This window comes from Petromyzon marinus, chromosome 16, assembly GCF_048934315.1.
Source record: "Petromyzon marinus isolate PM22_M1 ecotype Great Lakes invasive population chromosome 16, UKy_Petmar_22M1.pri1.0, whole genome shotgun sequence".
NCBI classification, from domain to species: Eukaryota; Metazoa; Chordata; class Hyperoartia; order Petromyzontiformes; family Petromyzontidae; genus Petromyzon; species Petromyzon marinus.
The window spans coordinates 18,444,208-18,516,296 of record NC_133682.1 but is presented as its reverse complement, the minus strand read 5'-3'; the positions used below and the strand labels follow the sequence as shown (position 1 = coordinate 18,516,296).

Below are 72,089 nucleotides of genomic sequence, written 5' to 3'. Positions count from 1 at the left end.
CACTACCTCTTTCACAAATTCCTGTGTGGCCACTGCATCTACCTCAATCACCGCTACCTCTACCTCACTCGCCACTTCCTTCTTGGGCTCTCCATCATTCCCCTCTCCCTCAATCTCGTTTTCCTTCATCTCTTCTACTTCCCGCACTTTCATCTCAGTCCTTCGTAGCTTCCTATTCCTACGTTTCCTCTGAACACCATCCTCTCCCTCTTTCTTTGTCTCCACAACATTCTCAACTTTCTCCGCCACTTCCTGTTTGGCCATTCCCTCATTCCGATCGACCTCATTTGGCTCTACCTCTTCTGCTAATACCTGTTTTGCATCTCTCTCAATCCCCTCTACGACATTGGCTGCTATATCTTTTACCACTTCCTGCTTGGCCACTGCTTCTACCTCAATCCGCGCTACCTCTGCCTCATTCGCTAATTCTCGCTTGCCATCTCCTTCTAATACCTCTACCTTATTCAACTCTACCTCATTCATCACATCCTCCAAAGCTACTGCCTCAATCATCTCTACCTCAATCGTCCCAACCTCCACCACTTCCTGCATGGGCTCTCCCTCACTCCCCTCTCTCCCAGCCACCTCTTCTTTCACTGTCTCCAGAACTTTCTTCTTGTTCTTGTGTTTCTTCCTATTCCTATGTTTCCTCTGAACACCATCCTCTCCCTCTTTCTTTGTCTCCACAACATTATCAACTTTCTTAGCCACTTCCTGTTTGGCTATTCCCTCATTCCCATTTACCTCACTTGCCTCTACCTCTTTCCCTAAGTCCTCCTTGGCATCTCTCTCAATCCCTTCTACGACATTGGCCACTACCTCTTTCACAAATTCCTGTGTGGCCACTGCATCTACCTCAATCACCGCTACCTCTACCTCACTCGCCACTTCCTTCTTGGGCTCTCCATCATTCCCCTCTCCCTCAATCTCGTTTTCCTTCATCTCTTCTACTTCCCGCACTTTCATCTCAGTCCTTCGTAGCTTCCTATTCCTACGTTTCCTCTGAACACCATCCTCTCCCTCTTTCTTTGTCTCCACAACATTATCAACTTTCTTAGCCACTTCCTGTTTGGCCATTCCCTCATTCCCATCTACCTCACTTGCCTCTACCTCTTTCCCTAAGTCCTCCTTGGCATCTCTCTCAATCCCTTCTATGACATTGGCCACTACCTCTTTCACAAATTCCTGTGTGGCTACTGCATCTACCTCAATCACCGCTACCTCTACCTCATTCGCCTCTACCTCACTCGCCACTTCCTTCTTGAGCTCTACATCATTCCGCTCTCTCTCAATCTCGTTTACCTTCATCTCTCCTACTTCCCGAACTTTCATCTCAATCCTTCGTAGCTTCCTATTCCTATGTTTCCTCTGAACACAATCCTCTCCCTCTTTCTTTGTCTCCAAAACATTCTCAACTTTCTCCGCCACTTCCTGTTTGGCCATTCCCTCATTCCCATCGACCTCATTTGGCTCTATCTCTTCTGCTAATACCTGTTTTGCATCTCTCTCAATCCCCTCTATGACATTGGCCGCTATATCTTTCACCACTTCCTGCTTGGCCACTGCTTCTACCTCAATCACCGCTACCTCTGCCTCATTCGCTAATTCCCGCTTGCCATCTCCTTCTAACACCTCTACCTTATTCAACTCTACCTCATTCATCACATCCTCCAAAGCCACTGCCTCAATCATCTCTACCTCAATCGTCCCAACCTCCACCACTTCCTGCATGGGCTCTCCCTCACTCCCCTCTCTCTCAGCCACCTCTTCTTTCACTGTCTCCTCCAGAATTTTCTTCTTGTTCTTTTGTTTCTTCCTATTACTACGTTTCCTCTGAACACCATCCTCTCCCTCTTTCTTTGTCTCCACAACATTATCAACTTTCTTTGCCACTTCCTGTTTGGCTATTCCCTCATTCCCATCTACCTCACTTGCCTCTACCTCTTTCCCTAAGTCCTCCTTGGCATCTCTCTCAATCCCTTCTACAACATTGGCCACTATCTCTTTCACATATTCCTGTGTGACTACTGCATCTACCTCAATCACCGCTACCTCTACCTCATTCGCCTCTAGCTCACTCGCCACTCCCTTCTTGGGCTCTCCATCATTCCCCTCTCTCTCAATCTCGTTAACCTTCATCTCTTCTACTTCCCGAACTTTCATCTCAATCCTTCGTAGCTTCCTATTCCTACGTTTCCTCTGAACACAATCCTCTCTCTTTGTCTCCACAATATTCTCAACTTTCTCCGCCACTTCCTGTTTGGCCATTCCCTCATTCCGATCGACCTCATTTGGCTCTACCTCTTCTGCTAATACCTGTTGTGCATCTCTCTCAATCCCCTCTACGACATTGGCTGCTATATCTTTTACCACTTCCTGCTTGGCCACTGCTTCTACCTCAATCCGCGCTACCTCTGCCTCATTCGCTAATTCTCGCTTGCCATCTCCTTCTAATACCTCTACCTTATTCAACTCTACCTCATTCATCACATCCTCCAAAGCCACTGCCTCAATCATCTCTACCTCAATCGTCCCAACCTCCACCAATTCCTGCATGGGCTCTCCCTCACTCCCCTCTCTCTCAGCCACCTCTTCTTTCACTGTCTCCAGAACTTTCTTCTTGTTCTTGTGTTTCTTCCTATTCCTATGTTTCCTCTGAACACCATCCTCTCCCTCTTTCTTTGTCTCCACAACATTATCAACTTTCTTAGCCACTTCCTGTTTGGCTATTCCCTCATTCCCATTTACCTCACTTGCCTCTACCTCTTTCCCTAAGTCCTCCTTGGCATCTCTCTCAATCCCTTCCACGACATTGGCCACTATCTCTTTCACATATTCCTGTGTGACTACTGCATCTACCTCAATCACCGCTACCTCTACCTCATTCGCCTCTAGCTCACTCGCCACTCCCTTCTTGGGCTCTCCATCATTCCCCTCTCTCTCAATCTCGTTAACCTTCATCTCTTCTACTTCCCGAACTTTCATCTCAATCCTTCGTAGCTTCCTATTCCTACGTTTCCTCTGAACACAATCCTCTCTCTTTGTTTCCACAATATTCTCAACTTTCTCCGCCACTTCCTGTTTGGCCATTCCCTCATTCCGATCGACCTCATTTGGCTCTACATCTTCTGCTAATACCTGTTTTGCATCTCTCTCAATCCCCTCTACGACATTGGCTGCTATATCTTTTACAACTTCCTGCTTGGCCACTGCTTCTACCTCAATCCGCGCTACCTCTGCCTCATTCGCTAATTCTTGCTTGCCATCTCCTTCTAATACCTCTACCTTATTCAACTCTACCTCATTCATCACATCCTCCAAAGCCACTGCCTCAATCATCTCTACCTCAATCGTCCCAACCTCCACCACTTCCTGCATGGGCTCTCCCTCACTCCCCTCTCTCTCAGCCACCTCTTCTTTCACTGTCTCCAGAACTTTCTTCTTGTTCTTGTGTTTCTTCCTATTCCTATGTTTCCTCTGAACACCATCCTCTCCCTCTTTTTTTGTCTCCACAACATTATCAACTTTCTTAGCCACTTCCTGTTTGGCTATTCCCTCATTCCTATTTACCTCACTTGCCTCTACCTCTTTCCCTAAGTTCTTCTTGGCATCTCTCTCAATCCTTTCTACGACATTGGCCACTACCTCTTTCACAAATTCCTGTGTGGCCACTGCATCTACCTCAATCACCGCTACCTCTACCTCACTCGCCACTTCCTTCTTGGGCTCTCCATCATTCCCCTCTCCCTCAATCTCGTTTTCCTTCATCTCTTCTACTTCCCGCACTTTCATCTCAGTCCTTCGTAGCTTCCTATTCCTACGTTTCCTCTGAACACCATCCTCTCCCTCTTTCTTTGTCTCCACAACATTCTCAACTTTCTCCGCCACTTCCTGTTTGGCCATTCCCTCATTCCGATCGACCTCATTTGGCTCTACCTCTTCTGCTAATACCTGTTTTGCATCTCTCTCAATCCCCTCTACGACATTGGCTGCTATATCTTTTACCACTTCCTGCTTGGCCACTGCTTCTACCTCAATCCGCGCTACCTCTGCCTCATTCGCTAATTCTCGCTTGCCATCTCCTTCTAATACCTCTACCTTATTCAACTCTACCTCATTCATCACATCCTCCAAAGCTACTGCCTCAATCATCTCTACCTCAATCGTCCCAACCTCCACCACTTCCTGCATGGGCTCTCCCTCACTCCCCTCTCTCCCAGCCACCTCTTCTTTCACTGTCTCCAGAACTTTCTTCTTGTTCTTGTGTTTCTTCCTATTCCTATGTTTCCTCTGAACACCATCCTCTCCCTCTTTCTTTGTCTCCACAACATTATCAACTTTCTTAGCCACTTCCTGTTTGGCTATTCCCTCATTCCCATTTACCTCACTTGCCTCTACCTCTTTCCCTAAGTCCTCCTTGGCATCTCTCTCAATCCCTTCTACGACATTGGCCACTACCTCTTTCACAAATTCCTGTGTGGCCACTGCATCTACCTCAATCACCGCTACCTCTACCTCACTCGCCACTTCCTTCTTGGGCTCTCCATCATTCCCCTCTCCCTCAATCTCGTTTTCCTTCATCTCTTCTACTTCCCGCACTTTCATCTCAGTCCTTCGTAGCTTCCTATTCCTACGTTTCCTCTGAACACCATCCTCTCCCTCTTTCTTTGTCTCCACAACATTATCAACTTTCTTAGCCACTTCCTGTTTGGCCATTCCCTCATTCCCATCTACCTCACTTGCCTCTACCTCTTTCCCTAAGTCCTCCTTGGCATCTCTCTCAATCCCTTCTATGACATTGGCCACTACCTCTTTCACAAATTCCTGTGTGGCTACTGCATCTACCTCAATCACCGCTACCTCTACCTCATTCGCCTCTACCTCACTCGCCACTTCCTTCTTGAGCTCTACATCATTCCGCTCTCTCTCAATCTCGTTTACCTTCATCTCTCCTACTTCCCGAACTTTCATCTCAATCCTTCGTAGCTTCCTATTCCTATGTTTCCTCTGAACACAATCCTCTCCCTCTTTCTTTGTCTCCAAAACATTCTCAACTTTCTCCGCCACTTCCTGTTTGGCCATTCCCTCATTCCCATCGACCTCATTTGGCTCTATCTCTTCTGCTAATACCTGTTTTGCATCTCTCTCAATCCCCTCTATGACATTGGCCGCTATATCTTTCACCACTTCCTGCTTGGCCACTGCTTCTACCTCAATCACCGCTACCTCTGCCTCATTCGCTAATTCCCGCTTGCCATCTCCTTCTAACACCTCTACCTTATTCAACTCTACCTCATTCATCACATCCTCCAAAGCCACTGCCTCAATCATCTCTACCTCAATCGTCCCAACCTCCACCACTTCCTGCATGGGCTCTCCCTCACTCCCCTCTCTCTCAGCCACCTCTTCTTTCACTGTCTCCTCCAGAATTTTCTTCTTGTTCTTTTGTTTCTTCCTATTACTACGTTTCCTCTGAACACCATCCTCTCCCTCTTTCTTTGTCTCCACAACATTATCAACTTTCTTTGCCACTTCCTGTTTGGCTATTCCCTCATTCCCATCTACCTCACTTGCCTCTACCTCTTTCCCTAAGTCCTCCTTGGCATCTCTCTCAATCCCTTCTACAACATTGGCCACTATCTCTTTCACATATTCCTGTGTGACTACTGCATCTACCTCAATCACCGCTACCTCTACCTCATTCGCCTCTAGCTCACTCGCCACTCCCTTCTTGGGCTCTCCATCATTCCCCTCTCTCTCAATCTCGTTAACCTTCATCTCTTCTACTTCCCGAACTTTCATCTCAATCCTTCGTAGCTTCCTATTCCTACGTTTCCTCTGAACACAATCCTCTCTCTTTGTCTCCACAATATTCTCAACTTTCTCCGCCACTTCCTGTTTGGCCATTCCCTCATTCCGATCGACCTCATTTGGCTCTACCTCTTCTGCTAATACCTGTTGTGCATCTCTCTCAATCCCCTCTACGACATTGGCTGCTATATCTTTTACCACTTCCTGCTTGGCCACTGCTTCTACCTCAATCCGCGCTACCTCTGCCTCATTCGCTAATTCTCGCTTGCCATCTCCTTCTAATACCTCTACCTTATTCAACTCTACCTCATTCATCACATCCTCCAAAGCCACTGCCTCAATCATCTCTACCTCAATCGTCCCAACCTCCACCAATTCCTGCATGGGCTCTCCCTCACTCCCCTCTCTCTCAGCCACCTCTTCTTTCACTGTCTCCAGAACTTTCTTCTTGTTCTTGTGTTTCTTCCTATTCCTATGTTTCCTCTGAACACCATCCTCTCCCTCTTTCTTTGTCTCCACAACATTATCAACTTTCTTAGCCACTTCCTGTTTGGCTATTCCCTCATTCCCATTTACCTCACTTGCCTCTACCTCTTTCCCTAAGTCCTCCTTGGCATCTCTCTCAATCCCTTCCACGACATTGGCCACTATCTCTTTCACATATTCCTGTGTGACTACTGCATCTACCTCAATCACCGCTACCTCTACCTCATTCGCCTCTAGCTCACTCGCCACTCCCTTCTTGGGCTCTCCATCATTCCCCTCTCTCTCAATCTCGTTAACCTTCATCTCTTCTACTTCCCGAACTTTCATCTCAATCCTTCGTAGCTTCCTATTCCTACGTTTCCTCTGAACACAATCCTCTCTCTTTGTCTCCACAATATTCTCAACTTTCTCCGCCACTTCCTGTTTGGCCATTCCCTCATTCCGATCGACCTCATTTGGCTCTACATCTTCTGCTAATACCTGTTTTGCATCTCTCCCAATCCCCTCTACGACATTGGCTGCTATATCTTTTACCACTTCCTGCTTGGCCACTGCTTCTACCTCAATCCGCGCTACCTCTGCCTCATTCGCTAATTCTTGCTTGCCATCTCCTTCTAATACCTCTACCTTATTCAACTCTACCTCATTCATCACATCCTCCAAAGCCACTGCCTCAATCATCTCTACCTCAATCGTCCCAACCTCCACCACTTCCTGCATGGGCTCTCCCTCACTCCCCTCTCTCTCAGCCACCTCTTCTTTCACTGTCTCCAGAACTTTCTTCTTGTTCTTGTGTTTCTTCCTATTCCTATGTTTCCTCTGAACACCATCCTCTCCCTCTTTTTTTGTCTCCACAACATTATCAACTTTCTTAGCCACTTCCTGTTTGGCTATTCCCTCATTCCTATTTACCTCACTTGCCTCTACCTCTTTCCCTAAGTTCTTCTTGGCATCTCTCTCAATCCTTTCTACGACATTGGCCACTACCTCTTTCACAAATTCCTGTGTGGCCACTGCATCTACCTCAATCACCGCTACCTCTACCTCACTCGCCACTTCCTTCTTGGGCTCTCCATCATTCCCCTCTCCCTCAATCTCGTTTTCCTTCATCTCTTCTACTTCCCGCACTTTCATCTCAGTCCTTCGTAGCTTCCTATTCCTACGTTTCCTCTGAACACCATCCTCTCCCTCTTTCTTTGTCTCCACAACATTCTCAACTTTCTCCGCCACTTCCTGTTTGGCCATTCCCTCATTCCCATCGACCTCATTTGGCTCTACCTCTTCTGCTAATACCTGTTTTGCATCTCTCTCAATCCCCTCTATGAAATTGGCCACTATATCTTTCACCACTTCCTGCTTGGCCACTGCTTCTACCTCAATCACCGCTACCTCTGCCTCATTCGCTAATTCCCGCTTGCCATCTCCTTCTAACACCTCTACCTTATTCAACTCTACCTCATTCATCATATCCTCCAAAGCCACTGCCTCAATCATCTCTACCTCAATCGTCCCAACCTCCACCACTTCCTGCATGGGCTCTCCCTCACTCCCCTCTCTCTCAGCCACCTCTTCTTTCACTGTCTCCTCCAGAACTTTCTTCTTGTTCTTATGTTTCTTTCTACTCCCACGTTTTCTCTTCATACCATTTCTCTCCCCCACTTTCTCCATCTCTTCAATCTCGTTCTCAACCTTCTTGCTATTCTGACATGTCTGCTTCACATCCTCATTATTGGTGTTGACTTCCGCCTGCTGCTGCTCTTTTGCCTTTTGCTGCTGCTGCTGTTGGTGGATGATGAAGCTCTTCAGCTCGGTGCTGTTCTGGAATTCCAGCAGCTCCCGCTGATATTTGGCCTGCTGCTGTGCACAATGATCCAGCAGGATCATCTCAAGCTCCAGAATCTGGCGCTTAGCTTCTAGTCTTGTGTCAACGAGGAACCTCTTTCGCTGCCCCTTCGAGCGACGGTCTGGGGAGTCACATGGGGAGGAGAGAGCAGCACCACAATTGATTCGTTAATGGGTATTTGAGTATTTCCTGTATGATAATAGGTTTTTCCCGTTTTTACTGGCAACAAAACAGGTGTTAAGATGTTAAAACACCAAACTGAAACCTTTTACAAGGAATCATGTCTGCATTAACCATGATGCTTGTGGTCAGAATGCAAACAAAAAACATACTCTGATAATATATGCATTGTCCTTGAAACTGATTGGTCCACACCAGGGACAGCTTTCTTTTGAGCCTCGTCTCAAACGGTGTTAGACCAGAGGACGCCAAAAGGCGTATTTCCTGTATGTTATTTTGGTAAAGAAACTTGGCACCATTGACAGGAATCTAACTTAACTTGAGACCGATGTAACAATGATAACACTGTAGGGAGGTCTGGAGGTTGACTCATGTGCCGGAGACACCTCCTCCTCCAAATAACTTCATTAGGATTATGGGCTGGTTGGGGAGGCCATATTAAGTTTGCGAGGTCTGGAAACTCCAGGCCAAACATAGATAAACTTCCGTTATCTCAGAAAAAGTAAGATGGATTGATGGGCAAGCTGTGGAGGTCTGGCTAAATTTATAAGATGTCCATTGTTTCACAAGAGAGAACATGAATTGGATAAGAAATACACTATTAATTCTTATACACTGGTCCATTCATACAATTAGTATATTAGTGGGCTACGTTAGAGAAGATAAAGGGAGGAGAGGAGAAGAGGAGGGTGCCCAAAGGGGCCAGAGAGCCAGGGGCAACCCTAATGTTTATGTTGGCTGGATAGCATGTGCTCCCGTGCATGTGAGGTTGCTCTCAACAGAAGTCATTCCTTGCACGAGAATGGCTGAAACGATGAGTAACCACTCAGAGGTATAGTGGTTAAGCAGTGGAGACGGTATAGTGGTAAAACAGTGGAGATTTTAAAAGCAAAGTTTAAGATTTGCATTTGTCAATTTATATTGAGCCGATACATATGGCAAGTGAAATTAAGAAGACTTAAAGTGAGTTTTGCAGAAAGAGAGAATACATGTGTGTCTCTTGGAGAAGGAAAGGCATTGCTCAAAATTGTGCTGCAAGGTCACGTGCCATGAATCACATGAGTTTAGAAAAAACGTGACTGTAAACCAACAAGCCTGTGAATAATTATCATGGTGAAGACACCTCTATACGTTGGATACTGAAGGAAATCCATCGTGCTACACATCGTCAAAGCCCGACAACACCTGACATTCGAGAAAGAAGTACAATTGCATCGTTCTACACATCGTCAATACCCCACCACATCTGGAAAGTCACCAGCTGCATCAAGCACCTGACTGTTGTATTGTTCGAAAGACACTGTGTGTAACGACTTTACATCCGCCGGCACTGCGGGTTTCTAAACGCCTGCCATGTCACCTTCTCAACACTAGCGTCTGAGACCGTCTGATACAGACTGAAAGCTTATTTCCTTTGTTGCACTGTTTGTCTTTTCATGAATGTCATATTGTGCACTGGGTTATGCCTTATCAACCTAAATTCTGAATTTAGCTATTCATGTATTTCTATTACAGTATCACATATTCTTTGGACCAAGTGTCAATTGCCTATTTGATGACTGGTACTCTGATTCTTTTTTTTACAAATCAGGGACTTGTTTTAATTAAAATGTGTCTGTGTGTGTGGTTGAACGGTGTAACAAATCCATGCGTTACATGTGTAGTGTTGCAGCGCCGACCTGGTCAAGGCCTATGATACAATGAGTAGGCCAGGGCTCTGGATTGTTACTCGTATTTCCGGAATCCCTAACCCTCTGCTCACAATCATTAAGGACCTTCACGATGGTGGGCAGGCCCGGATAAAGTTGCGTGCCCGGGAGTCAGAGCAATTTCCTGTTTACAGTGGGGTGCGACAGGGATCTACTCTGGCTGACAGATTATTTAGCATCATCTTCGACCACATAGTTCGAGAAGTTTTTTTATGGCTGTACCGGTGGATTTTTTTATATTTGCTACAGATACAATGGGAGGCTAATTGATGCCTGGGTGAGGTCAAGGGATGGCTCCCTACTGGTCAACCATGTTATGTACACTGATCATTTGGAAGTTGATGCTCACACTGAAAAATAGTTGGAGGTTCTGCTGCTAAGCCTGGAGCGTGTGACAAAGAGGTGGTGCCTTACCATCAGCCCCACCAAAACTAAGCACCCGCCTGAGTATTTTGTGTAATTTAATACTCCGCCCCCTCAACTACTCTTGAGTGATGGGGTAATTGTAGAGAGAAGTTTACGTACCTGGATAGTGTGCTTATGCAAAAATTCTGGTTTGGCAGCAGAGGTCTCACTCCGAATCGGTCAAGTGGCATATTTTCATCAGCTTCGCAACACTTTGGGGTATCTACCTGGTCTGTCACTCGACACAAAACGCTGGGTCTTCTTGGCCAATGTAAGAATAAATTAAAAATCTGAACCAGCTTTACACTTTCAGACTGGCCTGCCTACGATCCACCCTGGGTTTAAATAGGCTGGAATGTGTGAAGAGCTCACAGTGAGCTCCACTGGTGGGCAGGGCTGCATTGCCTGGGTCATGTAGCCTGCTTGCTCAGCCACCGCATGCCCAAGCAGCCTCTGTTTTTCCAGATAGAGGGGGCTAAATGGGCGTGGCACGGCCTGGAGAAGAGATGGACTGATGCAGTACAGGAGGATACGGAACTAAGTGGACTTGCCAAAGACTGGTACCACTGGTGTCAAGATCTGCCTCTATGGAGGAAGCTCGTGAAGGATGCTTATGGGAAGTTGGTGGCAGTTGCCCTCAAGCAAAAAAGGAGGGTGAGAGGAGCGACGCTCACAACAACAGACGGTGCACTGGATGACTAAAACGCAGCAAGTTGGCACAGTAGGATGCAAAGGTGGTGCGTCTGCCAGTCATCTCAGTCAGTCAACCCATCGCACTGGGGTCTGTCCCCTGATCTCCTGTCGGCAAGCCTTCGACACTTCAAGTGGCCTCGGAGTGCACCAGGCCTGGCACAAGCGCCATGGTGACGTCTCCGTCACTTAGTGGCGAATGAGGGCTGTTGTTGTTATCTGAGTCGGTTAGAGGCCTCCCCTAGGTCCACTCAGCCTCAAATAAGTATCTGATACGGTGTGTAAACATCGCCACTTGGGAGACAAAGACGGACAAGTGTGGTGCTGGCAACCCACCCCTCGTGTGCGGTGCCGGCCGTCATAGGTGCTCACTAACAGCACTTGCTCCTACAGTGTTTCAAGGCTATACACAAGATTTCTGTCTTTGTTTGTGTCTATGTGCAGTGTCTGTATGAGTGGTTGGGAGCAGTTGTGTCTGTGGGGATCGACCTGAGTTCGATTCCCATTCACAACCATCAGTGACTAATAAATAAAACCGGTCGTGTGCCTCCCCTACATCTACTCAAACTTAAAATAGTACCTCGTGCAACGTATAAACATCAACACTGGGGAGACAAAGGCATCCGGATGCGGTGCTGACCACCCACCCCATCATAGGTGCTAACTCGCTAACAGCACTTGACTCAATAGTCTGTTAAGGCTATACGGGGATCTGTCTTTGTATACAGGTGCATGTGTCTGTGTGTATGTCTGTGTGTGGAATTACAGTACTCACTTCCCGTCGGCTTACTCATCTCTCCACCCTGCAACAAAATCACAGCAGTGCACGTGAGACTCTAATCACATCACAGCTTACAACCACCACCACCATCATCATTACCGTCCTCATCATTAAACATTTCGAACAGACACACATTCACATATAGATGTTCTCTCAGATTAATGTTATCCTGATACAGCGCGCGTGTGGATGTACTCACGGAAGATATCGCCTTGAAGGCAGAACGAGAAGTCACGGATGGTCACGTTTTGTCAATAGATTTCGTTAACTGTGTTAATGAAGTGTTCAACCTCACGGATGTTTGTCAATGAGGTTTACCAAGTAATTTAACCGCGTTATCGATGTTCACTGACGACGTTGTCGAAGTGTGCTCCCGAATGCGATCTTTAAGCACACAGAGCGCGCGTCCACCTCCGTCTGTAACGATCGACCGTTGCTAAGGAAGTGACGTCACTAGTTAAGGTAACGAACCCCGGAAACCACGTGGTCCACTGTATCCTCCAGGCCTGATTAGTTACACGACTGTCAAATTTTTACTTTAAACTTTCGTAACTTGCAGGAATTCATATTTTTGGTTCTTTCGGTAAAGTCACGTAGATAGAAAATAACATTTTAAGTGAAGGCAAAAAACCCACGAGGTTTCGGTGGCAACACAAGCGGTCTTCATCACGTGTTGCGATCGAAACGTCGTGAGTTTTTTGCTTTTATTTTAATTTATTTTTATTTTATTGTTATTTTCTATCTACGTGACTTTACCTGAAAGAACCAAGAATATAGTAACAATTGTACCCTGGTCGCCACGGATGAAGAGGCCGAGCGGGCTCGGTTCGACTGTTGCCAGGTACCTCCACCACTCAGCTCGCAGCACACACACACACAGTGTCCACTATGTAAAAATCAGGCTAAACTAAACCTTTCTAGAAGTTACTAAAATAATGCTATAAAAACAATGCAACAGTGATCATAAGAAATGTGATTGAAAGTTAACAATAGCGACATATATAACATATATTACTAAACCTAGCATCCTTCGCTAGCTGCTTGAGTCAATCCATAATAGTAGGAGTAACAATTATGTATGTTGATTAACTGCGAATAACCCAATCAATAACAGATATCCATTGTAATTTACATCAATACATTACCCCCCTCCCCCCCGTCTTCGTATCGGATCTGCTTACAAGCGACGACGTCACATTTATCCCCCGTCTACGTCTATTAAAGACCGAAACAGGGGAAGGATTTCACCACAACTCTGGCTGCTGTCACCTGACGAGGCGGGTTGTTGTTGTAGTTACAGGCGAAACGTCACGGTACTTGAATTGTAAATGTTGTGGGTTTACTCTCCAACACACCGATGTGCTGAATTAGTCACTAATTGGCATGTTTTGTTTACGTGACAAACTTGACTAAGATTTACGCGATCTAACCCAAACAAACAAAAACACCCTCTAATCAGTAAATATTTGTATTAATTCCACGAATGGACCTTGGCCTGGGACTGTGCGGATTGAGAAGTTATGGATGCAGCTTCTGTTTGTGCTGCCATCAGAATGACCAACAAATAAATAAATAATACACACGGATTGGTGACTACAGTACTAGACCCCCAGTGCTTTTATATTTAAAAGTGTATGTGCTTTGTGGTTGCTTTATTGCGCATGTTGTTCATACTGTGTAACACTTGTTTGAACGCAGGTGATGGGGTTGTCCATGTTGGGTGTCATTACAGGCAAAAACAAGCAGCAGTACGAAGACCAGGACGCCGTGGCCGACCATGAGGACGGAAATTGGCCTCGCCCGGTCACAACGTACGACAGCAGTACAGGTTTCCCTCCACACATGCACACACCTACGAGTTTCCCACTACAGAGACGAAGATCCCCCATATAGCCTTAACAGACTGTTGTGGCAAGTGCTGTTCGCAAGCACCAATGAAGGTCGGCATGGTATACCAGGGGGTAGGTGGCCAACACCACACCCGGCCGCCTTTGTCTCCCAAGTGGTGACGTATACACACACCGCTCCAGGTATTCATTTGAGATTGAATCGACCCAGGACCAGTTCAGATAAATAATCGTTATTGGTGTTGGCCATGAGCGGGACTCCAACTCGCATGTTTGCGGGGTTCGGAGCGTAGCGTACTATCACTGCGTCACTGCTACCCTCACATAACGCACACAGAAACAACACACAGGGACCCACACGCACGGACACACAGGGGCCTGCTCAACATTGAAATGTGCAGCCCTTGTGTGGCGGCCTGCATTGAATTGGGCGTTCATCTCGTCACCCATACAAAAGGTCTCGACACAATCAATGGCAGTCCCCCTTGCCCTGCCTGGCACGCACATCGGGCCAGTCACCCCACGCACAGCGCACACAACGTGCGCGTCGCGTATGCCAAATCAAGAGTTGTCCCCGAGTGTCCGGCAAATTGGACCCACTATCCCGGGCCCCGCGCTTCGGGGGAGGCCCCACGTGTAGACATCAGTGTCACATGTAATGCTTCCGGTTTAGTTTGAAGGCATCGGGGGGGGGCCCACGCACCCCCTATGGACGGCCCTGGTCATCTATGGACGGCCCGTGGTCATCACTTGTAAGGCATGCCCTTTGTGCATGGGACGTGCGTAGTGTGTGCAACACGTGGCACATGTATGTCACACATGCACATCGCAATGTGATGTCATGTGTACGTGGACATTTGAATCGCATGTAGCTGTCTGGTGGGCAGGACGGATCTACACGTGGGCAAGTAAGGGGGTGGCTGAGTAAGACTGATACGGAGACACGTCAAGCCACACACTCACCACACACTCACCGGCACACTCACACACACCACATTCACCACACACTCACTTACCGGCACACTCGCACACTGGCACTCACTGCACACTCACACACCGCACACTCACCACGCACTCACTTACCGGCACACTGGCTGCACACTCACACACCGCTCTCACCACGCACTCACTTACCGGCACACTGACTGCACATTGACACACACTCACCGCACATTCACCGCACACTCACCACGCACTCACTTACCGGCACACTGACTGCACTTTCACACACACCGAACACTCACCACGCACTCACTTACCGGCACTCTGACTGCACATTCACCCACACTCACCGCACACTCACCGCACACTCACCACGCACTCACTTACCGGCACTCTGACTGCACATTCACACACCCTCACTGCACACTCACCACGCACTCACTTACCGGCACACTGACTGCACTTTCACACACACCGCACTCACACCGCATTCACACACACTCACACACACACCGCACTCATTCACTCACACACACTCACTCACACACACTCACACACATTTACACACACTCACCGCACACTCACACACACTCACTTACACACACCGCACACACTCACACTCACCGGCACACTCGTGTGCAAGCACACTAGTGAGCTTCCACAAAATGTTCTGCACATTAGTGAGGCCACACACCAAAGAGCACACACCAGCAGGTTTACACATCAGTGAGCTTACACACTAGTGTGCACACACACAGTCGTAAGCTTACAGATTAGATAGCTTACACACCAGCTCACCAGTGAGGTGAGCTACACACTGGTGAGTTAACACACCCACCTGTTTGCGTGCGCAAAGCTCTTAACCCTAAAACTAATATATCCCAAATGCCATGGCTAAAGTTCTTTTACATACGCACGTGCATACACACGCACGTGCATACACGCATGCGCATATGAAGGCATGCATGCACACATACGTGCACACAAACACACATGCACGCACATGTTTAAACATATACAATTCCATGGCGTTGGACTTGAGACTCCCAGAAGTGGAATCAGGACTCCTGAGTGTGCGATATAGCTTAGTGGGCCTTACTTGGTAAAATTGAAATAATTAATTTAGTTTCAGGATGTAGGGTTCTGAAGATATTTCATCTTCAGTCCTTTCTGACCGTTTGAGTGTGGGTGAGTGAGTGACAACTACTTATGCATTTTTTTTATTACAAATACAAGCATTTCCAGCTATTGACATGAAATGTATTAACTCTGGAAGATGATGGTGATACAGGTGGTGGGTAGCGGTAGTGTAGCGTTTAGCACGCTGCGCTATGAACCCGGCGACCCGAGTTAAATTCTCGCTCATGCCCAACGCAGGTAACGACTCTCTGAACCGGTCATGGGCCTCCCCTAGGTCGACTCAGCCTCAAATGAATACCTGGTGTGGTGTAAACATCACTACTGGGGAGACAAAGGCGGCCGGGCGTGGTGTTGGCCACCCACCCCTCTTGTGCCATGCTGGCCTTCACAGGTACTCGCTAACAGCACTTGCCCCAACAGTCTATTCGGGCTATAAGGGGGTCTTTGCTTTGGTGGTGATGATACAGATGGTGATTGATTATACAGATGGTTGGGATGATGATAATGATACATTTGGTGATGATGGTGGTGATGATGGGACTGTAAGAGTGGTCCTTGAAGATATTTACTGTGTAATATTAAGACACACTAATATAAAATGTAATCATTAAAGCACAATATATAACATTTGTACTTTCTGTTGAAAGCATGTGCTTATAATGGTCACATGTATTTGTACGTGGTTGTGCATGAAAGCACGTGTTTTTTATTTTCTGTATTAGGTGCTTGACGACAGCACTTGGCCCAACATTCTATATTGGTTGTACAGCAAATCTTTGTGTTTTGATTTGCGAATGTTCCATTCACGAAATTTAGTGAAAACGAAATTGACAAATTAAGGATACTTTTCGACTTACGAAATAGAATTTCAGCGGAAACAATATATCACATGGCACGCGCCATGAGATCATCAAGCAAGAAGCTGTCATCCATCCACGACAGTGTCACGGTATCCCCATAGTGCAAAAGTAACGCCTCGTCACCTCTCCAGTCACTCCAACATGCAGATCTTTTGGTGAGTTCCTTGAAGATGTTAATTATTTTTGTCTTAAATTGATTGTTATTCAACCGTTATAATATTTGTTCTTAATTATTTTTTGTATTGTGAAATATTGGTGTATATTTTGGGTTTAGGAGCATAGCAGAAATGACTGTCTGAAACACATCGCAAGTTTTTCGTATTCAATTAATGGGAAAGGCCATTCCGATTTACGATATTTTGTTTTGCGTGCGTTTTCAGAAGAACGCATTCCTTTCGTAAATAGAGGCATACATGTACAGGAATCCATTGCCAACCACGAATTTACCAACCACGAGATTTTAGTAAACACGGATTGACTACTGGACACCTGTTTACTAACCACGAGCATCTCGCTTTGAGTATTCGCGAGTTGCGCCGAGTCATGAAATCAAAACAACACGATGTACCTTATGGGGGGGGGGTTCTTGTATTTGTTCTTGTATTTGTACGAGCTGTTGTTTGTTTATGTTACCGATGTTTACGGGGAGCGTTAGTGCAACGGGTTAGCGAGGTGTACTATGAAGCCATAAATCCTGGTATAATTCCTGCTCATGGCCAACACCAGTGGCAATTATCTGAACCATTCCTGGACCTACCCTCGGCCTCAAATGAGTACTTGGTGCATTGTGAAAACATCAGCACTGGCAGAGACAAACCCCATATGCTGTGCTGGCCTGCATAAGTGCTCATAACGGCACTTACCCAACAGTCTGTTACATGGGGGGATCTTAGTCTTGGCGTGTATGTGAGAGTTTGTGGACTTTGCATGTTCTTCCCCTGTTGTGCACGCGTTTTCTCAGGGTTCTCAGCTTTCAAAAAAGAACAACCAATTCTAACAGTGAGATTTTACTTGCAAATTACTTAAACAGGGATTACACACCGTGGCAACATCGCCCCCTTCTGTGAAAGCTGGACAGGACCCTCCTGCAAAACAGTGAGACTTCCCTGAATAAACAAATGTAGCACGGTAATCTTTGAAATAATAAAATAAACTATTCACCCCTAGAGTGGACAAGGTAGCGAGGGTGATTCTAGCAAGCGAGGGAGCTGTACTCGGACGGAACGGACGACGGCTCCCAGCCGACCTCTTCGCCTTTGTGGATCTTGTCATCGTTGGAGGCCGGTCTCAGCTCTGCGAGGATCGCCTCAAACGTGGGGCGCTCTAACGGCGGGTGGCTCCAGCAGTGGTGCATCACCTTGCGGCTGTGGGGCGAGGGGAGGGTGCGGTGAGGGTGCGAGGAAGGTGAATCGCGCACAAGCTCGGACTGTGCTTTCACCTCTTCCAGTGCGCGTTCGTTCTCAGAATGGTTGAATGAGTGCCGATGATGTTAATGACGTCACAGAGGGGGATGAAGGGGGTCAGGTGGCGAGGGGGGTGAGGGGGGGGTGAGTAGGGAGAGGGTCATGAAGGCATAAAATATCTACAGTATAGATTCACACAGCGGCGTCTAAATGCCACTGCATCTCCATATGTAGTGCAGAAACACTGGTCATGTTTATCTTGTAGAGAGAGAAGCAGTCTGTGGGTCTCTACAATGAGGGAAAAAGTATTTGATCCCCTGCTGATTTTGTACGTTTGCCCACTGACAAAGAAATGATCAGTCTATCATTTTAATGGTAGGTTTATTTGAACAGTGAGAGACAGAATAACAACAAAATCCAGAAAAACGCATGTCAAAAATGTTATAAATTGAGTTGCATTTTAATCAGGGAAATAAGTATTTGACCCCTCTGCAAAACATGACTTAGTACTTGGTGGCAAAACCCTTGTTAGCAATCACAGAGGTCAGACGTTTCTTGTAGTTGGCCACCAGGTTTGCACACATCTCAGAAGGGATTTTGTCCCACTCCTCTTTGCAGATCTTCTCCAAGTCATTAAGGTTTCGAGGCTGACGTTTGGCAACGCGAACCTTCAGCTCCCTCCACAGATTTTCTATGGGATTAAGGTCTGGAGACTGGCTAGGCCACTCCAGGACCTTAATGTGTTTCTTCTTGAGCCACTCCTTTGTTGCCTTGGCCGTGTGTTTTTGGTTATTGTCATGCTGGAATACGTATCCACGACCCATTTTCAATGCCCTGGCTGAGGGAAGGAGGTTGTCACCCAAGATTTGATGGTACATGGCCCCGTCCATCGTCCCTTTGATGCGGTGAAGTTGTCCTGTCCCCTTAGCAGAAAAACACCCCCAAAGCATAATGTTTCCACCTCCATGCTTGACGGTGGGAATTGTGTTCTTGGGGTCATAGGCAGCATTCCTCCTCCTCCAAACACAGCGAGTTGAGTTGATGCCATAGAGCTCCATTTTGGTCTCATCTGACCACAACACTTTCACCCAATTGTCCTCTGAATCATGCAGATGTTCATTGGCAGGGAAAAAAGTATTTGATCCCCTGCTGATTTTGTACGTTTGCCCACTGACAAAGAAATTATGAGTCTATATTTTTAATGGTAGGTTTATTTGAACAGTGACAGACAGAATAACAACAACAAAAAATCCAGAAAAATGCATGTCAAAAATGTTATAAATTGATTAGCATTTTAATGAGGGAAATAAGTATTTGACCCCCTCTCAATCAGAAAGATTTCTGGCTCCCAGGTGTCTTTTATACAGGTAACGAGCCGAGGTTAGGAGCACACTCTTGAAGGGAGTGCTCCTAATCTCAGCTTGTTACCTGTATAAAAGACACCTGTCCACAGAAGCAATCAATCAATCAGATTCCAAACTCTCCACCATGGCCAAGACCAAAGAGCTCTCCAAGGATGTCGGACAAGATTGTAGACCTACACAAGGCTGGAATGGGCTACAAGACCATTGCCAAGCAGCTTGGTGAGAAGGTGACAACAGTTGGTGCGATTATTCGCAAATGGAAGAAACACAAAAGAACTGTCAATCTCCCTTGGCCTGGGGCTCCATGCAAGATCTCACCTCGTGGAGTTGCAATGATCATGAGAACGGTGAGGAATCAGCCCAGAACTACACGGGAGGATCTTGTCAATGATCTCAAGGCAGCTGGGACCATAGTCACCAAGAAAACAATTGAGATTAGGAGCACTCCCTTTAAGAGTGTGCTCCTAATCTCAGCTCGTTACCTGTATCAAAGACATCTGGGAGCCAGAAATCTTTCTGATTGAGAGGGGGTCAAATACTTATTTCCCTCATTAAAATGCAAATCAATTTAATAACATTTTTTGACATGCGTTTTTCTGGATTTTTTTGTTGTTATTCTGTCTCTCACTGTTCAAATAAACCTACCATTAAAATTATAGACTGATCATTTCTTTGTCAGTGGGCAAACGTACAAAATCAGCAGGGGATCGAATTCTTTTTTCACTCATTGTATGTGAGGAGTCTGTGGGTCGCAACAGCACGTACGGCTGGAAGTAGGACATTCCAGACTAAGAGGGTTCATAATGGCCTTGTCAACGAGACTGAACCAGCCAGCACAACTCACTGCCAATAACACATCACGTAATTCACCCTTAAGCAATTGTTCAATCAATTAATTGAATCACTACAATTAAAATCAAAGAATATCCCAGAACAAACACTTCGCACTCTCCTCCGTCAGCCACCTGCATCCACAATAGAAACGCATCAGTCCAGCAGTGGATAAAACCTGGTGTGGGAGGTATGGGGGGGGCGGCTTACACTTGCGGTGGACAGCAGGGGGGTGGCTGCATGCAGTAGCCATCGCAGATCAAGCGGTAGAGCTTGTCATCGACTGCCATGCGCCAGGGTAAGGGGCCTCTCCTACACCCACACACATCACACACCGAGCGGCACACACGTCACACCAAGGAGCACGCACATCACACACCGAGCAGGTTGCACAGGGCTCCTTTATCAAGACAAACGTGGAGCAGATTACAACTACAACTCTACGCCTGTCACAATGCCCCCCTCTCCCCCCCCCCCCAGTTTATGGGGGGGCGCGGGCCTCACTCCCCCCTTCGCGTCAGCCCCTACTAATAAATGGTCCGGTTGCATTGTGAATGCACCACTCGAATGACGTGCAGTCCCGTGGCGCACTGTAACGGGCTCGTGATTTACTCACTAAAATTCAACGTAAAAAAATTAAAACGATCCCAAGACATTTAAAATAAAGTATGGCCATCGTGTGTCAGCATCACAGGCGAAAATTGGCATGTAAAAATAAACTTCACTGCGACTCACTCAATTGGGATTGCTCGCAGCAAACAGCACTTGACCTGCTTACAGGTTAGGTGCTGAATAACCGTGTGTCACACAGAGAACAGTTGCCACTGAGGGTGCCCTTTTCAAATGCTTGAGATGTGATTATCGTGTGTAAATGTGCACACTAAAATAACGAAAAAATTCTAAGCGAACTATTATCGTTTCAGGTGGCAGGGTGGTGCAGCGGTGATCTTTGACCCTCGCAACAAGAAGGGCCTTGGTTAATTATCCGACTGGCACTTTGCGGAGTTTTCTATGTTCTCCCCTTTGTTCTCTATGGGTTATCCAGTTTGCTCACATAGCTAGAAAACACACAATCACAATGTAACTGGGTATTGGCCAAGCATCCCAATGCTAAAGTTACCTGGAAATTACTTCATTGGGATGACACTCGGCAGTAGAGCCGGATGATGGCATTGCTGGGGCCCTATGCCATTGTTAAGCTTAAGAGGCCCCTTATATGAATGCCTGTATATTTTTGTCAGCAGAATGAAAATAACTGCTTTGGAGAGTCTTTTTTTCTCACCGATCTTAATTTTTTTAAACAATTATGTTAAAACTCGAAACATCGTGTCCATTTCTTGTTTCGTATTTAGAGACCCCCCCCTCTCTTAATGCGAGGCTCTAAGCTGTAAGTGTAGCCGGTGTGAGCTCGCCTGTGATGAATCACACGTATAATTGTGCACTCTTATTTTCTATGGGTGGCCAGGAGAATTTATTATTATTTAAGTGAATGCAATGGTGATCAGGGGATTGGATCCAGAGCCCCACGTACACAGTAGAGTACAAGGGAACGCCCACAATACAGATTTGAGCTGACCTCCGGATTGAGAAATTGAACTGTGTTGTGACGTGGAGGGTGTTTCTGATCGCTATTGCGACCGTCCTGTCCCGACGGGAGGAGAGAGGACAGGGTGGACCGGCTGCATGAGCTTACTCTCCGGCACTGCACAGCACAACATCGCCTCCCTACTGCAAAAATACTCGGCAGGACCCTCCTGAAAATAAAAGTCTTCGGAATCAGTGAGGCCTGTCCTTGGGAGGACAGGCGTAGTCTTGGTCGTCACAAGCGAACATTTGTTTCTCCACATTAATTTGTATCCCCGGGTTACCATCAGGGCTGGGCGCTGCAAGCTTAGCTTCTGAGATCTGATGAGACTGGTAGCCGTTTTGTAAAAGGTAATTTCGGCATCTGGAGCCCAAGCATGCAACAACTCTATGCAACTTCTTGGTTCTTTTGGTAAAGTCACGTAGAATGGAAATAAAATAATAAAAATAAAACATAATAAAAAATTAAATTCTCCATACGTTTCGGCCACAACACAAGTAGCCTTCTTCAGGTGAAGGAACAGAACTCTAGGACGACAGCGCTTCAATAACTGCTGCTAAGATTCGCAGCGTCTTTTAAGCTAGGTGGGAGAGGTAAAGCGCATTGACAAAGGAGTTTACATATCAAACAGGATAATTTAGCATTGAAATAGCTGTGTTAAAGTGTTGGATCAGCAGGGTGTTAAAGTCAGAAATTAGCATGTAACTGGGAGATTAGCATGATGTTAATGTGAGCGATTAGCATGCGACTGGTCATGGAAATAGCTTTGTTAAGTCAAAGTTTCCATCTCAACAGAGGCATTTAGTATATGGACGCTAAAGGACTGCAACTACCCAACTATTATACAATTAACCGATGTGAAAAAAACTAAGTATAAACAACATCAATATAATAAATGTACTCAATATGTTCTTCAATACGTTGAGCTATAAACATAAAGTAACTGAGTATACACTACACTATATAATGAATACCATATAGTAAACGAATTAATAAAACTAAAATATAAACTACATCAATGTTATCAATAAACTCTATATACTCTCCAATCAGCTGAGCTACTAACAATAAGTCATTATACATTACAATGCCCTATGGCGAAAAAATGGGTGGCGGTTTTTTCCTTCTTTCCAACGTTAGCACCACGGAAAGCGACGAGCCTCGTTCAGACGGACGAGTCCATCCATGCTCGGAACGGAGGAGGGGGGAGAAACAGCCACGATGTGCTGCTCTGTCCTGTGTTGCGTTACAACCATGCCATAAACTAGACTACTATACATTGTAACGTTATACCTTCCAATATAAACTACATTGTATAATATCGTATACGCAGCCCAATGTAAGCTCTAACATTATGCATTATATTGATATGTCTTCAACTAAACTTTTTCCTACATTACACTACTATACACCGTAATATACACTACCATAGACAAACCCACCCTTGAATTACACAATGCGTTACTTTACACTACCCTATACTTTACACTGTAAAATGTTAGACTTGTAATATTACACTATGTATTATTCTACCAACCCTACTGTATACCACAGTGCTGTATATTCACAATACAATTACGATACTATATATTGCCTTATGAATTATGTGAAACATTACAATGTTATACTATTTATTATATAACATGCTATAAACCATACCATTGACCGTCGTGTGAAGAGGCAGTGCCAGCGAATGGACTGCAGTCTGAATGTCACCATAAAATACAATCAATTAAAAACTGAAATTGTTTATAACGTCTTTCCAATGAAATTTTGATTTAAAGCTTTCGTGACTGCAGTAATTCATATGCTTAGTTCTTTCGGTAAAGTCACGTTGAAGGGAAACAACAAAATAATAAAATATATAAAACAATAAAAATTCTCACGACGTTTCGACCATAACACAAACCAATTCCTCGACCACATCAATTCCATACACCCAGCCATCAGATTCACCATGGAGGTCGAAAAAGATGGCAAGCTACCCTTTTTGGATGTCCTAATTAAAAGGAGACCTGATGGTTCAATGAGCCACTCTGTTGACAGGAAAGCTACGCATACGAATGCTTACTTAAAACCGGATTCCCACCACCATTCATGCCAGAAGAACTCCCTCATCAAGACTCTATACCATAGAGCCCAATGCATTTCCGACCAGGAACACATTGCCATCACTCCAGCCATGAAGAAGGATCCTCTTGAGCCATTCAAAACCATCACCTTACCCTACATTGCGGGGGTCACAAAAAAGATCTCCAAAATCCTGAATAAACACAAGATCCAGGTCCGATTCAACACAGTACATAAAATCCGTGATCTGGTTCCGTCTGTAAAAGATGTGGTTCCAGACATACAGTACCCGGGCGTCTACAAACTAAGTTGCCTCTGTGGTAGCAGTTACATTGGAGAAACCAAACGACATATCTGGGACCGCATCCGTGAACATAAAGCAGACTTGAAACACGGTAGGACGAGCACCTCAGCCGTGGCAGATCACTTATAATTCAGTGGGCTCACATGACATTGACTTCTCCAAGACGGACGTTCTCTGCAAGCCATCTGGCTACCATGAGAGATTCGTTCATGAGGCCATCCACATATACAAACACAGAAACAATTTCAACCGAGAAGATGGATTCTGGCTTAGTAACCATTGGAAAGACGTTATAAACCATTTTGGTACTTAATAGATTGTATTTTATGGTGACTTTCAGATCGCAGTCCATTCGCTGCCACTGCCTCTTAATACCTTTCACACGACGGTCAATGGTATGGTTTATAGCAGGGGTGTCCAAACTTTTTTTCCCGAGGGCCACATACAGAAAAATATACGAAGGATTGGGCCACTCACTAGACGTGAGGTATACTGCCTCACTTCTCATGCACTAATATTGTCAAAATCAATCAAATGCAGGTAAATTACGTTTGATTATTGAACATGTTTGAAGAAAAAAAGCCTCCATCATAGCTCTTCATTAGTAGATATTAATTTTATTTTTTACAAAAAGGTTGGCAGGTAATTCTCTCAGTGACAGCCTCAGATTGGTTCTTAGGGTGCTGATCCCCCTTCATTGTCCATATGAAGGGAGAGACAAGAAGACAAATAGGGGATGTGGATATTTCAAGCTTATTACACAAATAAATTATTGGGCTTGTTAACACATCAACTAACGTTTGTTAAAACAATTGTCATCAACTTTAATTGACTGAATTTATAAAGTAATTGGGCTTATTAACAAATGAAAACGGTGTGTATATTTTTAACTCACCTGTAATGGGAATAATGTTACGCTCAGTGGGAGCAGTGATGCTGCACTTTGGTCTGAAGGATAGCTGGCAGGTCAGGAGTAAGTTTGGTGGTTGAGATGCGAAGGACGTCACGGAGATGGCTGTCGGTCGTTCTGGTTCTCAGCCTGCTTTTGTTTAGCGTTAACAGAGAGAATGTCTGCTCACTTATGTATGTTGAGCCGAACAGACTCATCATTCGTTTTGCATGGCGTCTCGTCGGAGGAAACTTGGCCTTTTCCAAACTCCGGTAGAAGTCAGGTAGGGAGAGAAGCTGATGCTGATTCTTCAGAGAATCATCACACTGAATTTCGATCAGTTCTAATTGCAGACTCTCCTCCACTTCTTTTGCATCCATTGAAAACGGAGCCGCAAACAGTGTGATTTCCTTCTCAATGACAGAAAAATCTTGGAAGCGCTGACTGAATTCTGTCATGAGAGATGTGATCACAGACACATATTCTCCCATTTTTGCAGAGAGCTTGGCATTTGGAAATGCGCATTGATTTCGGTCAGCGTGGGGAAGTGCGCTACATTGAAGTTGCGCAGTTGTGACTCGAAGAGACGGAGCTTCGCACGGAATGCTTTCATGTGCACATACAGCTGTGGTACCAGCTGCTCTTTGCCTTGTAGTCTCGTGAGATCAACTAAAAAAGCCAGGCCTGCCAACCATAAAGGGTCACTGATCTCATGGAGAGGTCTGCCCTTTTCTTTCAAAAACTTGTCGATATTTGATCTCAGGGAATAAAACCACTGCAGCACGGAGCCGCGACTGAGCCAGCGCACTTGGGAATGGTAGAGTAGGTCCCCGTATTCAGCATCGACATCAGAGAGGAACGCTTGCAATTCTCTGTGGTAAAGCCCTCGGGCCATAATTTTTTGACATTTCACAACTGTGTTCATCACATCGCCAAGCTGGATTATCTTGGCACAGAGGGCTTCTTGGTAGATGATACAGTGCATTTTAACAGTCTCACCTCCGCTCTCCTGCACCTTGGCACTCACCATAGAAGCCATTCCTTTGTGCTCGCCTGTCATTGCTGGAGCCCCATCCATTGTAATTCCACACAGCTTGTCCCATTTAAGTCCAGCCTGGTTAATTGAATCTGATACAGCTTCAAAACATATCCTTCCCAGTTGTTGTCCCCTTTAGACTCCGAAGATCAAGCAGTTCCTCCGTAATGCAAAAATTCTCATCAACTCCCCGCAAAAAAATTAACAGCCGTGCAGTGTCCGTGGCATCTGTGCTCTCATCACATGCAATCGAGTAAAAATCGAAAGCACAAGCTTTATCTGACACTTGCTGTTTTAAGTTAGCCGACAAGTCTTCAATTCGCCGCACAACCTTATTTCTGGACATACTAACATCGTTAAAATCCTGCATTTTCTCCAGGCACATTCCCACGACTGTAGTGAGGCACTGTTTGATGAAGTCACCGTCTGAGAAAGGTTTCCCGTGTAGGGCAATGAGTTGAGCTACTTCATTGCTGGCTATTGTTGCATTTTCTTGAGCTTTGTTAGCACGGAAAAAAAACCCTGCTGCTGCGTTAGCAGGCTAGCTTGCCATTTGCTTTACCTTCTCTCTCCGCTCGGCGCCAGTGTAGGACGTGAAGATCTGATGTTTCGTTTCATAATGCCGTCGTACATTGTACTCTTTCATCACGGCAACACTCTCATTACAAATCAAACAAACACACTTCCCCTTGGTTTCTATGAAAAAAAAATCATTTTTCCACCGAGTCTGAAATTTTCTGCACTCACTTGCAATCTTGCGTCTCTTCGGTTCCGGCATTTCTGGTGACCCTGAGCAAATGTTTTCTACGATTGCTTGCTTTGTGGAGACGCGGCCTTGTTCAAGACAATAGCGCTGTCTAGTGTTTAAATTAAGAAATGCAATACAGTGGGCCATAGTCCATTATATTTTTAAACTTTGATACGGGCCAATTAAAAATGGATGGCGGGCCGCAGTTGGCCCGCGGGCCGTAGTTTGGACACCCCTGGTTTATAGCATGTTATATAATAATAAATAGTATAACATTGTAATGTTTAACATAATTCATAAGGCAATATATAGTATTGTAATTTTATAGTGAATATACAGCTGTGTGGTATACAGTAGGGTTGGTAGAATAATACATAGTGTAATATTACAAGTCTAATATTTTACAGTCTAAAGTATAGGGTAGTCTAAAGTAACGCATTGTATAATTCAAGGGTGGGTTTGTCTATGGTAGTGTATATTACGGTGTATAGTTGTGTAATGTAGGAAAACGTTTATTTGGAGACATATCAATATAATGCATAATGTTAGAGCGTACATTGGGCTGTGTATACGATATTATACAATGTAGTTTAGATTGGAAGGTATAACATTACAATGTATAGTAGTCTAGTTTATGGCATGGTTGTAATGCAACACAGGACAGAGCAGCACATCGTGGCTGTTTCTCCCCCCTCCTCCGTTCCGAGCATGGATGGACTCGTCCGTCTGAACGAGGCTCGTCGCTCTCCGTGGTGCTAACGTTGGAAAGAAGGAAAAAACCGCCACCCATTTTTTTCGCCATATGGCATTGTAATGTATAACGACTTATTGTTAATAGCTCAGCTGATGGAGAGTATATAGAGTTTATTGATAACATTGATGTAGTTTGTATTTTAGTTTTTAGTAGTTTACTATATGGTATTCATTAGATAGTGTAGTGTATTCCCAGTTACTTTATGTTTATAGCTCAATTTATTGAAGAATATATTGAGTACATTTATTATATTGATGAAGTTTCTACTTAGTTTTTTTTCACATCGGTTTATTGTATGATAGTTGGGTAGTTGCAGTCCTTTAGCGTCCATATACTAAATGCCTCTGTTGAGATGGAAACTTTGACTTTAACATAGCTATTTCCGTGACCAGTCACATGCTAATCCCTCACATTAACATCATGCTAATCTCCCAGTTACATGCTAATTTCTGACTTTAACACCCTGCTGATCCAACACTTTAACGCAGCTATTTAAATGCTAAATTATCCTGTTTGATATGTAAACTCCTTTGTCAAGGCACTTTACCTCTCCCACCTAGTTTAAACGACACTGCGAATCTTAGCAGCAGTCATTGAAGTGCTGTCGTCCCGACAGTTCTGTTCCTTCACCTGAAGAAGGCTACTTATGTTGTGGCCGAAACGTCGTGAAAATTTTATTTTTTATTACGTTTTTTTTTTTCCATTCTACGTTACTTTACCGAAAGAACCAAGAAGATGAATCCCTGCAGTCACGAAAGCTTTAAATCTGAACTTTACGCAATTAAAAATCATAGTGTAAGATAAGACTACAATCGTTGTCTGCTGTGAGGATCTTCTGTACTCAGGGCCCCGAATGTTTGTGGCAAGTGAAAGTTTGTCTCAGCAAAATATAAGATTTCTCACAGTAGCATACCATATGACCACACGTCGCTCTGCACCTTGTAGAGCCCATGGAACATGCTTTCTGAAGACATCCACTTTACAGGCAGAGGCACCTAATGGACATGACCGCATGGCCACAAGCACAACAACAATACGTTCAGTAAATTCAGTTCAGGCCGATGCATCGCGATTCGTCATACGTTTTGTGCGTCAGGCCATATTCATCTGGCCAAATTAGCGTCATCTAGCCCTCCACTACCCTGAAGGGTTAAATGTGTAGTGACATCACGGGATGGCACTGTGTAGTGCCGGGCCTAGAGAGGCACGGCGTGCGGTGTATTGACATCGCGGATACCACTCTGGTGTGGGTGTAGTACCGGCCCTAGAGGGGCTCGGTCAGCGCTGATTGATCCCGCTGGATGGCATCACGCTTGGCGTGCAGTGCCAACCCAACAGGATAGGGTGTGGGAGTGCCGACCGTAGGAAACGGGTTACTAAATGCCATGGCACTCTGGTTGACCCGAGAGGACACGTGACCGGTTAAGTCTACAAAGGGGCCCCAAGTGGGGGCTAGGGGTGGTCACGTGGTCGGGGTCCAGATCCTGCTGCTCGATGATTCTAGAAAGTGGTCGTGGCCAAGGGCGGAGCCAGCCACGCCACAGAGAATATAAGCTGGGTCCCCCAGAGGGACCGGCGTTGTTCATCCTGAAGAAACCTTTGTCTACGTCTACGTTCTACCGAGTCTCCAACACATGGACTGGGACCCGAACTGTGGTCCCGTTCTGTCGTAGCTAGTCATGTTGTAATTAGTGTAGTTAGCCTGGTGGTCACCACCACAGGTTATTCTGGGCCAGTTACCCCGTGTACCACATGGGGGGGGAGGAGGAAGGGGATTTGTGAAATTGCCCCATATTTTGAACTGTCGGCAGAGCAGGGAGATTGAATCCAATTGCCGACCTCTGGATTGCAAATCCAGGGTGGGAGAGCCATTGAACCACCGTGTGTGGCAGCACCCCCACTCTTTTTTTCTTAGAGGCTGTGCAAAATAAAATAAAAACATTGAGTACAATTAAAGTGATGGGCCTTCTATCCCGATGATGGTGATGACATTGGCGATACTGATAATGATGCTGATGATGCTAAGTAAGGTGAAGGACTCACATTGCCCTTCACCATGTAGTTGGGGTCAGTCTGGACGTCCCGTGCCAGCCCAAAGTCGCAAATCTTTGCGATGTGTCCATGCGTTACCAGCAATTTCCTCGCAGCCAGGTCGCGGTGGATGCACTAAAAAAAAGAAAAAAATTCCCTGTGTGGCCTTCAACAAACTTGGGGCAACTTCTGTGAAGGTCGGCCACGGTACACGACGGGGTGGGTGCCCAGCAACACGCCCGGCCGCCTTTGTCTCCCCAGTGTAGATGTTTACACACCGCACCAGGTACTCATTTGAGACTGAGTCCACCTGGGGAGGCCCAAGACCGGTTCAGATAATTGTCACTGATGTTGGCCGTGAGCGGGAATCGAACTCTGGCCTTTGGGTTCGTAGCACAGTGAACTAACCACTGAGCGACCACTCGCTACCCAGACAGCCATATTAAGGGCAACAAAGACGTGCACCACAGACACAGTCAAATACAAAGACACAGTTAAACACGCACAGTCACAGAGACACAGTTAAACATACTCTTTGGTTCTTTCGGTAAAGTAACATAGGTATAAAATAAAACAAATCACGACGTTTCGGGCGCTAAACCCTGTTTGTTTGGTATGCTTCTCTCTCTGTGTCCCCTGTTGTATCTGTGTTAGTTCCCCCCTACTTGTGTGTCTGTATATACATCTGGGGTTATGTGTTTCCTCTCGTAAATTTAGCTCTTCTGTACCTAATGATGGCTGCTTGTGTTGCAACCGAAACGTCGTACGCTATTATGTTATTTTATTATTTCTTATTTATACGTGACTTTACCGAAAAAACAAAGAGTAATTCCTGCAGTCACAAAAGCTTCGAATCAAGTCTGAACCACCTCTACGGGGAGGTATGAGGTTTGTGTCTTTGTGTTGTCTCTGCTTGTGTATCTGCCTTTGTGTCTTGGCTTGGATTTGTGTCTCTGTGCTGTCTCTGCCTGTGTGTGGACCTTGGTGTTTCCGAGTGTGTGCTGCTGCACCCCCTTTGCTCCATGCATACCTCATGCTAAATTGTCCCATTGTCTCTCAGCCTTACCTTCTCTGCCTATTTAAGGCGACTTCACTGTGTGCGTGTCTGTGCTGGTTCACTCTACTTGGATGTCTATGTGTGTGTGCGCGGTCTGTATTTTAAATTTCATACTTAACTTGCAATTTAGCAATCTTTGAAATCGCGTAATCAACCAGACTATGCGTTAATTGTGTTTTGACCGACCGTCTGTGTTGCTTTATATGGTTTCCAAATTTTGCTAAACCCTGTTTGTTTGGTATGCTTCTCTCTCTGTGTCCCCTGTTGTATCTGTGTTAGTTCCCCCCTACTTGTGTGTATGTATATACATCTGGGTTTATGTGTTTCCTCTCTCTCGTAAATTTAGCTCTTCTGTACCTGATGATGGCTGCTTGTGTTGCAACCGAAACGTCGTACGCTATTATGTTATTTTATTATTTCTTATTTATACGTGACTTTACCGAAAAAAAAACAAAGAGTAATTCCTGCAGTCACGAAAGCTTTGAATCAAGTCTGTAGTGCCTCTTGTTAAACAGTGCTTTAGTTAAACAGGAAAATTAATAAATCCAGCAGGCATGACTTGAAAAGTAACAAATTTACATTTTGGGTGGCACTCTAAATCGTCCGGTAAATCGTGTCGCCAATTATAATGTCTGCGTTTATCTGCGCGTGTCTGTGTACCCCCAGTGGAGGAATACGTGCGCAGCTTGCTGGACAACCCTGAGTTGATTGACCGTCTGGCACTGGCCTCGGAGCAGGTGAGACTCCGTATGCGTGCATCAGCTCTGCCCCCCCCCTCATATTTATGGTGCGGGCCTGTACCCTTGTCCGACCCCTCACTTCCGCGTTGCATCCAGCTGCCTCACTGAAGAAAGGGACACTTGCCTTGCGCTGAGTACGACGTTTCGCTGGTTGTAATCGCCAGGGAAACGATATACTCGATTTGTAAGTGTTGTGGGTTTACTCTCCAATACACTGGCGTGCTGCAGTAGTAACTAATTGACACGTTTTGTTTTACGTAGCAAACCTTACTAATTGGCTGTACCGGGTTAACTACACACATTTACGCGCTCTTACCCAAAAAACCTTTATTATGGATAATATTGGTCGCGAAAGAATACGTGTTAAACAGCTCCCTTTTAGAACGTCTCATCCTCACCAGCAATGGTCAATCAATCAAATAAATCCTAGATTTATAACGTGGAATATTTAGCAAAAAGCAGAGACGGAAGGGTGAAACTCTATAGGTAGCTCTATGATATCCGCTTTTGTGGAACGTTCTCTAACACAGATGGCCGTACTGCTCTGAGATAAATCAGACTGGATCCTTCGTCTCGTTACGTGATGGCGGTTGCAAAATTGTTGTTGACGCGTGCATGTGCCGTGCGTGTGCTGTGTACGTGTGCAGGATGTGGTGGAGTCCCGGGTAATCTTCCCCGAACATCTCCCGCTGTCCCAGCTGCAGCAAGGTGTGCGCTCCGGCCGGTTTGTCCAGGGAACCTTCCTTGCGAGTCGTGAGAATTACCTGGAGGGGACTCTGAGGGTGCGAGGGGACGGTGACAGTGATAAAGAGGTACACGTTTCACAAGCCTGCGTCTGGAAGGAACAATGCTGTTCGATCGTATCTGTGTGAGTTTTAAAAACAAATTTATAATGAAGCAGTGGCATAGCGTTCTTGGCATGAGCAGTAGCTCTTAACCTTTACTGCAAGGCTGCAGTAAAGGTTAAGAGCTACTGGGCTAAAATATTTGTATTTTGAACGTCTTTTGCACCCTACGTAGGTGTCGTAGCCTGGCTCCTGCCGCCCCGGCCTGTGGGTCCTGGTGCAGTTGCACTGCCTGCACACTCGATAGCTACGCCACCACAACCACCGTATATACGTTATTGTGACTACTTTAATAATAGGGGTTTTCCCTTTTTTTCTGGCAACAAAACTGAAACCTTTTACAAGGAATCATGTGTGCATTAACCACAATACTTGTGGTCAAAATGCAAACAAAAAACACACTATGATAATCCATGATAAGGCGATCTAACCCAAAAACCTTCATTATGAATAATATTGGTCGCGAAAGCCTACATGTTAAACACACTATGATAATATATGCATTGTCCTTGAGACTGATTGGTCCACACCAGGGACGGCTTTCTTTTGAGCCTCGACCCAATTGGTGCGAGACCAGAGGATGCCAAAAGGCATACGCATATATTGCAAATATTATCAGTGTGTTTTTCTTTGCATTTTGACCACAAGTATTGTGGTTAATGCACACATGATTCCTTGTAAAAGGTTTCAGTTTTGTTGCCAGAAAAAAGGGGAAAAACCCTATTATATTTTGGTACTGGCAAAGCAGGTCTAATGATGGTTGTGACTACTTTGTTAACAAAATGAATGGTCTATTTCCACGTCCAAAATGTAACGTTAAATAACAATTAGGTACATTGGCCCTTTGTTGGAGAAAAAACTCAGTCCAGAAATCGCCCTGCTTGAACATATGTTACTGAAAAACATTGGTTTCAGAAGATTGATGGGCTCATAGTCCTACATTTTAAATTGTTTATTCGTGGTATTAAAACTCTTGTACAGTAAAACCTTGGATTGCGAGCATAATTCGTTCCGGAAACGTGTTTGTAATCCAAAGCACTCGTATATCAAAGCACTCGTATATCAGTTGTGATCACGTGACGCTCGGCAGTACAAAGCTGCTCGTATTGCAAGACCCTCGCTCGTTTATCAAATTCATATTCATTAAAAATTTTGCTCGTCTTGTAAAACACTCGCAGACCAAGTTACTCGCAATCCAAGGTTTTACTGTATATGCTGCTCTCTAACAGCACTTGGCCCAGCGGTCTGTTCAGGCTATACGGGGGATCTTTTTTGTCTCCGTGCAGGTGTTGATCCAGGGGCTGCAGCATTTAAACCGCGCGATGCACGACGACATCGTGTGCGTGGAGATGGTCCCCGAGGAGCGCTGGGTTGCCCCCTCCTCGCTGGTCCTGCACGATGAGGGCGTCGCAGGGGACGTTGCAGAAGAGAATGAGGAGGATGTGGTGAGTGGAGCTTCAACACTGCTGAACCAAAATCAAACCCAGACACCTGCAGTGTGCGTGTCTCTCTCCCCGTGGTCGCATGGATTTTTCTCCAGGTCCTCCGGCTTTTCCCTCCACAGTTACAATCTGACATGCACTTAGAGTATTTGGCTGCTATCAATTTCAAATGTGATAAGATACTTCATTGAACGATCATTTGTGGCCAGGTCACTTAAAAAGAGCTATGTAGCTCTCAGGGTCCTTACCTGGTAAAGTTAAAATAGTTTATAGTTTTTAAATAGTTTTAATATAGTTTAAACAAAGAATAACAACAAAGACTCAACCACTTCAAGAGAGACCTTAAACATAATGAACACCGTGTGACCAGACAACAATCCACATTAGAGATGCTGTTAGCTTGATTTTGCGTTTATTAAATGACTTTACCTTACATTACTTCAAAATCAAGTCAGGAGTGCTAATCATTTCGTACAATTTTTGTATGTACGTAGGGGTTATTTGACCATACTTCGGTGCGGGTTGGTGAAGGGGGGGGGCATAGATCAGGAGCATAGAAGGACAGGACAACAGTTCATTTTGCTCTACTGCGCTCTGCTGCCAGCCATTTTGGCGCAGAGCCTATACCACCTGTTATGCATATCCAGGCTCAACACGGCGTCGCTTCCACGGTCTGAGCTGGGTCACAGGGTGGCCTCTATATTGAAAAGTAATTTCTTTAGAACTGCTTTTTGTATTTAGATTGTTGTCCTTTCCGCGCACCTCCGATTAGCATGATTGGCTGTGTACGGTGCGAAATAAGTTCTACATGCATACATACCACAGTGACAAAATGCAAAACATAATAAAGTACAGCAATGAAGTTAATTGAAATTGGCACGAAAACACCCGTGGTTTATGAAAAGTCGACAATTTTTCACAAACATAAACAAGTGTTAGATATTAAATCGCATGTAGTGCAAGTTGGCTTGGGCAGATTATTTATAGACTGATCATTGCACAGTTATACTTATAAAAACGTTACGTAAACATTAAACACATATAGGGTGACTGATGTGCTAAGCAGGTAAGAGAAAATGTCAATCAGTGAAATCATAAAGAATCGAGAGATTAAGCATTAAATTGTGAATTAGATGGGAGGGTAACCTTTGTTGTAGATAATATTGGTCGCAAAAGCCTACGCAGTTTTTTTTTTAACGTGTGGTATCTGATGGGCGTGTTCCGGTTGATTCTATCAATTGCCAGAACTGTTTTAACTTATCAATATTTACGGAGGACGCCTCACTGTGATCTTTTGTCATTTTAACAAAGCATCAGTCTCATTATTGACATTGATGAGACACAGCATGAAACCACATCCGCAGGTTAAGCGCTATTGTTTTGGATTGCTCCTTCCCCTTCAAGCCAAATTGTATTGTGTTACGCAGTGAGTTGGAAAAAAAATATAGTTAATTCATTATTTCAGTGTGTGAGAGAGACGCTACTGTGGTGAGTGCTCATTTGAGTTTGCGTTGTCATCTCCCGGTGCTATCCCAGCTGCTGCTGCTGCTGTCGTCGCTCTTGCTTAGATTACGCAACACGATGTTTGTCCTTTGTTTTGGTCTCCAGCTGAAAGCCGAAAGTGGGAAGATGCGTCGGCCCACTGGCAAAGTGGTCGGCATCATCAAGCGGAACTCGAGGCCGCTGTGCGGCATGCTCATGCCCAGCCCAATCAAGGAGGTGGGCTGATCTGCATGTGTGTGTGTACGTGTGGGGAGCGGTAATGTAGCGGTTAGCGCGCTGCGCTACGAATCCTGGGACCCGAGTTGGATTATATTTATCGCTCATAACCAATAAACAGCGCCAAATGTCTGAACCTGTCTTGGGCCCTTCCCTAGGTCGACTCGGCCATAAATGAGTCTCTGATGTGGCATGTAAACATCAGCGCTGTGGAGACAAAGGCGGTCGGGCATGGTGCTGGCCGTACCCACCCCGTCGTTTGCCGTACCAGCTTGAATAGGTGTGTGCTGACGGCACTTGCCCAAACAGTTTGTTGAATGCCTTACTGGGGGCTCTTTGGGCGTGTTGCAGGCCACCCGCCACCTGTTCACGCCCGTGGACCGCCGCATGCCACGAGTGCGGGTGGAGACAAGACAAGCAGCGTCCCTGCAGGCCCACCGCATCGTGGTGGCCATCGATGGCTGGCTGCGACACTCCCGCTACCCGAACGTACGACTGCACCGTGACGCCCCGCACGCCGTGACACCTCATCCGTCCGTCCCGTGGTCGGCATCGTCGGGCTCATCCTTCTGTCTCTTGACGCACGGCCATGCGGCTCTGTATGCAATACAGCCGTCGAACCCAAAACACGAACGGTGACACAGTGAATTGGAAGTCAGGGTGGATGAGCTGGCACCACTGATTTTTTTGTTTGAAAGCATGGCAAACTCACCTGTGATTCAACCTAGGTTATTAAGGTGTTGTAAGTTGATAGTCTCAGCCCAGTCACCAATAACTGCACCAAAAACGATATTAAATTTGGTCGTGCACTTCGATTGTTTAATTTCCATCTCTGAGAAAACTACTGCTTTTGACTGCCATGTGATGAACATTACTTTGATTGGCAGAGTGGTTGGAAAAGCACTGCCCCCCTACAATTTGGACCGCATTTCACTTCATTGGATCTTAGAAGTAGCTCTGTTCTGTGTGCTCCTGTGGGTCGTCCTTGACCACGAAGGGTGGTATAGATTGCTTGTCTTGTGTGATACCATTAACACAATGAGAAAAAAAATTGGGGAAAAGCTAAATATATTGTTAAGATGGATTATTTGGGTTGTATCTTTGTTTAAACAGATGCCGGTTAATATTCTACATCATGAACGTTAGGTACAAGGTTGGCATTGTGGTTGTGCTTTTCATACCTATTTGCCACTGCACAACCGAGCGGCACCATGGCTGGCACGGTTTAGTAGGCTGCAGGTTGTTTATTCACTGCAAAAGCGGATCCATGCCATGAACGGTCAATGCTTTGAACAAGTCTAGGCACGTGCAGATGACGCTGTGGTGCCACGTCCCCGTGGTGTACCGACTGCCGTCACCCAATTAACGTGTCGCTAGCCCCGCCCCTGGCCCTGCTCGGCCCCCGGATAGATTTGGATGCCTTGTGGGGCCAGCATATCACGGTTTGGTTCCGGTTCGACACGGCAAAAAGCCAGTGGGTGACCACAGACACCTCGAGAGATCTGCGCCGTCTGGGTTCCAATGTATCATTGGAAAAGGGATACCGGTGACGATTGGCCACGTATGTGCATATGCATGTTGAACTTCTTCCGTACCATACGTAGACAACCGTGCTAATCGTCGGTGTGCTTGTGCAGGGCCATTTTGCGCGCTCTCTGGGCGAATGTGGGGATAAGGAGACGGAGACAGAGGTGCTGCTGCTGGAGCACGACGTGCCACACCAGCCCTTCAGCCAGGCCGTACTTGCATGCCTGTCCCCTCCCACGTTCAGCATCACAGCAGAGGTACGCATGAGACGTGTGACGATATGTCAATTCATCGATTGAGTTCAATTCTTACGCCTGCGGTGTGTTGGTGTGTTTGGTCGTGCATGTGAGAATCCTTTACTTCAATGTTCTTTATTACAAGGCCCACGGGCCACTCGTAGCCTCTGGGTGGCCTTTGGTGTGGCCCATGACGTGTGGCCCCCGACAATAGACAAATGCGAAAACACCCCCCATCATCATCATCGTGCTGTCAAACCTCAATAGTTTCAAGATGTTTGGCCTGCGTAGAATACCTTCTAGAGGGCCTCTCTGGAGCTCTCCCTCCAGTCGAGGTCCTTCCGCTGCACTGGCATGAACGAGAAGCCACGGGGCTCTACACCTTTACCGCAGACCGTATATAGAAAAGCCGTCGACCTGAAAGAAAGTCGATGGCTCGGACACATCATCGTAAGAAGAGAGGAAATTCACATCGGAGGAAGGAAGGCGACGGACTTATGGAAGCACCAGGGCGGAGACCCGAGAGGCAGGCCTCGAGAGATGCGAATCAAAGTGGTGAGCCAGGATGTGGAGGACTCTGCAGTAGCCGTGGAGATGGTCCAGTACAGAAATGAATGGAGCAAGGGGACTACAAACTTTTTTCCTATAACGCTGTACTTGCGTTCCTGAAGAACACCGAATTGTCGAAAAATCGCATAATAAATAATATAGGGTAAAGCACAGTCCGCGATAACACGTGAGATGCGTACGCAGGCTTAACAAAGACTTTGGGTACGTGAGTAGCATCTAGAAGCATCCAGAAGCATCCCGCCTTGTGTGATGCTACACCGAGGCAACCGTACAACCGCTTATTCTGCCTCGCACAACGCAGTTCTGTTCACTCGATCGCCTTTTATCCAATTCGCATCCATGTTATGAAAAAAATGTGTTCCCTAATGCATTCATCGCATTATATCTAATTCACGATATGAAAACACGCGGAGTTATAGGAGAATGGACTGTACTTTCAAAATATTCAGTCGCCTATTGAGAAGCTAGAACGCCATTAGAATGAAGTTGGTTTACCCATGTATGGCTCACCCTGTGTTTTGTTTGTTGTAAGGCAGCGTTTTGTTGAACCTGGTGCTGTGTGTGTCCCGTACAAGGACCAGGCTGGCAGGGAGGACCTCCGTGTGTTGTCCATCTGCAGTGTGGATCCTCCAGGCTGCACAGACATCGACGATGCCCAACACTGCAAACCGCTCGACAATGGGAACGCCGAGGTATTCATTTGGTGGTGGTAATCGTGGTCACGGTCGGGGTAATTCGTGCCTATTCCTTTCATGGTTTTGTCAATGCTAGCGGAGGTGACAAGGGGAGTTTAATGACACAATGATAAGTGCACTGCACATTCATCCTGTCAAGCTGGTTTAGTTCCAGTCATGGCTAACACCGGTACAGAGTGATATCTAAAAAAACTGCCCAAGTTCTCCCCTTCACCACCTGCATTGACCATCGTAATAAAGCAAGGTCAAATGACAATCGCGAACCATTACGGCATGGAGAAGCCCTCATCCTGCAGTGGATTGACAAAGGGGTGGACAATATTCCTGTTTTTAAGTTTCCAAACATTGTTGCCTTAGTGCCCGTATTCTTGGTCTCTGCTCGGCTCAGGACTGACTTCAACATGGCTCGGTTCTGGCTTGATCTGCTCCGTTGCCTCCAAAGAAGCATGAGTGGCTCAGCTGTGCCTTGGCTCACGCTCAGCTCACAGAAATTCTGAGCGTGGCTGGGAGCATGCAGGGATATACGAGGAGGCACAAGGGACACAGAGGCTCAGGGCTGGAACCATGCTTAGAGGCAGCTCGGGTTTTAAGAATTGCTTTGATGTGGCTTATTGAGAATTAGAATCAGAATATTTATACTGGAGGAATCCGATGAGCTATAAAGCTATTTTTCACATGTCCAGTAGAGGCGGGTAAGAACGTTACAACAACAAACAGTACAAAAACATAATAGTAGTGCAAAGTACAAGAAAGACAAACAAATAACCCAAACACAAACAAATACAACGAAACCATCCCCATCCTACCAGGCAAAGCCCACTGAGGTATTGATTTATTTTTGATTAGTGACCTGGCCACAAATGAATAGCTGAACAAAGTGGCCCATCATTTGGACATTTATAGCAGCCAAAATAATAGAAATAATCTCAATGCATGTTGCGCGAGAGCCAAGCCTGAGCCAAGCCATGGCTAAGACCCCACTGGCCTAAGTGTCCACGTCACTGGCCGAATGCCTGGTTCACAATGAATGCACCAGGTGGTAATGGGTGTGCATTTCATTTCACATTATTGTGCTTTGGTTGGAGTGGCTATGGTGGAGGTTATGCATGCATGTGTAGTGAGCAACTTCCGACAGACGTCTAGTAGAAGGCGTCTTATTTATTAAAAGCACACAGGGCGATACACTTCGTAACGCGGCTACACCTAGGCTGTACAAACACGCAGCCCATCTCCGTCCTGCGTAGCTACGCTGGTTGGTTGACGAGCGTAGCGGTGGAGACAGAGCTGCTCTTGCAGAAGAACCAGCCACGTGGTCGAAGACGAAGAGATGACGACGGTAGCGACGCAACCAGGACCCAGACCCCACGCTAACAGCCCCGAAGTTCTGATTCGGTGCTCTTTATATCTGCCTGGAGTGGCCAAGCTCCACCTCTGGCCACGCCCCCATTCTAGAACCTTCTAGGCCCTTCGGGATGGTTCCCGGAGCTTCTCGACTGACTCCGCCGTTGACCTTTACCCCAGATACGCCCCTTCATAATAAGGTATTATGTAATGCAGCTATAACCTTAATTACCCTTACAGGCCGGCAGGTATCACCCTGTCATTACACATCCATGCATGTGAGGGTGGTGACGGTGTATTAATGTGTGTTCTAGGTTGGGGTACACATCGCCGATGTGAGCTACTTTATCCGGCCGGGGAATGCCTTGGATGAGGAGGCATCTCTGCGTGGTACCACAGTTTACCTGTGTGAGAAGGTGAGATGTGGATTTCTTCTTGCCACAATATCAAGTGTTTTACAACCCGCCGATTTCATCCTTTCATTCTTAACTTTACGACATGATGTAAAATATTATGATGTAATGATCATCGCGGTACCAGTTTCCCCACAACTGTAATTGTAGTTGACATTTTCACCACATTTTTTTGTGTGCTTTTCAGTACTTCCCGTATGAATAACAACAATGCTAAATATCTCTCATGATGTTTTAAACGAGGTGATTTTGTGGATTTCTTATCATATGATGTACCGTCACATCATGAGCGACAGGCTATCGGCGCAGTGTAACACTCGTGCCTTGCAGCAAGGAGACGCTGGGTTTGATTACTCAACTCTTGTGCCTTTTTGCTTGCTGTTTTGTTTGTTCTCCCCCCTGTTAGTGAATGGGTTTCCTCTGGATTAATCAGATTTCCTCTAAATAAAACCCATACAATCTTAACTGGCATTCGCGAAAACATCCCCTTGCTGAACAGTTACATGCAGGTGATTTAATCATGTGTGGGTTTGCTTGCAAAACACTCGTTGAGTTGGTGCATATGTATTTGCCAGATTGTGTTTATTGATAGAGAAGTGGTTGCGTTTATGTGTTTGTGCACCTGCAGAGGATTGATATGGTGCCAGAGTTATTGAGCTCAAACCTGTGTTCCTTGAGATCCAACGTCGACCGGTGAGATGCACCAACAACTGTGAACTCGCGAGTGCGCACATTGCAACCCATACTCAGCAGCTAACGTGCGTTGTTGCCAGGTGCACATGTAATCCCATGATGCGTGGTACTGCAAAGCTTTTGCAGTCGAACAATGGTTGCTACGTATATATTCCAGTTGAGTAATTTGTAACAACCCAAACCGGTATTTGGCCAAACATCCCGCTGCTGAAAGAATGACTCGACTACCAAAAACTTGGCAAGACCCTCCTGAAAAAGAGTCTCGAGACTTTGCGAGGCTTTCCTGAGTGAACACCCTGCACCACTCCAATGTCGACGACTCCGCCACTCGACGGTGAATGGCCACGATGCATGTGCTGTGCGCGTGCAGGCTGGCATTCTCGTGCATATGGGAGATGACTCCAAAGGCTGAGATCGTGAGCACACGTTTTACCAAGAGCATCATCAATTCCAAGGTGATTCCCTCCCCCCCCCCACAGACGTTCAGTTTTTGTAAAACTCTCGTTTGCTTTCACGTTTATTGTATCAGTGCCTTGCTATGTTAGTGCAGTTGGGGTTTCCGGATGGCTGAGAGGTCAGAGCGTTGAGCTTGCACCTCTGGGTTCACAAGTGGAGCGAGATGAACCGGGTTCACAAGTGGTAGTATGTATGTTGAACTTCTTTTGCACCGTACGTAGCCAACTGTGCTAATCGGAGGTGCGAGGTAGGACATGAAAGTAGTGAGTTGATGGTCTCTGTCCAGTCAACAATCACTGCACAAAACACAGAACATGCCAATTCGTCACGAGTACAGCACACCGGTGTGTTGTACCAGTGACGAATTGGCCACGTTCTGTTTATGTGACAACCCTTACTAGTCGGCTGTGTCGGGTGGTGGCGGGTTTAACGACACATTTATGTATTTACACAATCTAACCCAAAAAACCTGTATTATGGATGATATTGGTCACGAAAGCCTACGTGTTAAACTCACTGCACAAAAGACCACCAAATTACATTGCACTAAATTTGGTTAAATTCCAGCTTTGAGAATTCAAAAAATATAAATTTTACTGTCTTTGGGTGAGCGTAACCCTCAGTGGTCATCGGGCGCCACGTAGACATCTGTTGAGTTCTGGCTTGGGCTTGGATCAGGCGTGGGCATTGTGTAATTGCGAGGACCCCATGGTTCACCCGTGGTGTGTTCATCGTATCCCCGCAGGCGTCTCTGACGTACACAGAGGCTCAGCTAATGATGGACGACGCCGGGCGGAAGGACCCGGTCACCAGCAGCTTGCGTGGCCTCAACTCCCTGGCCAAGATCCTCAAGCAGAGGCGCATTCAAAACGGGTAACTCATTGTCAAGATCCTCATCCCCTCCACCGCCTCTGGAGCGCTGAGCAGTATTAATGGGTGCACCACATTTAGTCGATCGGCAGGTCGCCTGTGGCGCGGTAAAGTGTGGTTACTCCCGTGTCGTCTAAGACATCCGGCCAGCGTGGAAGAGTAGGCTAAAATACATTGAGAGGGACTGTAAAAGGGTGTATCTCTAGAGGGGCCCCCTCTTATGGGAGCCCCCTTCCAGCAGTGGCTTGAGCAAGCAATTGCAAAGCTGCACCTGTAGGTTTTTTTGACCCCATGATGCATGAGGCTTGGGTGAATACCATGCACAAACAAGTGTTACAGGATTCATACTCTTTGTTTTTTTTTCAGTAAAGTCACGTAGGTAAAACTATAAAATAAAATAACAACTAAATTAAATCACGACATTTCGGGCGCAACACAAGCGTCCTTCTTCAGGTGGGACAACCACAGCCAGAAACAATTGCTGAAGTGGGCAAAAAAGGGCTGTTGTAACAGGCTATATAGGTAAGAGAGTGGGGGGGAGCAAGGGGGGAGAGATAGAGAGGGGGGTGTGGGATAGGGGAAGTGGGGTGCTGCTAGAGGGATTAAAGGGGCGAGCACGGCAAAATGCCGGGGGGGGGGGGGGAGAAGTGAGCGGGGCTGGGAGTGGGAGGCTGAAGAAGCTGGAGATGCGGAAATGAAGGCAACAATAAAGAAGTTAAGGTTTTACCTGGTTAATAACATCCTTCTAGATTGGAGTGTTACAGGCTGCTGCGGGGCTACATTGTGGGCAATAGAGGACAATGCAGTGACATAAATTGTTTTACTCTACTTAATGCTCCCATGTCTGTGCTCCCCCACCTTTGCCAGCGCGTACTGACCACCACGGTTTAGTACGGTAAAACCACCCCACGACTCGCATGACATGGGGGTGGCCCTCATCCAGCAGTGGATTGACTTAACGAGCTCTGCATGTTCAACTCAAATATCTGAGTTTGTGAAGTGTCTTATATTAAGATTCTGTGTTGTTTTGGCTGGACATGATAATCGCTCATGTCCCTTCTCCACCCGTAGGGCATTGACTCTGGCATCCCCTGAGGTCCGATTCCACATGGACAGCGAAACCCATGACCCGATCGACCTGCAGACCAAGGAACTCAAGTGAGTCTCGTCAAGAAGACACCTCCCATGACTGCAATCCGACTGTTGTGCAGACCTCTCTATCAGAATCAAAATATATATTTCTACTGGAAGAATCCGATGAGCTATAAAGCTCTTTTTTCACAGATGTCCAGTTGGGGCAGGTCACAACGTTACAACAACAAACAATATAAGCACACGTTAGGATTGCAAAGTATTGGAAAGGTAAACAAATAACTTAAACAAATATACAAATAAAACTAAACTATTTTTATCTTTTTAAAACATCTTACCTGACCACAAATGATAGCTGAACAAAGTGGCTTATCACGTGGGAAATTTATTATCAGCAAAATAATCTAAGATAAAGATTCTTGACCCTTGTGATTGATGTGTTGTGGTGGCGGAAACTGGTGCGTGTACACAGGGAGACCAACTCGATGGTGGAGGAGTTCATGTTGCTCGCCAACATCTCCGTGGCAGAGCGCATCGTAGACGAATTCCCCGAGTGTGCGCTGCTTCGACGCCACCCGGCGCCTCCGCCTTCCAACTACGACATCTTGGTGAAGGCGGCGAAATCAAAGGTAGAGTTAGAACCCCTTTTAACGACCACCCTTGTTAACTAATCGCTTAACAACGGACCTCCATAGAGCTCAATGTGTAGGCTTAACCGACCATTTCCCTGTTAACGACGGGCTGTTGTAGGTACAGTAAATATGAATTAATGCCACGTAGAAGGGAAACAATAAAATAATAAGAATATAAAAAATTAAATTCTCACGACGTTTCGACTGCAACACAAGCAATCATCATCAGGTGTGAAAACCACAACAAGAAAATTTGAAAAAAGTGGCAGTTATTTTTAATGTTAGCACCACGGAGAGAGATTTGACAGTTTGTTCAGATGGACGAGTCCATCTATGTTCGGAAAAGAGGAGGGGGGAGACGAAAAATAATGGATGCGGTCTGAAAGCCACCTTGAGCGTGATCAATCAATTAAGACCCGAAATGGTTTATCAAATCTCTCTCCGTGGTGCTAACGTTAAAATAACCGCCACTTTTTTCAAATTTTCTTGTTGTGGTTTTCACACGTGATGATGATTGCTTGTGTTGCAGTCGAAACGTCGTGAGAATTTTATTGTTTTATATTTTTATTATTTTATTGTTTCCCTTCTACGTGAATTTACTGAAAGAACCAATAATATGAATTCCTGCAGTCACGAAAGCTTTAAATCAAAATGAATTCATGCATTTATTAACAGTGTTTATTTTAATATGATGTGTTTATAATGTTAGTATCTTTATGTATTCATATCCATTGTTTAAATATTATAAAGTACGTGTTTTGGGTGAACAAGGGAAACTTTCGATGCTCGTGTTCGTGGAACCAATTACCGTCTTTAAGAGGGGTTCTATCGTCTCTAGATTGCTGTTAACCTTCCTTCAATATCATCCTCCTCGCAAGGAATTCAGAGGTCGCCGGGTGGCTCAAATTTTTGTTTGAGGTCTTTTGGTTTAACCGGGTGAGAACTCAAGAGACCATAATAGTCTCATTTGCAAGGGTCACCTGGGTCACCCTATGACCCAGAGATTACAGCTGGGACCCTGGCTTCAAAATCCAGCAGCCGCATTGAACACACTGTGTTATCAAGTGTAGGGAGTTGAAGGACTCGGCTCGTTGCCCAGCTACTCCACAGAAATAAGCAACAAAAAACCATCACGATAAATGTAGTACTGTATTTAATTTTAGATAAATTCCAGCACTGAAATGTTGAAATATCAGGTCGACTTATTGTGATGAACATTGTGCTCAAAATGGGTGGGAATGTGCTACCCCCTACTGTGAAGCAGAGGTGCCTTGAAACGATGTCAGTATTGGCCTGAGCGAGCAATTGCAGGGTTGCACCTTTTACCTTTATCTTGAGATGTAGCCGTATAGGTTCCACTCGCCCTTAGAGGCAGAACAACTCAAAAGGTGTGACGAACCACAGACAACGCTGGAAGGCAGCCAGGCACTGTGCCAGATGTAGATTAATCCACTTGCTGTACTGCCTTCTCCTGGCAAGCCAGGTTATGGAAACCTGAATACCCACAGGAAGTGCGCTGAATAACGTTTTCTTTCCAATACACCACAACCCTTGCTGCTTCCCCAGCACTGAACTACAAGCCACGTGCGGGATAGTCACCTCACAAACGCCGGTGTGCCCGATTTTTTTGCGCAGAACATCGAGATCCAGGTGGACTCGGCTAAGGCGTTGGCCGAGTCCCTGGACCGGGCGGCGGTGCCGGGAGCGCCACCATACCTCAACACTCTGCTGCGCATCCTGGCCACGCGCTGCATGATGCAGGCCATCTACTTCTGCTCCGGCATGGAGCCCGACACCCACCACTACGGGCTCGCCACCGCCATCTACACCCACTTCACGTCGCCCATTCGACGGTGACGTGCTCTGGCGTCAGGCACACGCGTGAAATCGACCTTCGCGATTATTGAGGGGACTATGTTGTTGTCTTGGTGTGGTCTGGGACTGTGTTGCCTTTCCCAAGTTTAGGAATTTATTAATTAATTGATGTACTTATGCAATGTTAATTTGTCATTATGGCACACCTCCGATTAGCACGATTGGCTACGTACTTGTATATCTTTTTTCTATTATTTACTTTTAGTGATTTGTTTACCTTTCCTATTCTTAGCACTCCTATCATCTACCTACTGGACATCTGTCAAAAAGAGCTTTTATCGCGAATCGGATTTCTCCAGGATAAAGATTCAGATTTTGACTTATTTTTCTAAAAGGTCCTTTAAACGGGAAGTTTGGCCAATTCCTTAAATGGTTGTTTGGCTTGTGTTGGAGAAAAACTAGAGGATTCGGAGAACACCGACGCCTACAAGGAGGGTGACAGTGTTCCACGTGCAGAATCAAGAATCCATTGCCGTGTTGCAGCGGCGGCCAAAAGTGAATTGCAATTCTGCCATGGATCGCTAACGATTTTGTTGTGGATCTTAAATAAGAACACAGATATGAGCAGGCAGCAATTTGCGTTACATCTGATGACAAATAAAAAGTCCTCAACAAAGAATTAAATTCATACATTAACAAAGATAATTTCCACCAGCAGATGGTGCTAGAACGTGGTATGGCCAGAGTACAGTATTCTTTCAGGGTTAAATCCATCTGAGTCATTGTTTGCGTAGCTTTCTGGTGGATCGTGAAACCCGCTGAGATCCAACAGAATGAATCGCGGTGCTTGGTGGATTAATACCGCTGCTCCGTTGGCATCTCGTGGCCATACCGCAGCCTGTATCTACTGTAAATTTAATCTTCATATTAAATAGAGGCTACAACAAATGTGAATATTGTTGTTGTTGTCTCCCTGTACCGTTACAGATACTCGGATGTGATTGTGCACCGGCTGCTGGCCGTGTGCGTGGGCGCCGACCCACGTACCCGGCGCTCACCGACAAGCAGAAGCAGCAGCAGCTCTGCAACAACCTCAACTACCGCCACAAGATGGCGCAGTACGCCCAACGCTCGTCTGTAGCTTTCCACACGCAGGTGGGAGGCGGAAGTGTGGGCCACGTGGAGCTTGCACGGCGTGTGCTTAGGCACCTGATAATGAGTCCATTCGTCTCTTGAAAACCATTTTTAAGGTCACGAAAGCAGGCATCGTATTGTGCGTGTAGTAAGAATCAATTGTTTTCTATTCACACGCTTACGTGTGGTGGTGCCGTGGCTGTACTGGTTGGCTACACTTGACATTGCTTTTCAGCATTCTTCTGTGTTTGCTGAAAAACCTCGTCACTTGGCACATTTGCCCATGATGTGACAACTTTATTTGATTGGCTCTGTCAGGTGATGGAGGATTATAGTCAATACAATTGACATTGTACCTTCACGATTGAACTCAAAAAAATCCCCATGACATGATGCCAATAGCACAACTGTAATAAATTAGCGGGTGGATGCGGAAAATTACCTTAAATTTTGTTAAATAATTATGGGCTTGGTAAGTGATGCGCGTGTGTCTGCTCTTGGCCACGTAGCGGTGATTAACGGCTGTTGTTGTTGTGGTCTCAGTTGTTCTTCAAGAGCAAGGGAGTGGTGAGCGAAGAGGGCTTCGTGCTGTTTGTGCGCAAGAACGCCGTGGTGGTGCTCATTCCCAAGTATGGCTTGGAGGGGACGGTTTTCTTTGACTCCAAAGATCTCAAGCTCAACGTTACCTTCGACGAGGAGGTAGGGCATGTGTTCACTTAACCGGGAGGCATTGGCATTTCCCGAACGGCTGAATTCTGCATTTAAACCCAGGACTGGCTTAATGCACTGGGACCCAAGCCCCCTGACCATCTCTCTACGATTAGGTTTCTATCAGACACACAGACACTTGGTTTAAGGTGGAAGAACGCAGTGAGATACGAAGCTCCGTTTTTTTTGCCATTTGGCAGTGTGGACTATTACAGAGGAAGTTACACCGGTGGATACATTAGAGCCGGATGGCTCACAGGGCTATACCAAAATAAACTGAAACTGAATTAAATGATGTAAATGCGTTTCAAATATAAAACGGTCACAATTAAATTTGCTTTGGAAATAACTGCCATGACGGAGCCCGTATTGTCACGGAGAGGACATCACATTAAAAATACAGTAAAATCCCTCAGATCCGGAAGAATTATAGAGAAAATCTAATGCTTTCTGTAAACAATGAGAAACTCGAAGGGCAGAAAAGTACTTGTAGAATAAAAACAAATAAGGGAAATAGTAGTTGATGCAAAAAGTGATCTCTAGATGGCAAAAAGCACATTTGTGATCAGTGGATCCGGTCCTTTCCAGCATGCCTTGTATGCCGCATTACATTGTCACTCTGCGTGGATAATGCACACAGCCTAATTTGGACCAGAAGCTCAAAAGGGTCAACATTTGCAGCCATATTTTAGGTATGTTCTTAACTGCAATTGTACACTCCATATAACCTAAGGGGGGTTGCATCTACTCCTTAATGATGGCCAAATAAGGCTTTAAAATTCCTTGGCTGGCCCGCACATCACGATCCCTCGGTTGGTTTGGTCATTGCAGCCATCGGCTTCTCATGCCTGGTTTTCAGCTCGCGGTGAGGTGGCCCAAGCGGTATTGCATTCGCTGTGTGTTGTGGAGGTTTGCGTTTCAAACTCGGTGGCCACTCCGGTTAATACTGTGGTGTGTATTAAGCGTAAAATATTTACAGGCTATCCGCTTTAACAGTGGACGTTAAAAGATCCTGTAACGTTATTCGTGTGCCAGCATCATGGTCCAAGGTTGGCAAATTACATGCAAATTACTTATTTGGGGAGCACATATTAATCATTCGCCTCCTTTTACAAAAACGTAGCAGTGACCTTGAATGCAAACGTTTTGAGAATCAGTGAGGCTTTTCTGAGTGACCCTTGTAATTGTATGAATAATAACGTTGGGTTCACGTCAATCCGTACTTGTATGCAGGGCACTTGGCAGAGAGCAGTCAGCGGTAGTGTAGCGGTTAGCGTTCTGTGCTACAATCCTGGCGACTTGGGTTCGATTCCTTCGCACGGTCAACACCAGTGATGATTATCTGAACCGGTCCTGGGCCTCCCCTAGGTTGACTCGGAACTCAATTGAATGCCTGGTGCGGTGTGTAAACATCGCCACTGGGGAGACAAAGGCGGCCGGGCATGGCGCTGGCAAACCACCCCCTTGTGTGCCGTGCCGGCCTTCATCTGTGCTCCTCGCCAACAGCACTTGCCCCAACAGTCTGTTAAGGCTACATTAGAGATGTCTTTGTGTTTTGTGTAGGGCCTCACACTGTGCGTGGAGGGCATCGCGCTGAACATGTTCGACCGCGTGCGCGTGTCGCTGGATTCGTCCAACCTGCAGCACCAGCGGATCCGCATGCACCTCGTCCGCCCGGAGGTACTCACCGTGCGGCGCGACGCGCAACCTCGGAATACCACCGATTTGTATTGTGACCATGCTGCTGTTGCTGCTTGCTGCGCCAGCAGTAGTGCACAAAAAACAAACGCTCGCCGCATCGGAACGTCAGCGGGCCGAAAATTAATGACACAAGCCACAGCATAGCGCTTGTTGCCATGCAACCCAAACTGTGGGACCGTATAGTAAACCCATAGAGACACAGAGATACATAGGAGATACAGAGAGACCCATTATGATTCCTAGAGATTCATAGAGACTCATACAGATACATAGCAGTGCATTAAAAACAAGCTCCTGTACGATTGTGGCAATGCAACCCAAACTATGGACCACATTTTACACCACTGTAGTCTGCGCTCCTTCAATGGACGGGGTGGCAAGATGACACAAACTCTCTCCTGAGGCTCTCCCGTGGCTATCAGACCCATCCATTGGCATTTAGCCCCTGAACTTAATACCCTTATAACACAGGAATAAAATATAAACTCCGGTCTTGGATGGAAAAAATATATGTATAGCTAGCATTTTGAGCTGCAGTCTGTTGTCCTATACCTCCTGTAACTGGCAAATTGGATATAACGCGATGATGAATGTATGAGGGAACGCATTTTTTTGTATAACGCGGATCTGAACTGGATTTAACTCGGTTGAATGAATGGAACTACGTCGCGCGATTAGGAATAAGCGGTTGTGTAACGGCTGCCTCGGCGTAGCATCACACAAGGCGGGATGCTGCTGGATGCTTCTAGATGCTACCCACGTTCCTTAGTCTTTGTTCAGCCTGTGTTACGCATCTCACGCGTTATTGCGGAATGCGCTTTACCCCATATAATATATATTATTTATTATAACACGATTTTTCCAAAACGCGGTGTTCTTGAGGTACGCAACTACCGTATTATAGAACAGACTGTATATCCAAAGCCTATGGGATACTATCCCTACCTATATCAGTTGTGACTGTCCGTGTGTTTAAATCCAGCTTGAAAACGTCGTTATTAATTGGATTTTCCTGGATTCTGATTGGTTATTACTGTGAGGGGAATCATTATGATTAGCTTTTATTACATTTTGCATGCTGTGTAAAGTGTCAGTATCACTGTCATTATTGTTATTATCGGCTTTTAGTTTATTTCTATTGGCTTGTATCTATACTTGAGTAGTTTTTTTAATGTCCAGTGCTTTTTTGAGATATTTCGATATCCAAGGTGCTGTATAAATTAGATTTTTTATCATGGCCCTAGTTCATTGCACAAGGAGGGCCATTATCTGAAACGTGACCTATTTAAATGATCGTTTGGGGCTGTTGTTGATGAATGCGAGTTCTCAAAATACCAAGCTAAGTCAGGGTGTGGGAGCCTTGGTAGATATCAGATGTCTTAACAAAACTCCATGAGTCTGTTCTGCATGGGTTTCCTCCGGGTTCTCTGGTTTCCTCCCATATCTAAAAAGAATCATGCGTTGAAACTGGTATTAAGGTAGTTTACGTATCGCCATGGGTGGCAGGGTGGCACATTGGTAAACCCTTGCGTCTTGCAGCAAGAAAACTGGGTTTGATTCCCAACTAGAGTGTTACTGTGTGGAGTTGTCATCTTCTCTCCCCCTGTTCCTCAAAAGTCTTCAGACTTGGCGAAGTTTTTCAGTGTTAATAAGTGTAATAATAACGTATCACTTGTGTTGGAAATACTCGCATGTGTGTGTGTGAGAGCATTGGTGTAGTGGTTAGCACGCTGCGCTATGAACCCGGCAACCCAATTCCCACTCACCGCCAACACCAGTGAGGATTATCTGAACTGCTGTTTTGCCTACCCAAGGTCAACTCTTTCTTAAATGAGTACCTGGTGCAGTGTGTAAACATCAGCACTGGGGAGAGGTGTTGGCCACTTACCCCCTCGTGGGCCATGCCGCCTAACAGCAGCACAGTCTGTTAAAGGCTTATTTGGGTGACTATCTTCGTTGTACGTTTGTGCCATTTGTGTGTCCGCTGTCACAGATTCCAGGCTACAACCCTGCGGAGTCCACCCCATGGGGCTCGCCTTCTCCCCGGCCTAAGAAACCCAGACAGCACTAGTGTATCGTGGATGCGGTGTCAACAAGATGTCGGAGGAGGTGCATGAGTGGGCACACACTCTGGGTTTTACATCTGCAGAGTTAATTAAGTGTACATTGTGCTCGCAAGTAGAGGTGAACAATTGAAAAAAAGCAGTGGCGGTTATGAGAAATGTTACCCTGAAGTAACAGACGGTTTGCACTCTGAACTTCAAATCCAGAGGTCACCGGTTCTTCGTTCTCCTGTCGCAGCGGTTCAAATGGTAGTACAATCAGCCAATGAAGGTGTATACGCGTCAAGATGTATGAAAGGTTTAGGATATCTTATGCCCCACTTCTTTGCCAGCCAAGACACTGACCCCCTTGTGATGAAGGTGATTTCACAAAAATATTGGTTACTGAATCGGTGGTGTTTATTGACTAACGCAGCAGTGTCCAACCCACAAAGCACTGTGATCCATTCTGGTATATCTCAACATGTTCCGTGATCTACCAGCAATATATGACCAACAGTTACCCGGATGGATTTAACCGACTAATAGAACACTGTAGACATGCCAAGTGCTAGTGCGATCTATTGGTTTAAGATATATATTATTAATCCATTAATTCTTAGTCGGGGATTTTGTTTTGCCATCTGCTATAACAAGAATTGCTTTATATTAGAGGTGTTAATTCCTATTTGTCCAGAGATCCACAATCAAATCTTTTGCGATCATCCACCCATGGATCGCGATTCACATATCGGCTACCACTGATCTAACAGTTGAAAACCGGTTTAACACGTAGGCTTTCGCGACCAATATCCATAACACAGTTTTTTTGGGTTAGATCGTGTAATAAATATTTAAATGTGTCGGTAAACCCACCACCACCCGACACAGCCAATTCGAAAGGTTTGTCACATTAACAGAACGTGCCAATTCGTTACTAGTAACATCACACCGGTGTCTTGGAGAGCAAAGCCCCAACATTTACAATCTGAGTACAATGTTTCACCAGTAATTACAACCAGCTTCATCAGGCGACAGCCAGATTCGTGGCGAATCCTCGTTCCTTAATGCGCATGCATAATGTGTGTTGATTAACATATAAATAACCCAATCGGCAATGGATACCCGTAGTCATATGCATTCATTGATTCCCCTCCCAATTCGCGAAAGAAGTGCTCACAAGTGATGGCTGTCGCCTGATGAAGCTAGTTAGTGCTGGGGAAATGTTGTACTTAGATTGTAAATGGTGTGGCTTTGCTCTCCAACACACTGGTGGACTGTACTAGTAACGAATTGACATGTTCTGTTTACGTGACAAACCTTACTAATTGGCTGTCGGGTGGTGGTGGGTTCAACAACACATTTATATATTTAAACGATCTAACCCATAAAACGTGTATTATAGTTGAAAACCTACAATTGTGCCAAGTTTGGCCTGTTGGAGTGGGCCATTAGGGTGGCCACTCGGAGGGCAAAGCTCTGGGGAATCCGAGCAAGAGCTTCGAAGTATGATTGTGCACGGTGACACCCGCAGGGGTCTCGTGATGGATGGCAAATGGAAGATTTTTTATCGCGAGAGGATTCCCTGCAAGGGATGTTAGGTTACTTATTCTTCTGAGGATGCCATTTACTGTATGAAGGGGCAGCGGTCAGCTGCATAGAACAGAGTATAAAATTCCCCGAGCTGTTGCTGTTTAAATCGTCGGTTTAATGAAGAATTTCACCTCAGGTCTTTTTTACACAGCTACCCCACCCCTCATCGGACTCTGTGCAATCACACAAGGAATGTTTTTGGAAAAAATGTCGGTGTCAGAAAATTTTAAGGTTTAATCGTTTACAAATGCGCATTTCGTTACAGCTTCTCTTGTCCTTTAGACGTGCAAAGATAATTTCTGACAAAATATTGACACGTTTTCAAATTGTTTCGTAAATGGTTATAACTTTGCTCACGTATATACAGTACTTGGGCAATAATTCTGAGCTCCTGGAGTAGTGGTAAAGATTTAAGGTAGTTGATGTCTTTGCGACTTTGTGTAAATGTGTTTTACATTTTTTAGCTGAATCGTATATTCACAAGCATGTACACATGAGTTATACGCGTTTATATACAAAATTAAACCGATTTCTTTTCCATGCATCTTCTGTTATTTTGGTTACTTTAAGTTACGTTTTCCACTGCTGGATGAACATCTCGCCACGTGATGTTGGATGTCAGGTTTAGTTTGACCATACTTCACCATGCTGGTCACTGTTGGATGATAATAATGTCCACTTGCAATGCACCACCGCGCAGTATTCACTCGCCTTCGAATCGAGTCCTGCACCGCCGTTTCACATGCAAATTTGATTATCAATCCCTGGGCCAACTTGCTCCTGATTAGCATGCGATTTGCCACATTTCGATCTCAGAGGTGATTAAATGCGCCGGCTTCCAGGCTTGTTGAGCCGCTCGGAGCCCAATTAACGAAAATTGTTGCCAAAGCAAAAGCGTGAGCTCGAATGTTTGTCCGTGTTCTTTTCAAACCACCAGTCGAACGCCGGCCTCTGCCCACTCCGACCGTGCGCAGGCCCTGGCCGTCGGGGAGGCCCTCATGGTGCCTCACGGCAAACGTGGGGCCCGGGTGGGCGCGTCGACGGTTGATCGCGTACAGGCGGTGCAACTCCCACAAATGAAACATCACACCTTGCTGATCTCGTGTCCAGGAGCATAAACGATCATCACGCAAACTCCGGTCATCCTCGCAGCAGCAGCTCTTGGCCATCGAACAAAGACGATCACCGCTTCCTTCCGATATTAGAAGCCACGAGCTATGAACGACTCGGAGGTTCGAGCAACCACAGCCGAGTGGGAAGGCAGCAGCAGCCCAGGCGGTGAGCCAGCTCCAAAATCCCCCAAGCACTGAAGTTCTCGATTTAGTACATTGAAAAACACGACGGTAAGTGAAACAACGTAAATCGAAACCAATTTTGCCTTTCACTTGAGGGGCCGTCCATAAATGACGTCACGCAATTTTTGACCTCTCGTCACTCGGCGTCACAAAAAGTCAGACCCCCCCCCTCAAATATGACGTCACAAAGCTCTGCCCCCGCCCCCCAAAACCATATTTCCATTTTGAAAATAAAACATGCTTCAACTATTGTCATTGTAGTGCGTGGCGCTGCACTGATGTTGTAGGAATGTTATAACAATTAGTGTTATAACAATTCTATACTTAAAGTTGCGAATTTTGATGTGACGTCACATTTCTCAAACCCCCCCCTCCCCCTCGTCACAAATGTCTGAACCCCCCCCCCCCCCCCCCCGAGGTGCATGACCGCGTTACCGTGTTCATTCTGTGGTGAAGGGATGAGGAAAAGGAAGAGGGAAAAGCATCCAGTGTCGCCGCACGCAGGCAACTTGTTTATTACACAGTGGTCAAAATATAAAAATGCATATATATGTAGTGGGTTCCACGGACACTGGAGACGTCTTTAGAGGCAACACGGTTTATTTGTAACTTTGAACAGAACTCCCCTTAACTCCCACTATCTAGGGAGGTACAGCCTCCGGGCTAGCGTGCCCTCGCACTGATCAAACCTGGCTCTCAGCCCTCTGGCTATCTGTGCCCTAGGGGAGGCTAACTGACCCGACCCAGCCAAGGTACGGGTCCTGACCACTGGTCCGAGCTCGGCCCAGCCCTTACAAGGACGTCGGACTCGACGTCCCAGGGTCCTAGCTAGGGAGGCTACTCTGACCCGACCCAGCCAAGGTGCGGGTCCTGACCACTGGTCCCCGCTCGGCCCCGACCCTTATAAGGATGTCGGGTCCCAGTGTCCTAGCTAGGCTGGTCTTCTGTTCTTCGTCTTCGGAGCACTGCCCCGAGCTGTCCCAGAGGTGCCCCTTTAATACACCTCTCGGGGGCTCTCCGCCCCCGGTACCGCCCCCTCTCTAGAACCTTCCAGGGGGCTCTGGAAGAACCCCCCAACCCCTCACCTGGGGCCTGGCTCAGGGTGGCACCCCCTATGGGCTTGTGCCTGCAAATGCAGGTAAGTATACCGACGGTATAGGATGTGCATTTATGACGCTACATATATGCGAGAGAGTTTGTGGACAAGAGTCTGCTCTGCGGAAAGCAAGCATTGCCATACGAATGAGATGAGCTCGCGTTTGATGCGGGCAGTCTTGAGGACGACCGTCGACAGGCACGCGTGGAGGCACGCCGTGGTCACAGCGCAGCGCCGACTCGTGTAGGTGGTGATGGCCCAGTTGTAGAGAGGAATGCCGGAGCTTGGAGCAGATGTAGCCGAATGTAGGATAGAGCATCTTGAGGAGCGTTGCCCTCGACCCCCTCCGGGAGGCCGTATGGTTTACTTGGCACTCCCGTCCCTTAGAGTCCAGTCTGATGTAGGCCTCCTCAGGTTCCAGCAGCCTGGCTTCGTAGGTCTTCATTGCACCGCTCTGCTCGTCTAGCATAGTCTGAAGGGTCATATGTGGCTGCCTCCTGAATCTTCACCGTCCTGCAAACCTTACTCGACATCTCGTTGAGGACCCGAAGAAGGGCAGTATTCTCTTTGTTTTGTTTTTTACAAAAGGGCTTGTAAGAGCTCTCGTTCCTCCCACCGCGATCTCTGGTGTCAACTTGAACGGAGGGGGGAGGGGAGACAAAGCTATGGCTTTTTTTCCCAGGGGATCTGTCTTCCATGGAGCACAAAGATACAGGCGGAAGGTCCCGTTGGCCTAGCCATGAGGTCAGGCTCGAGTTGCTTACTGAGGACCCTACACCTAAGGAGGCTGTGGATCGTCCTAGGAAGCTCCAAAGTAGAAAACCAGCTTTGCAAGGCCCCCTATAAAGTGCCTGAGTCCAGGTAGAAAAATAGGAAAACTATCAAACAGGAAAGCGAGTGGTTATGTTGGGTCGAAAAAGGTAATGTTCTAATAATGTAGGGGTTGGAGCGGTCATTGCTGCTTACTCGGCCATGACGTCACTGCAACTCGTTTGATTAACACTTTTAAAATAAAAAATCACGACGCGTACTGAACATATTATTCCGAATCGGTTTTACCACCACTACCACCATGACACAGTGGCAAGGCTGGCACATCGCAGTGCAGCTGCTACGCTGAATCATATGAATAAATATAATCAAATCTAGAAATATCCTTTCTGTACCCAGGAGAGCCACATTGAGTCTCGAGACTCATTATTAGCTCCGTGCTGCATTGAGATGTTTGGACAATTTCAAGCATCAGGGTTCGGCACGTAGGAGGAAACTGGAGAAACGCGCAAATGTTGTGAAGCTGGCTTGGTGGTAGAAGTCAGTCCAGAACATTTGGCCCCACACCTATCACTGTAACGAATCAGTGTTCTACGGGGGCATTCTAAGCGAGGACTGATTGTATTAAAATCTACTTTGATCTACGAATCGTAATGTATCAATAATGTTAACGTGTAACATGCCCCATGGTTTTTCTTAATCTGAAAGGAGAGAACAACGGATGATCTGTGTGCTGATGATGTTGGTGATGATCTCGTAATGGCTGTTCACTTCGAGGAGTGGGAGAGTCTGATGGTGAACCTGGATCGTGCCAATAAGAGGTAGGGCCTTACCATTCGCCCTACCAAATAAATCAAAGCAGTACCTGCCTTGATATTTTGTATGTCTTCAAGGACTCCACCCCCTCAACTCCGCATGATAGGTAGTTGTGGAAAGAGTGGAGGTATTCCCATATCTGGGCAGTTGTTCATGACCAGCTCCAATTTCAGAGCGAAGGTCTTACTCTGAATTAGTTCAATGGCATATCCTTTTTTCAGCTGTTTAGCGCCATATAAAAGTTACATGGCCTATCACTTCATACAAAGCTCTGGTTCTTTTCTGCCAAACTTGTCCTCTCCCTCCCAGCTATAACCTCCCGAAAGCAACATGTGACCTTTGTTTTGGCGTGACAAACACCAGTGAAAGCAAAACACCGAAAGTGTAATGACTACACATAATGCAAGAATCTCAATTGTATTTCTCAACAGGTATTGAATATGAAGTCCCAGGAGTGGTGAAGGTCCATCAGCCTGCAGACCCACAGGTGGCAGCGGTGGATTGGCTTGCAGACGTTGGGGTGGTGGTGGATTGGCCTGCAGACGTTGGGGTGGTGGTGGATTGGCATGCAGACGCTGGGGTGGCGGCGGTAGATCGGCCTGCAGACGCAGGGGTGTCGGTGGTGGATCGGCCTGCAGATGTAGGGGTAGCGGCGGTGGATCTTCCAGCAGTAGCCGACCAGTGAAGTTCTCGAATAAATTTACGCAATTTGCCGAACCTGGTGGCTTTGGCACAGGCGGTGGTGGTGGTGGATCTCCCAGCAAAAGCTGGGGAGGCAGTGGTGCATCTGCCAGCATGAGCTGGGTTGGGATGACAGCGTTGGATCTCCCGGCAGCAGCCGGGGTGGTGGTGGCGGTGTTGGAGATGCCAGCAGCAGCCGGGGTGGCAGCGCTGAATCTGCCAACATCAAGCGCCATGGCGGTGGGGGTGAATAATATGCCAGAAGCAGTCGGGGTGGGGGTGGCGATGCATCTCCCAACAGCATCCCTGGTGGTGGCGGCGGAACTGCATGTGGCTGCCAGGATGGCGTTGGAGGCAGTGGTGGTGTTGGTGGAGACCGTGGCCGTGGCTTTCTCCAACTCCTTGAGCTATCGACGCATCATTTCCAACTGCAGATGGCGCTCCACATTCTCCCGTTTGTATACTTGAGTGCAGGGAAATCATCGACAGTTTGGTCAACATTAGCCCCTACCCGAGCCTTTTAATCATCACAACTCTTCAAACTATATCGCTAATATAATGTACATAATTTCAGTCACAACAAAAATTACATATAACACATCGGGGCTGTGAAAATTACGGCTTCGTATTGTCATGCGAACGGTGAGGAATCAGCCCAGAACTACACGGGAGGATCTTGTCAATGATCTCAAGGCAGCTGGGACCATAGTCTCCAAGAAAACAATTGGCAACACACTACGCCGTGAAGGACTGAAATCCTGCAGCGCCTGCAAGGTCCCCCTGCTCAAGAAAGGTCATATACATGCCCGCCTGAAGTTTGCCAATGAACATCTGAATGATTCAGAGGACAACTGGGTGAAAGTGTTGTGGTCAGATGAGACCAAAATGGAACTCTTTGACATCAACTCAACTCACCGTGTTTGGAGGACGAGGAATGCTGCCTATGACCCCAAGAACAGCATCCCCACCGTCAAACATGGAGGTGGAAACATTATGCTTTGGGGGTGTTTTTCTGCCAAGGGGACAGGACAACTTCACCGCATCAAAAGGACGATGGACGGGGCCATGTACCATCAAATCTTGGGTGAGAACCTCCTTCCCTCAGCCAGGGCATTGAAAATGGGTCGTGGATGGTTATTCCAGCATGACAATGACCCAAAACACACGGCCAAGGCAACAAGGGAGTGGCTCAAGAAGAAGCACATTAAGGTCCTGGAGTGGCCTATCCAGTCTCCAGACCTTAATCCCATAGAAAATCTGTGGAGGGAGCTGAAGGTTCGAGTTGCCAAACGTCAGCCTCGAAACCTTAATGACTTGGAGAAGATCTGCAAAGAAGAGTGGGACAAAATCCCTCCTGAGATGTGTGCAAACCTGGTGGTCCAACTACAAAAAACGTCTGACCTCTGTGATTGCCAACAAGGCTTTTGCCACCAAGTACTAAGTCATGTTTTGCAGAGGGGTCAAATACGTATTTCCCTGATTAAAATGCAACTCAATTTATAACATTTTTAACATGCGTTTTTCTGGATTTTTTTGTTATTCTGTCTCTCACTGTTCAAATAAACCTACCATTCAAATTATAGACTGATCATTTCTTCGTCAGTGGGCAAACGTACAAAATCAGCAGGGGATCAAATACTTTTTTCCCTCACTGTATGTGAGGAGTCTGTGGGTCGCAACATCACGTACGGCTGGAAGTAGGACATTCCAGACTAAGAGGGTTAATGATGGCAATGTCAACGACACTGAACCAGCCAGCACAACTCACTGCCAATAACACATATCACATAATTGACTCTTAAGCAATTGTTCAATCAATTAATTTAATCACTACAATTAAAACCAAAGAATCTCCCAGAACAAACACTTCGCACTCTCCTCCGTCAGCCACCTGCATCGACAATAAAAACGCATCAGTCCAGCAGTGGATAAAACCTGGCGTGGGAGGTATGGGGGGCGGCTTACACTTGCGGTGGACAGCAGGGGGGTGTCTGGATGCAGTAGCCATCGCAGATCAAGCGGTAGTACTTGTCATCGACTGCCATGCGCCAGGGTAATGGGCCTCTCCTGCACCCACACACATCACACATCCAGCGGCACGCACGTCACACCGAGGAGCACGCACGTCACACACCGAGCAGGTTGCACAGGTCTCCTTTATCAAGACAAACGTGGAGCAGATTACAACTACAACTCTTCTACGCCTGTCACAATGCCCCCCTTTCCCCCCCTCCCCAGTTTATGGGGTGGCGCGGGCCTCACTCCCCCCTTCGCGTCAGCCCCTACTAATAAATGGTCCGGTTGCATTGTGAATGCACCACTCGAATGACGTGCAGTCCCGTGGCGCACTGTAACGGGCTCGTGATTTACTCACTAAAATTCAATGTAAAAAAATAAAAACGATCCCAAGACATTATTTAAAATAAAGGATGGCCATCGTGTGTCAGCATCACAGGCGAAAATTGGCATGTAAAAAAACTTCAATGGGAATCACTCAATTGGGATTGCTCGCAGCAAACAGCACTTGACCTGCTTGCAGGTTAGGTGCTGAATAACCGTGTGTCACACAGAGAACAGTTGCCACTGAGGGTGCCCTTTTCAAATGCTTGAGATGATATGTGATTATCGGGTGTAACTGTGCACACTTAAAAAATTATAAGCGAACTATTATCGTTTCAGGTGGCAGGGTGGTGCAGCGGTGATCTTTGACCCTCGCAACAAGAAGGGCCTTGGTTAATTATCCGACTGGCACTTTGCGGAGTTTTCTACGTTCTCCCCTTTGTTCTGTATGGGTTATCCAGTTTGCTCACGTAGCTAGAAAAGACACTATCACAATGTAACTGGGTATTGGCCAAGCATCCCAATGCTAAAGTTACCTGCAAATTACTTCACTGGGATGACACTCGGCAGCAGAGCCGGATGATGGCTTGCTGGGGCCCTATGCCATTGTCAAGCTTAAGAGGCCCCTTCTATGAATGCCTGTATATTTTTGTAAGCAGAATGAAAATTACTGCTTTGGAGAGTCTTTTTTTCTCACCGATCTTAATTTTTTTAAACAATTATGTTAAAACTCGAAACCTTGAGTCCATTTCTTGTTTCGTATTTAGAGCCCCCCCCCCCCCCCTCTCTTAATGCGAGGCCCTAAGCTGTAAGTGTAGCCGGTGTGAGCTCGCCTGTGATGAATCACACGTATAATTGTGCACTCTTATTTTCTATGGGTGGCCAGGAGAATTTATTATTATTCAAGTGAATGCAATGGTGATCAGGGGATTGGACCCAGAGCCCCACGTACACAGTAGAGTACAAGGGAACGCCCACAGTACAGATTTGAGCTGACCTCCAGATTGAGAAATTGAACTGTGTTATGACTTGGAGGGTGTTTCTGAACGCGATTGTTACCGACCCGTCCCGAAGGGAGGAGAGGGGACAGGGTGGACAGGCTGCATGAGCTTACTCTTTGGCACTGCACAGCACAACATCGCCTGCCTACTGCAAAAAACTCGGGAGGACCTTCCTGAAAATAAAAGTCTTCGGAATCAGTGAGGCCTGTCCTTCGGAGGACAGGCGTAGTCTTGGTCGTCACAAGCGAACATTTGTTTCTCCACATTAATTTGTATCCCCGGGTTACCATCAGGGCTGGGCGCTGCAAGCTTAGCTTCTGAGATCTGATGAGACTGGTAGCCGTTTTTTAAAAGGTAATTTCGGCATCTGGAGCCCAAGCATGCAACAACTTTATGCAACTTATTGGTTCTTTCGGTAAAGTCACGTAGAATGGAAATAAAATAATAAAAATAAAACATAATAAAAAATAAAATTCTCACGACGTTTCGGCCACAACACAAGTAGCCTTAGTTTTTTCGGTAAAGTCACGTTGAAGAGAAACAACAAAATATATATAAAACAATAAAAAATTCTCACGACGTTTCGACCATAACTCAAACGGTCATCATCAGGTGTGTCGGTTTGCATAAATTTATTTTGAAAACGGCATATTTATTTATTTATATAAAAATAACGTTTGCGTCACGCGCAACGATTGGCTGTTTGCCAGGACTAGTCCATCTATTTTTTGAAAAGAGGAGGGGGGAGACGAAATTTGTTTTTATGTATGCTGTCTGAAAGCCACTGTAAGCGTGAACAATCAATCAAGAACTGAAATGATTTATCAAATCTTTCCAATGATTGCTAAGATAGAATCCATCTTCTCGGTTGAAATTGTCTCTGTGTTTGTATATGTGGATAGCCTCATGAACGAATCTCTCATGGAAGCCAGATGGCTTACAAAGAACCTCCGTCTTGGAAAAGTCAATGGCATGTGAGCCTACTGAATTAGAACAATGATCTGCTACGGCCGAGGTGTTGGTCCTACCGTGTTTAAGGTCTGCTTTATGTTCACGAATGCGGTCCGAGATATGGCGTTTGGTTTCTCCAATGTAACTACTACCACAGAGGCAACTTAGTTTGTAGACACCAGGGTATTGTATGTCCGGAATCACATCTTTTACAGACGGAACCAGATCACGGATTTTATGTAATGTGTTGAAACGGACCTGGATCTTGTGTTTATTCAAGATTTTGGAGATCTTTTTTGTAAGCCATCTGGCTTCCATGAGAGATTCGTTCATGAGGCTATCCACATATACAAACACAGAGACAATTTCAACCGAGAAGATGGATTCTATCTTAGCAATCATTGGAAAGATTTGATAAATCATTTCAGTTCTTGATTGATTGTTCACGCTTACAGTGGCTTTCAGACAGCATACATAAAAACAAATTTCGTCTCCCCCCTCCTCTTTTCAAAAAATAGATGGACTAGTCCTGGCAAACAGCCAATCGTTGCGCGTGACGCAAACGTTATTTTATATAAATAAATAAATATGCCGTTTTCAAAATAAATTTATGCAAACCGACACACCTGATGATGACCGTTTGAGTTATGGTCGAAACGTCGTGAGAATTTTTTATTGTTTTATATATATTTTGTTGTTTCTCTTCAACGTGACTTTACCGAAAAAACTAAGAATATGAATTACTGCAGTCACGAAAGCTTTAAATCAAAATTTAATCGCCTCTACGGGGAGGGTTTTCACATAACTTTAAGATCCTTTAACAAACTCCGGGATAAGAAAGCTCAGCTGATCGAGTCTCTCACCTTCCTGAAGAGATGCCGCGACTCTGGGGTAATACCAATCGCATTTACACTCACCTCTGCTACTGTAACTTCTTCTAATGCGAAACGAATTCTTTTCAAAACTAGCTTAGCTCTTATCTCAGAAAAAATCAGACTTATACGCACAGAACTAGATCAGTTAGACAAGACACTCTACAAATCACACTTATCATTGACGGCAATAATGTCCACATCGGATTGGGAACATGTAGACAATATGACTGCCTCTTCAGCTGCTACTATGTCGACCAAATGTAAGGAAAACCTGATTTCCAAATTTAACCTCCTTTTCAACAAAAGACCGGACCCACACACCAAAAAGTTAGACGTTAATAAAGTCGTAATTAATCGCAGTAACAGTTCTATTTCCGATGGTCTGAAATCCGTTTTAGCTAAAGGTCTAAACTTTGCAGTCACACCTAAACACATACCAGTTAATGATATAATTGCCCAAGTAGACGTTGCTCTCAGGGGCCTGGGTCACATCGCTGCAGACGTAGCAAGATCTGAAATCGCTGCAACCCTCAAAAACGCTAAGATGCCAGCTAGCAACCTCAGCAAAGATGAGCGTTTTGAATTATATAAATTAAAAAAGAGGAATGATATTGTAGTTCTCTCAGCTGACAAAGGCAATGCTACTGTTATTATGGATAAAATAGAATACAACAACAAAATTAAAGAATTACTCGACGATGGTAGTTATACAAAAATAAAAAGAGATCCCACCAACAGCCTCGTCACACAAACCAACAAAATAATTTCTGATTCAACCGCATTAATTGATCAATCTAAACGGTTTTCGTTGAAACCTTCTGCTGCCAGGCCACCAAGATTATACGGCTTACCAAAAATACATAAAGTTGATACACCTCTTCGTCCCATAGTCTCTACTATCAGCTCCCCCACCTACAAACTAGCTCGTTTTTTGTCTGAAATCCTGCGTCCTTTCACTGGAAAGACCACCTCTGCGGTACAAAATTCTACTCACCTGGTATCAACAATCAAGGGTATTTCCCTGTCCCCAGACGACCTGCTTGTCAGTTTTGATGTAGTTTCCTTGTTCACCAAGGTTCCTGTACCTGACACCATTGCAATCATTGAAGACTTGGTTCATCAAGGACTAAACGCTGAGGTACCCCCCCTGGTGAGACACTGTTTAACCAATACATACTTCACTTGGAATGGAACTTTCTACAAACAAACTGAGGGCACCCCAATGGGCTCCCCCCTTTCTCCAGTTATAGCTAACATTTTCATGGAGAAATTTGAGACTGACGCCATCCAGACTGCCACTCTACGCCCAACCTTGTGGAAGAGGTACGTGGATGACACTTTTGTCATCTGGCCACATGGCCGGCCTGCTCTAGACCAATTCTTCGACCACATCAATTCCATACACCCAGCCATCAGATTTACCATGGAAGTCGAAATAGATGGCAAGATACCTTTTTTGGATGTCCTAATTAAAAAGAGACCTGATGGTTCAATGAGCCACTCTGTCTACAGGAAAGCTACCCATACGGATGCTTATCTGAAACCGGATTCCCACCACCATCCATCACAGAAGAATTATCTCATCAAGACTCTGTATCATAGAGCCCAATGCATATCCGACCAGGAACACATAAGCAGTGAACTCAAGCACGTACACCAAGCTCTTAGGGCTAATGGTTACTCCGACTATACAATCCGCAAAGCTATCACTCAAACCATGAAGAAGAACCCTCTTGAGGAGCCTTTCAAAACCATCACTTTACCCTACATTGCTGGGATCACAAAAAAGATCTCCAAAATCTTGAATAAACACAAGATCCAGGTCCGTTTCAACACATTACATAAAATCCGTGATCTGGTTCCGTCTGTAAAAGATGTGATTCCGGACATACAATACCCTGGTGTCTACAAACTAAGTTGCCTCTGTGGTAGTAGTTACATTGGAGAAACCAAACGCCATATCTCGGACCGCATTCGTGAACATAAAGCAGACCTTAAACACGGTAGGACCAACACCTCGGCCGTAGCAGATCATTGTTCTAATTCAGTAGGCTCACATGCCATTGACTTTTCCAAGACGGAGGTTCTTTGTAAGCCATCTGGCTTCCATGAGAGATTCGTTCATGAGGCTATCCACATATACAAACACAGAGACAATTTCAACCGAGAAGATGGATTCTATCTTAGCAATCATTGGAAAGATTTGATAAATCATTTCAGTTCTTGATTGATTGTTCACGCTTACAGTGGCTTTCAGACAGCATACATAAAAACAAATTTCGTCTCCCCCCTCCTCTTTTCAAAAAATAGATGGACTAGTCCTGGCAAACAGCCAATCGTTGCGCGTGACGCAAACGTTATTTTTATATAAATAAATAAATATGCCGTTTTCAAAATAAATTTATGCAAACCGACACACCTGATGATGACCGTTTGAGTTATGGTCGAAACGTCGTGAGAATTTTTTATTGTTTTATATATATTTTGTTGTTTCTCTTCAACGTGACTTTACCGAAAAAACTAAGAATATGAATTACTGCAGTCACGAAAGCTTTAAATCAAAATTTAATCGCCTCTACGGGGAGGGTTTTCACATAACTTTAAGATCCTTTAACAAACTCCGGGATAAGAAAGCTCAGCTGATCGAGTCTCTCACCTTCCTGAAGAGATGCCGCGACTCTGGGGTAATACCAATCGCATTTACACTCACCTCTGCTACTGTAACTTCTTCTAATGCGAAACGAATTCTTTTCAAAACTAGCTTAGCTCTTATCTCAGAAAAAATCAGACTTATACGCACAGAACTAGATCAGTTAGACAAGACACTCTACAAATCACACTTATCATTGACGGCAATAATGTCCACATCGGATTGGGAACATGTAGACAATATGACTGCCTCTTCAGCTGCTACTATGTCGACCAAATGTAAGGAAAACCTGATTTCCAAATTTAACCTCCTTTTCAACAAAAGACCGGACCCACACACCAAAAAGTTAGACGTTAATAAAGTCGTAATTAATCGCAGTAACAGTTCTATTTCCGATGGTCTGAAATCCGTTTTAGCTAAAGGTCTAAACTTTGCAGTCACACCTAAACACATACCAGTTAATGATATAATTGCCCAAGTAGACGTTGCTCTCAGGGGCCTGGGTCACATCGCTGCAGACGTAGCAAGATCTGAAATCGCTGCAACCCTCAAAAACGCTAAGATGCCAGCTAGCAACCTCAGCAAAGATGAGCGTTTTGAATTATATAAATTAAAAAAGAGGAATGATATTGTAGTTCTCTCAGCTGACAAAGGCAATGCTACTGTTATTATGGATAAAATAGAATACAACAACAAAATTAAAGAATTACTCGACGATGGTAGTTATACAAAAATAAAAAGAGATCCCACCAACAGCCTCGTCACACAAACCAACAAAATAATTTCTGATTCAACCGCATTAATTGATCAATCTAAACGGTTTTCGTTGAAACCTTCTGCTGCCAGGCCACCAAGATTATACGGCTTACCAAAAATACATAAAGTTGATACACCTCTTCGTCCCATAGTCTCTACTATCAGCTCCCCCACCTACAAACTAGCTCGTTTTTTGTCTGAAATCCTGCGTCCTTTCACTGGAAAGACCACCTCTGCGGTACAAAATTCTACTCACCTGGTATCAACAATCAAGGGTATTTCCCTGTCCCCAGACGACCTGCTTGTCAGTTTTGATGTAGTTTCCTTGTTCACCAAGGTTCCTGTACCTGACACCATTGCAATCATTGAAGACTTGGTTCATCAAGGACTAAACGCTGAGGTACCCCCCCTGGTGAGACACTGTTTAACCAATACATACTTCACTTGGAATGGAACTTTCTACAAACAAACTGAGGGCACCCCAATGGGCTCCCCCCTTTCTCCAGTTATAGCTAACATTTTCATGGAGAAATTTGAGACTGACGCCATCCAGACTGCCACTCTACGCCCAACCTTGTGGAAGAGGTACGTGGATGACACTTTTGTCATCTGGCCACATGGCCGGCCTGCTCTAGACCAATTCTTCGACCACATCAATTCCATACACCCAGCCATCAGATTTACCATGGAAGTCGAAATAGATGGCAAGATACCTTTTTTGGATGTCCTAATTAAAAAGAGACCTGATGGTTCAATGAGCCACTCTGTCTACAGGAAAGCTACCCATACGGATGCTTATCTGAAACCGGATTCCCACCACCATCCATCACAGAAGAATTCTCTCATCAAGACTCTGTATCATAGAGCCCAATGCATATCCGACCAGGAACACATAAGCAGTGAACTCAAGCACGTACACCAAGCTCTTAGGGCTAATGGTTACTCCGACTATACAATCCGCAAAGCTATCACTCAAACCATGAAGAAGAACCCTCTTGAGGAGCCTTTCAAAACCATCACTTTACCCTACATTGCTGGGATCACAAAAAAGATCTCCAAAATCTTGAATAAACACAAGATCCAGGTCCGTTTCAACACATTACATAAAATCCGTGATCTGGTTCCGTCTGTAAAAGATGTGATTCCGGACATACAATACCCTGGTGTCTACAAACTAAGTTGCCTCTGTGGTAGTAGTTACATTGGAGAAACCAAACGCCATATCTCGGACCGCATTCGTGAACATAAAGCAGACCTTAAACACGGTAGGACCAACACCTCGGCCGTAGCAGATCATTGTTCTAATTCAGTAGGCTCACATGCCATTGACTTTTCCAAGACGGAGGTTCTTTGTAAGCCATCTGGCTTCCATGAGAGATTCGTTCATGAGGCTATCCACATATACAAACACAGAGACAATTTCAACCGAGAAGATGGATTCTATCTTAGCAATCATTGGAAAGATTTGATAAATCATTTCAGTTCTTGATTGATTGTTCACGCTTACAGTGGCTTTCAGACAGCATACATAAAAACAAATTTCGTCTCCCCCCTCCTCTTTTCAAAAAATAGATGGACTAGTCCTGGCAAACAGCCAATCGTTGCGCGTGACGCAAACGTTATTTTTATATAAATAAATAAATATGCCGTTTTCAAAATAAATTTATGCAAACCGACACACCTGATGATGACCGTTTGAGTTATGGTCGAAACGTCGTGAGAATTTTTTATTGTTTTATATATATTTTGTTGTTTCTCTTCAACGTGACTTTACCGAAAAAACTAAGAATATGAATTACTGCAGTCACGAAAGCTTTAAATCAAAACAAGTAGCCTTCTTCAGGTGAAGGAACAGAACTGTCGGGACGACAGCGCTTCAATAACTGCTGCTAAAATTCGCAGGGTCTTTTAAGTTAGGTGGGAGAGGTAAAGCGCCTTGACAAAGGAGTTTACATATCAAACAGGATAATTTAGCATTGAAATAGCTGTGTTAAAGTGTTGGATCAGCAGGGTGTTAAAGTCAGAAATTAGCATGTAACTGGGAGATTAGCATGATGTTAATGTGAGGGATTAGCATGCGACTGGTCACGGAAATAGCTATGTTAAAGTCAAAGTTTACATATCAACAGAGGCATTTAGTATATGGACGCTAAAGGACTGCAACAACCCAACTATTATACAATGAAACCGATGTGAAAAAAAAGTAAGTATAAACTACATCAATATAATAAATGTACTCAATATATTCTTCAATAAGTTGAGCTATAAACATAAAGTAACTGGGTATACACTACACTATATAATGAATACCATATAGTAAACGAATTAACAAAACTAAAATATAAACTACATCAATGTTATCAATAAACTCCATATACTCTCCAATCAGCTGAGCTACTAACAATAAGTCATTATACATTACAATGCCCTATGGCGAAAAAATGGGTGGCGGTTTTTTCCTTCTTTCCAACGTTAGCACCACGGAGAGCGACGAGCCTCGTTCAGACGGACGAGTCCATCCATGCTCGGAACGGAGGAGGGGGGAGAAACAGCCACGATGCGCTGCTCTGTCCTGTGTTGCGTTACAACCATGCCATAAACTAGACTACTATACATTGTAATGTTATACCTTCCAATCTAAACTACATTGTATTATATCGTATACACAGCCCAATGTAAGCTCTAACATTATGCAGTATATTGATATGTCTCCAACTAAAATTTTCCAACATTACACGACTATTCACCATAATATACACTACCATAGACAAACCCACCCTTGAATTATAAAATGCGTTACTTTACACTACCCTATACTTTAGACTGTAAAATGTTAGACTTGTAATATTACACAATGTATTATTCTACCAACCCTACTGTATACCACACTGCTGTATATTCACTATACAATTACGATACTATATATTGCCTTATGAATTATGTTAAACATTACAATGTTATACTATTTATTATTATATAACATGCTATAAACCATACCATTGACCGTCGTGCGAAAGGTATTAAGAGGCAGTGCCAGTGAATGGACTGCGGTCTGAAAGTCACCATAAAATACAATCAATTAAGAACCGAAATGGTTTATAACATCTTTCCAATGGTTACTAAGCCAGAATCCATCTTCTCGGTTGAAATTGTCTCTGTGTTTGTATATGTGGATGGCCTCATGAACGAATCTCTCATGGTAGCCGGATGGCTTGCAGAGAACGTCCGTCTTAGAGAAGTCAATGTCATGTGAGCCCACTGAATTATAACAGTGATCTGCCACGGCTGAGGTGTTCGTCCTACTATGTTTCAAGTCTGCTTTATGATCACGGATGCGGTCCGAGATATGTCGTTTGTTTTCTCCAATGTAACTGCTACCACAGAGGCAACTTAGTTTGTAGACGCCCGGGTACTGTATGTCTGGAACCACATCTTTTACAGACGGAACCAGATCACGGATTTTATGTACTGTGTTGAATCGGACCTGGATCTAGTGTTTATTCAGGATTTTGGAGATCTTTTTTGTGACCCCCGCAATGTAGGGTAAGGTGATGGTTTTGAATGGCTCCTCAAGAGGATTCTTCTTCATGGCTGGAGTGATGGCTTTGCGGATTGTGTAGTCGGAGTAACCATTAGCCTTGAGAGCTTGGTGTACGTGCTTGAGTTCACTGGCAATGTGTTCCTGGTCGGAAATGCATTGGGCACAATGGTATAGAGTCTTGATGAGGGAGTTCTTCTGGGATGGATGGTGGTGGGAATCCGGTTTTAAGTAAGCATCCGTATGGGTAGCTTTCCTGTAGACAGAGTGGCTCATTGAACCATCAGGTCTCCTTTTAATAAGGACATACACAAAGGGTAGCTTGCCATCTTTTTCGACTTCCATGGTAAATCTGATGGCTGGGTGTATGGAATTGATGTGGTCGAGGAATTGGTCTAGAGCAGGCCGGCCATGTGGCCAGATGATAAAAGTGTCATCCACGTACCTCTTCCATAACGTCGGGCGTAGAGTGGCAGTCTGGATGGCATCAGTTTCAAATTTCTCCATGAAAACGTTGGCCCCCGTGGTGCCTCACCACAAACGTGGGGCCCGGTCAGCCGCGTCGACTGTCGTGATCGCGTACAGGTGGTGAAACTGCCACACATGAACCATGATACCTTGCTGATCTCGTGTCAAGGAGAATAAACCAGCAGCCCGTCGTTAGCAATGGGAATGATCGGTAAGGGAACACATTGGTCTCTACAGAGGCACTCCACTATTATACACCACTACTATACAGTAAACATTGGGCTCTATGGAGGCCTATCGTTAAGGGATTACCCGTGAACATGGGGTGGTCGTTAAGAGGGGTTCTATTGTATATAACAAGTTAAAATATTTAATAAGTTAATAGAGAGTACTCAACTGAGATGGCAGAGGAGTTTGCTAAACTCACAATACAAAGGCCACTGTCCCAGCCTCTGTGGTTGGACCATCTCTAGCTCCACCCACCTACCTTGATGCACCTATCTCAGGCCTATATAAGACCTTGTCTCAGCAACTTTCTCTCTCACCTGACCTGAAGACGATTGCTTGTGTTGCGATCGAAACGTCGTGATATTTTTATTATTTTTTATCTACGTGGTTTTACCAAAGGACCCATAGAATATAATCATAAACAGGTTACGTCCTCTACATGGACCCCCCCCCCCTCATTATTAATCATGAGCAGGTGACGTCCTCCAAATGGACACCCCCCTCCATTGATAATAATTAGCGGGTGACATCACTCCACATGGGGGGGGGGGGGGGGGGGCGAGGTGCCTCCTCTCCCCTCCTAAGCGTCAACTTATCAACTCACTACAAAGGCAGAACCCTCACGTAACGCGATCTCCATAACGCTATTGAGACATATAAGTAAAAAGAACGTCATGATGAACAAGGGATTATAACCTTTAAAGGAAATAGGTCTGTCACCGCGGCCTTACAAATTGCACACAAATGGATGCAATGAATATCACTTTGCGGTCTGCTTTGCGCTTGCAAGTTTCAGATTTACTGCAATACACCCATGCTTGGATGGGCAAAAGGCTAGTAAACAAATAATCCCCTCGCCCGCTCCCCACCACGATATCACACAATGATATAGTACTTCCTTGTACAGTATACCCAATAAAGATCAAATCTAATCCCCATGATAGGTAAATTGATATACATAGAGCTTGCCGGCGATAGGTCTAAACCACGAACTATGAACTCGTGATATTCAAGGGTATCCCGTATTTGGAATTTGCATGTTCTCCCCATGGTCACGTTGAGATAATGACTATGAATTTTCACATAAGCCACCTCGTTGAGCAATCATATGTGGCCAGGCTGCTTCTGGAAAAGAGCTATATATCTCAGTGGGCCTTACCTGGTCAAATAAAAATAGGTTGCTTACAGGAGTTGAATGGATTGCCACATCACAGGGATGTGAGGAATCGCAGGATGGAGAGGGCTTCATCCAGCAGTGGATTGAGTGTTCTTGTTGAAACGTGTGTATTTAATATTTCTCTGATGTTCTTTTAGTCTCGTGCTGATCATTCGTCCTGTTTGCCCAACATAACATTTGCCACAAGTGCAGTTAATCCTGTACAAACCTTCTGTTGATAGCTTAGGTAATACATATTTTATACCAGAAGTCGAGTTCAAGAAACATAAGTACGTTTTTATTTCAACTGAAATGTATATATACATATATAAATATACATGTCCATACAACCACGTCTCAATGTCTATGTCTGGGAGAACATGCTAGTTTCTCCCTCTGTGGAGTCTCCACCACTTCTCTTTCTTCTTGTTTCCCAG

At 45.5% G+C, this 72,089-nt stretch overlaps 1 protein-coding gene and 1 long non-coding RNA gene across 2 annotated transcripts; both read left to right on the top strand.

The window, feature by feature from the left end:
* Nucleotides 1-40,080: 40,080 nt before the first annotated feature.
* Nucleotides 40,081-41,443, top strand: LOC142924722 (uncharacterized). The gene is made up of 3 exons (XR_012941791.1): nt 40,081-40,297; nt 40,923-40,987; nt 41,358-41,443. It is a non-coding gene; the product is annotated as an uncharacterized LOC142924722 (long non-coding RNA).
* A 5,306-nt stretch (nt 41,444-46,749) lies between these two features.
* On the top strand, nt 46,750-52,762 carry LOC142924721 (exosome complex exonuclease RRP44-like). Its single transcript, XM_076067370.1, has 4 exons — nt 46,750-47,007; nt 47,530-47,685; nt 49,258-49,374; nt 51,389-52,762. The coding sequence occupies exons 1-4, from the start codon at nt 46,963-46,965 to the stop codon at nt 51,464-51,466; spliced, it is 396 nt and encodes a 131-aa protein (XP_075923485.1). The 5' UTR covers nt 46,750-46,962; the 3' UTR covers nt 51,467-52,762.
* Nucleotides 52,763-72,089: the final 19,327 nt, after the last annotated feature.

Coding starts and splice junctions, on each gene's coding strand:
- LOC142924721 (XM_076067370.1), top strand. CDS start 46,963: ATGGCGCAGTACGCCCAACGCTCGTCTGTAGCTTTCCACACGCAG. Junction 47,008..47,529: donor CTGTAGCTTTCCACACGCAG/GTGGGAGGCGGA, acceptor TTGTGGTCTCAG/TTGTTCTTCAAGAGCAAGGG. Junction 49,375..51,388: donor TGCACCTCGTCCGCCCGGAG/GTACTCACCGTG, acceptor CCGCTGTCACAG/ATTCCAGGCTACAACCCTGC.